At 39.7% G+C, this 72,089-nt stretch overlaps 2 protein-coding genes across 2 annotated transcripts; both read right to left on the reverse strand.

The window, feature by feature from the left end:
* Positions 1-7,582: 7,582 nt before the first annotated feature.
* POPDC3 (popeye domain cAMP effector 3) lies at positions 7,583-30,507 on the reverse strand. The gene is made up of 4 exons (XM_002746851.7): positions 30,348-30,507; positions 11,081-11,819; positions 9,323-9,431; positions 7,583-8,033 (listed from the first exon to the last, which is right to left on the reverse strand). The coding sequence occupies exons 2-4, from the start codon at positions 11,563-11,565 to the stop codon at positions 7,752-7,754; spliced, it is 876 nt and encodes a 291-aa protein (XP_002746897.1). The 5' UTR covers positions 11,566-11,819; positions 30,348-30,507; the 3' UTR covers positions 7,583-7,751.
* Positions 30,508-47,961: 17,454 nt separating this feature from the next.
* Positions 47,962-48,884, reverse strand: LOC108591261 (DNA-directed RNA polymerases I, II, and III subunit RPABC4). Its single transcript, XM_017971285.4, has one exon. The coding sequence runs from the start codon at positions 48,826-48,828 to the stop codon at positions 48,652-48,654; it is 177 nt and encodes a 58-aa protein (XP_017826774.1). The 5' UTR covers positions 48,829-48,884; the 3' UTR covers positions 47,962-48,651.
* Between the last annotated feature and the right edge of the window lie 23,205 nt (positions 48,885-72,089).

Raw genomic sequence — 72,089 nt, forward strand, 5'->3', positions numbered from 1 at the left:
TGAGAGCCATATTATTAAATTTATCATTTAAAATGGAATTATAGTTATCCTTGGGTATTGTAGGGGATTGGTTCTAGGACTCCTCTCATATACCAAAATCCGAAGATGCTCAAGTCCTTGATATAAAATGGCCTAGTGTTTGCATATAGCATACAATCATCCTCCCGTATACTTTAAACCATCTCTAGATTACTTATAATACCTAATACAATAGAAATTCTCTATAAATTATTATACTGTATTGTTTTTATTTGTATTATTTTTATCTTTGTATTGTTATTTTTAATTTTTTTCCAAATTATTATTTCCAGGAAATAATAATTCTACATCATGCAGAAAAAAGTGCTATTATTATAGGTCTTACATTTTATTTTGGATTTAAGCTTGGTTGAATCTGTGGCTGTGGAGCCCTCACATACAGTGGGCTGACTGCACTTACGAGGGACCTGATAGTCCATTACAGGTTTCTGTTAAGAAAGAAAATTTAATTGGGAGGCAGTTAGGCTGAGATGGCTGCAGTGCCTTGGGATCCTGTGTAAGCAAACCAAAGCCCAGTGTAAACAGTAAAACAAAACTTAACCTTAGCCAATCGGAAATTACCAACCAACCTCTGATTAGGGACTTTCCACACTAACCACTCAAATATATTTTCTTCATCATGCTTCTGCACCTTATGAGTTTCTTTCTTGCCTGTCCCACTACACTGAAGCTCTGAACTTCTTGTGGACTAGTGCTACCTGATTCATGAATTGCTGTCTGCCCAAATAAACTATTCAATATTTTGTTGTGCCTAAGTTTACCTTTTAACATTCCCAACACAAAGAATCACTAAGCAAAAATCACTTTGCAGATTTTCAATCCAACAAATGATCTTGGAAGCTAAAGACTAATAACTGTGCATTCTGAATAAGTGCTGTTCAGACTCACTTCAACAGTATCAGCAAGAAAAATGTAGCTTTGAAAGTCATTTAAAGAAATAATAATTCTATATCATGCAGAAAAAATGCTGTTATTATAGGTCTTACATTTTATTTCATGATAAATGACTAGCAGCACTGCATAATTGAAATCAAATTGAGAAGGGGATTCAGTGTTAAAATTCAAATACAAAAATAGATGCAATTGGCTGGGCATGGCACCTCACGCCTATAATCCCGGAACCTGGGGAGGCTGAGATGGGAAGATTGCTTGAGCCTAGGAGGTGGAGGTTGTAATGAGCCAAGATGGCGCCACTGTACTCTAGCCTGGGGAACAGAGTGAGACTCTGTCTCAAAAATAAAGATGCAATTAGGAAACTGTCTCAAAAATAAAGATGTAATTAATTTCCTTCTATGCAATGAATATTTACGAAGTAGCTGCTATGTACCAGGCATTGTTCCCAGTGAAGAAGATAGTGGAAGACTTGCAAAGGAGAATTCCTTTTCTCATAAAATGGATATTGTGCTTGTGCATTGGCTAAACTTTTATCTCAAAGGAAGCAACTTATATTCTGCAGTAATAGCCTGTTCTTCAGAAACCCCATTTGTATTACACAAAAAATATCTCCATATATTAGAACCCTTACCTGCTACTATTTGAAAAAAAAATCAGCTTACAAAGTTTCATTGTACATAAAGTTTTATTCTACCTGAGAGAAGAAAGAGAGAAGCGGCACTACAAGGGGCATTGAATTAATTTTCTTATAAGAAGGATGGATGGCACATAAAACACGATGGGCTGAGATGATGAAGGCTTCTCTTCAAATACCTACAGAGACCTCAGTTGAGCTGTGAAAATATCTGAATGAAATTGGGAAGATCCAAAACTTAAAGAACTGATTTAAATTGCATCAGAGAAACTTGGCCTTGTTCTTTCATTATGTAAACTTATAGCCATTTAAAATAAAGTTACACTTAATTACACATTTTACTTGTAAACCACATTTGAGCCCAAGCTACTGCTGATGATTCAACAGAAGAAAGGTTCATGTTTGAATAATTTTTCCTCTTGCTGTCACTAACAGTTTCGGCAGATGTGTAACTAGCATTTTGACGTTGAATTTTCCTACACTTCAGATTGGGAACATTTTAGTACTCTCCAAGTCAGGAACACAGTCAAGAACATGGTCAATGCAGCATGAAAAATGCAAGGACACTAATTTGGAAGAATTAGGCTTAAGCTGAGTGTCACCATTGTTTGCTGTCTCTCTGATTTTTATCCATAAAATAGGATTCTTCCAAGGAACAAGCAAATGAAATCACATGTAGACATGTGGTTTGTAAACCATAAAGTGTTAAATAAATGTAAAACATTGTTTTGTAATTGTATAATTTTGTGAGATAAATTTACATTAATAAGAGTAGTAATCTCAATTCTGATGGCCTGGGACACTTGATATTATATCAAGTGGAGCTAAAAATTCTATGAAATTATATAAAAACAAATGTTTTAAATCTTACTTAAATTATCAGTTCTTAGGGAGAAAAAAAAGTTTTAAAGTTCCCGCCAATCTTTAATAGCAGCTTTTAAAGCTAGTCAAATTTAGCATAATAATAAAACTTGAAGTTATGTTCAAATCACGCTGATATTACATGCAAATGTACAATTCAGCATTACAGTCATGGTAATACTTATGATGAGATGGCTAAGAGTTAAAGTAACCAATGTTTCGGTCTTGCTGCATCTTTTCACAACTGTAGGATTTCCAGTCTTGAAATAATACACAGTTCTATCAAATTAAACCTGTATTTTATTATAATAGGTCTGTATGATACTAATGCTTATTTGTATTTTTGATTGATATGTGTGTGTTAAATTTTACTAGAATGAAGAAAAACAGTGCCATTGGGCCCATTGATCTCTTTAACTTGTATAAAAACTGTCTTTTACTAAAAGTAAATATTAATTTGACACATCATTTCTGAAGTTTAAGTTCTCTAACAAGGTACAATACAGGAAGGAACATGGAACCCGATTAGAAAGTGCTATCCAATGCTGCACGTATATTTATGCCTTTTGTCCAACCAAGCATCTCACGTACATAAAACTATAAACGTATTGCTTTTACAATAACATGTACTGTCTGCCTAGTTTGTTTTTCTTATGGCACTTGTCAGCTTAGGAAATTTCACTTTGTAACTGACCTGTTAAATCAATCCTGCCCTTCAAGGTCTGAGCAGTGTAACAATGTGGCATCCAGAACTTATCCAGATTAGTAGAGAGCAAATGAATTTCCTTCTGCTCCTCTGTTAAAGAGGAGAGAAAAATTCTTCAACCCATAAGTGCTCAGAAAGCATCCTACTATTCTTTACAGTAGACTAATTGCAAGCTCATGAGTTCCTAGGGACTGCAGAGTCCAAGGCAAATCACACTGGTCCCTTGTGTTTACACAGGGGTCAAAGCAAGTTCAGAGGAATAGCCCCATGGGGATGGGAAGCCTCCAGATATGCAGGTGAAGGAAAGGCCATGCAAGAGAAGCATGCAGCCTCCAGGAACTTGCCTTGGTGACTGGGGTGTGGGCTTTTTTGTTTTGTTTTGTTTTTGAGATGGAGTCTCACTCTTGTTACCCAGGCTGGAGTGCAATGGCGCGATCTCAGCTCACCGCATCCACCGCCTCCTGGGTTCAGGCAATTCTCCTGTCTCAGCCTCCCAAGTAGCTGAGATTACAGGCATGTGCCACCATGCCCAGCTAATTTTTTGTATTTTTAGTAGAGACGGGGTTTCACCATGTTGACCAGGATGTTCTCGATCTCTTGACCTCGTGATCCACCTGCCTTGGCCTCCCAAAGTGCTGGGATTACAGGCGTGAGCCACCGCTCCCGGCCTGGTGTGGGGATTTTATGGCCTCATTTTGTGCCAAAGCCACTCCCTTTCCCCAGACTCACTACTTCTCAGAGTCCCTCCTGACCCCAAAAATTAGGACAGAAAATCAGAAGGCAGTCATCCCAATTTCTTAAAGTCATAGGAACAACTCAGCCAGAGCCAGCTTCCTGGGCATGCAACCTGTGCTGTCATAAAGGGCTCCAGGCTTACAAGAGCCCCACACTTGGCTTAATGCTCTGCTATCTCCATCTTGAAATTCTTGAGTCTTTGAACGAAGACATTTATTTTTGAATACCCAGATATTGTATACAAAGCCATAAAGCATTTTGGCATAAGAACACAAGCTGTTCCTCATCTTAGTGCCCTCTTAACAATGTTAAGAGAACCAAAGGAATTTGTCGGTAGAAATTATTAGGTCTAATTTCTAAAATGAGCCCAATTTTCAATAAAAATTAAATTTTAGGGGCACTATGATACAGGGATATTTTTCTAGGATATGTGTCATTTTTGTTTTCCATCTGGTTTATTTTGAGATAGTATGTGGTTTGCTAGATATTTCAAACCAGACATACAGTATAGCTACATAGAGGTCACTGTAGGTTTTTAATTTTTTTTCATAAAGTGAGAAAACCTGGGTGCAAACCTAGGTGTTAGATACACCAAGGAACAGTGTCAACCCTCTACAGAAGTGAAGACTGTGAGGTTTCAAAGCATCCCTTTACCTCCTCTTTCAGTATCCCTTTATCCTATTATGTTTGTACCCCTTTCTCCTCTTAGTAAAAATAGTTAGATTTGTGGAAAACTTACATTATAAAATATGGTATCCTCTGCCACATGATTTGAGCCAAAAGTCTACATCACATTTCTATATGGCTTTGTTTTCTTGTGACCTTAAGGTTAAAAAGCTATCTCATAATCCCTGTAAAATTATTACCTGGTAGTACTAACCTAAGGTGTGACGTCTACCTGTGATGTTCTGCATTTTAATACTTTATAAATACCTCAAAGTCTTAAAGATTCAAAGAAACGAATTTCTCCCAGAGCCATTGTGAAGCCCACTGACAAGCCAGTGGGTGCTTCCTGAAGCCCTTTGATTGCACCTGGCAGAGAGTTGCCTTTGCTTGAGAGAGCTGCTCATGATGGCCGTGTGTGGCCAAGAAATAGAAGAAACCATTCCAGTGATTCCTTGAGTTCAGGCTGAACTTGAATAGCTCAGTAGTTCATCCAGACTAATGATTTAGACCTTGTCACATTGTCCCACTTGTGATAGATGCTAACATACAGGAAAAAACAATGTCCATGATTTTATATGTAAGTTTTCCAGAAATCTAACTTCTCCCCTTCTCCTTGCCGACTTTGCTTCCTAGTTCACTGAGAAAATGAAAGAAATCACTAGAGAACTTTTACAACCTCTCACCACATCTCCCACTTGCCAACAACTACTCTCCCAGATACTCTTCTCTTTGTATTAATGAAGAATTGTCCACATTTCTGTTTAAGGCCACTGAATACCATCACCTGCTCAAGATCATCACTCCCACAGTTCATGCCTCACTTCTGGATCATTTTCATCTACACACAACCATGCCATCTTATCTTAATAACAACTCCCTCTCTTGGCCCCACTTTCTGCCCAGGCAACTGTCCATTTCTATTTCTGTTCACATCAAAACTCCTTGAAAAACTTACCTACCCTTACTGTTCCAGCTTCTTGCCTCTCATTCTCCTTCACTGATTGAGTCAAATTTTTGTTCCTGCTCATTCCACCAAAACTGTTCTTGTTAAGTTCTCAATGACTACCATGTTGCTTAACTGGATGGTTTCTTCTCAGGCCTCTCAGCCACATCTGAGATAGTTCATCATTCCCTTCTCCCAGAAATTCTCTTTGCTTGGCTTACAGGATCCTAGGCCTCTCCTGATTTTCTTCCTATCTCACTGGCTGCTCCTGGTCAGATGCTTTGCTGACTCTTCCCTATCTCCTCATCCTCTTAACAATGGAGTGCCCCAACGCAAGCCCTCAACCATTTTTCTTCAGAATCTACCCTCACTCTTTTGGCCATCTTAGGGACACTCATAGCTTTAAATACCACATACATGCTAAATACTCTCAAAGCTGTCCCTTCAGCCCAGACTTTTCTTCTGAACTCCAGGCTCATATATCCAACTATTCCAACTTCAGTGTCCATCGGGCATCTCACTCTTAATCCTCATTCTGCTTTCCAAGTCCACTCTTTTCTCTACTCCCTCTAGTCTATGCTCAGCAGGCTAGCCAGACTGATCCTATTAAAAGATGGGGCAGATCATATCACTCTTCTACTTCAAACCCTACAATGGCTTCTGGCCACTCTTAGAATAAAAGTCAAAGTCCTTATCATGACTTATTTAGGCCTTACCCCATCTGCCCACAGTTACTTACTGTTCATTCTGTGCCAGCCATGTTAGCCTGCTCCTGGAGCAGGCCAGTCATGCTCATGTCCAAGGGCCTGCTCAGTTGCTGTCCCCTTTGTCCAAATTGCTCTCCTCCTAGATATTTGTATGGATTCTTCCATTGCCTCTTTTTTTATTTTTTTTGAGACGGAGTTTCGCTCTCGTTACCCAGGCTGGAGTGCAATGGAGCGATCTTGGCTCACAGCAAACTCCGCCTCCTGGGTTCAGGCAATTCTCCTGCCCAGCCTCCTGAGTAGCTGGGATTACAGGCACGCGCCATCATGCCCAGCTAATTTTTTGTATCTTTAGTAGAGACGGGGTTTCACCATCTTGACCAGGATTGTCTCGATCTCTTGACCTCGTGATCCACCTGCCTCGGCCTCCCAAAGTGCTGGGATTACAGGCCTTGACCACTCTTAAAATTGCAATGTGCCTTCTTATCCACCTTCTCTAATTTATCACTCCCCTTGGCACTATTGCCTTCTAAATATAGGTTTTTATGATTTACTTTATTATGTCTCTCGCACCCCCAGAATATAAGCTTTATCAGGGGTGGGATCTCCATTCCCATGCCCAGGTCAGCACCTAGAGCCACAGAAGATACTCAGTACACACTTGTTAAGTGTTGGATGATATATCTCTGTATCAAAGAACATAGCCTGCATGTGATTTTCAGAAAACCCGTTTTCCAAAGGTAGGGATCAGATCTGCAACTAGGGTTCTTTCTTAAGCTCTTCACAAAGCTGAAGCACTGGCTATGAGGCAGACCCTTGTTTGTGTGGTGGGCTGAGCACTCCCTGTGAACCCTTACTGTCCAGTCACACCACTGAAAGCTCTTTCCGCTGAACATGTGAAATTTAAGCACCGGGCAACATTTTTACTATTGAGGAGTACTCTTTTTCAGGAGTACTTAGTTATGTTTAGGCAGCTTTGTTTTCCACAAAATACTTCTTTTTAAATGTTATTTTATTTGTAGCAATAAAATAGGCTTCAAGATTCACATATTATCTCTTGCATTTATTCTCCTTTTTAGTCACATCAAATAACTGCACATTTAAAATAAATAATTGCTGCCCACCACAGTAATACATCTTCTTTTCATTGGAGGTTGTAGCAAAAAAAAAAGTGAATTCTGGAAATGCTTGTGTGGACAATAGCAACCCACCCTCAGGCTGGGAATACCTGCTGGCTGCTTCTTGAGAAGCAATACCTGAGTCTATAGGGCAAAACAATGCATTTGAGTAAATGTGAGAAAAGAATTGAGAATGTGGAATTTCATTCTCCCAGTTCTGAGGCAGAAAAGGGCAAACTGCCCATAGTTATCCACCCCTTCCCCAATTATAACAATAAGAAATACAAGAAAAATTTGTAAAATTTATTCACAATGCAGTTGTTGAAAGGAATAAAACAGTTGGTAATGGCATCTCACTTTGAATTTGATTTATAAAAATATTAGGGAGCTAATTTTTTTGTATTTTGCTATTTCATTTGGGGAATGGTGAAGAGAGAGTCTTTTTTTATACTTAAATTTCACAGTATGGTCTGGAATTCCGAAAATGTTGTGTCAGGGGTGATCTGCGTATTTCTGGACTTGACATTTGATAGAAGTTGGGTAGACGAATATCATAGTGATATCTTTTTCCTATATAAACTCTGTCATTCAAGGCATAGAGTTTATCTGCAATGTCACTGCCAATTAACACTGAGAACAGGCGGGAGATATAACGATGCTGAGCAAAGAGCAGATACAATTTCTTTCTCCTCCAAGACACATATCGACAATCAGTTTCTGCAGTGAGGGTTACCTAAAAAACACAAGACCACACATAAACAGATGAGGAGGCAAGAAAACTTCTGTCACATTTTTTCTACCGCAAATGTTAAATTAATTTCACTTGCTGCCTTTCTTTAGGTTGAAAAAGCGCACTGACCTACAATATATTGCAAGAATGGGAACTACAAAATTTGTCACTACATATATAATTTGTAATGTGAATAATCACAATGTTCTAGCCACCTTCAATCTCTCTGTTTTTCTAAGTTCAAGTATCTATATTTTGCATTTTATTGATGGGAGAACGACTTGATATTTTAAAAAATAAATTTGGCTAATGTTACAGAAATATTTCCAAGTCAATTCTGAAGACTGTGGACATGTAACCCTAAAGCAGTTTCTGCAGTACAAAATAGAATTTATTTAACTAACTTGCATATATATTTGAGTCTGTGGCATATACACATATATGTAGTTATAAGAAAACAGTGTAACAAATAAATGAAACCTGCTAAAATGATTATCTTTCAAAACTGCCAGATGTGGCAGCAGAGTAATGACAGTAAGTTTAGCATTCCGTTGCTAGAAAACAACTGAAATCCACTAGTATTTTAAATTTTAAAAAATCATTTATTTTTTAATAAGTGCAACTTTTTTTTGTTCTTGATGTTTTCTAGACTGTAGCATTAGCAATGTTTACCCAGCTCTCAATGAGTTATATTTTAAATATAAATATGCAGTTATGCAAAGTAAAGCATAAAGTATTGATCACAGACTCCTTCCTGTCATATGTAGTACCTGTTCTTCTCACTGCTGAACCTATAAAGTGGCATTAATCCTCAGGAGTCCAACAGAATTGGGAGGTCATGTACGCTGCAAAGTACATTCCAAAGTCTTTTTTGAGACAGAGTCTCACTCTGTTGCCCAGGCTGGAGTGCAGTAGCATGATCTCAGCCCACTGCAATCTCTGCCTCCTGGGTTCAAGTGAGTCCCCTGCCTCAACTTCCTGAGTAGCTGGGATTATAGGCACGTGCCACCACACCTGGCTACTTTTAGCATTTTTTTTAGTAGATACAAGGGTTCACCATGTTGCTCAGGTTGGTCTCGAACTCCTGACCTTGTGATCTGCCCACCTCAGCCTCCCAAAGTGCTGGATTACAGGCATCTGCCACCACACCTGGCCCAAAGTCTTAAATTATTCTTGTCTTATCCACTGTTGTGTTTGTTTGCTTATTTTTAATAAGCAAACATTATCTGTTTAAACAAACATTATCTGTTTGGAAGAGGGAGTGCTAACCTTCTGATCCAGTTATCCCTTACCTGAAAAATGCCTTCCTCTGTGGGTCTCAGTGAATCCCACTCAGGAGAATCCAGGAACTGAAAGGGGAAAATGTAATGCAGAAATTCGCCATCAACTGTCACTCTGATCCTATCAAAACACAAGAACATCATTTATAAGGGAAGGAGAAAGAAAGCACATAATTGGGCAGGGGTAGGGGGTATTTCAGATCCCTGATGACTGTTTTGCCCTTTACGATTTTGAAAGGCAAAATATTAAATTCATACATTATATTAAGTGACATAATATCCTTTAAGATTCATGTTCTTATGTTCCTGACACAGGATTCTGGAATACTGAGTGAAATTCATCAGAAAATGCATCAAGTTGTACATTTATGATATATGTCTATTTCTGTATGCATATTATACTTCAATTAAACATTTTAATGGACTCTGTCAGATTTTAAATTAAGTAGGGAAACACTTAAGAACACAGAGGAGTTCTGCTGCAAATACCTCTGTAAACCAAATTTTTATTTTTTAACTTATTTTTATTTATTTATTTTTTGAGACCAAGTCTCACTCTGTTGCCCAGCCTAGAGCTCAGTGACACAATCTCGGCTCCCTGCAACCTCCTCCTCCCAGGTGCAAGTGATTCTAGTGCCTCAGCCTTCCGAGTAGCTCAGCTTAAGGTGTGCACCACCACACTCGCTAAGTTTTTTGTATTTTTAGTAGAGATGGGGTTTCACTAAACCCAACCAGATGTTGGCCCAGCTGGTCTCAAACTCCTGACCTCAAGTGATCCACTAGCCTCGGCCTCCCGAAGTGCTGGGATTACAGGCGTGAGCCACAATGCCTGGCCTATAAACCAAATTTTTAACTTTTGAAAGCCACGAGTAATCCCATTATTGTTTCCTCTCCCAAACTTTGTTTTCAAAGTTTATTTTATTTTATTTTTGAGATAGAGTCTTGCTCTGTTGCCTAGGCTAGAGTTTAGTGCCATGATCTTGGCTCACTGCAACCTCTGCCTCCCAGGCTCAAGTGATTCTCCTGCCTCAGCCTCCCGAGTAGTTGGGACTACAGGCATGTGCCACCATGCCTGGATAATTTTGTTTTTGTCTTTTTAGTAGAGACAGGAGTTTTACAGTGTTGGCCAGGCTGGTCTCGAACTCCTGACCTCAGGAGATCCTCTCACTTTGGCTTCCCAACGTGCTAGGATTACAGGTGTCAGCCACAGCACCTGGCCTATTTTCAAAGTTTAGATTTCTATATATGTTCCTGAAGTGCCCCACCTCCCGCCCCCACAGTCTACTTCTCATGGGCGATTGTTAGAATTTACTGAAGAAAAAACAAAAAAAAGACAATAAAATTTAAATGTTCTCTGTTACTTAAAAGAATGCCTTATCAAAGGGTTTTTTAAATACTTTGACCGCCAATGTAAGTATTCTATTAATTGAAGCACTGAAGCTGACATTATCCTCTTCTTGACTTTCAGTAATTATCTAGGAAACAAATATCGCATCCAGAAAAACTAACTCATACTTTAAAGATTCATGTAATTTGATTTCTAAGATGAAATATTAAAGCTCTTGATTATTTTCGGCTTCAAGTAAATAATGCCATATACTCTAAATGCCTATGTCTATGTCTATGACTCACGTATCACAGACCTACTAAAGCCTCAGGGCGCTAAATGCCACCCAGGACTATGCTACACAGACAGAAAAATATAGTGGAAAGAAACACAAATAGATAACTAATACTTGAGAAAGACATGCAAGCACCAAAAGTACAAACCTTCCTGAAACAAGCAAGGAGAGTTTATCAATGGAAGTTTTCCCCTGCATGGCATAACAGTGTTCCTTTTCCAAAGTAACCACTTCAGAGCTCAAAGCAATCGTTCTGAAGACAGGCAAAGAGATCCCCAGGGGCTGGAAAAGGGAGCTGTACAACACTTGGAATTCTCGGGCAAAGGTTATGCTGCGAACTTGATATGCAATATGAACAAATTGCATGAAGCAGATGACAAAGAGTACAAAATTCCAGGAAAATATGTCAGCTGCACAGACATCTACCCAAGCCCAGACAGCAGAACAGAGAAAACCCAACCCTAGCAAACTGAAGACATAAAGGAGCCCGAAGAATCCACTGCCACCCATGAAACCTACTACAAATAAAATACTGGCAAGATGATAAATGGCTCCTTCGGCCTCTTGCTTCCAGGTTGTGCAGACTGGGTGTTCATCTATTAGGTTCTTCCATAAACTTGAATTTCTTTCCATGGCTGTATTACTCTGCCTGGTTCACTTTTCAGTTGACTTTAGATGACACTGAAACAGGTAACTAAGTCCTTTGCTTTTCCATCATGAGAGTTTTGCTCAGTCTTCACAAAATCAGAGAAAACTTGGATACTGAGTTGGTGCTGATTAAAGGTTTTGTGTGTATGGATCTTGAAAAACTAAGAATCCCATGCTTGCTTCTTTAAGTTCATCTGGGCTCCTTATTTGGATCCAGTCCACAAATATTCTGCTATTTCCTATGCAAGAGAAAAAAAGATAAAGGCTCTGATTCAACAAAAAGGAGAATTGTGACGTATATTTAATGATCAGCAACATTACTTAGCAAGCTGACCTCCTATTTTCATGAAGTTAAAATATTTTAAGCACAAGTGCTATTGGGTGTTAAGTTTCTATGGTATAAAAAGTATTAAAATTAGCTTCATATTTTTCAAGGTAGCTAAGTGCTCTATATTAATCTTGTCTCTATGGGAGTGATTCAGTGTATCTCAGAATCACTTGGGACAGTAACTAAAAATGCGGGCCGGGCATGGTGGCGTGTGCCTGGAATCCCAGCATTTTGGGAGGCTGAGGCAGGTGGATCACTTGAGGCTAGAAGTTTGAGACCAGCTTGGCCAACATGGCGAAACTCTGTCTCTACTAAAAATACAAAAATTAGCTGGGTGTGGTGGCACACGCCTGGCATCCCAGGTACTCAGGATGCGGAGGCACAAGAATCACTTGAACTCGGGAGGCAGAGGCTGCAGTAAGCCGAGATCAGACTACTGCACTTCAGCCTAGAGAGGCCAAGGCAGGCAGATCACGAGGTCAAGAGAGCAAGACCATCCTGGCTAACATGGTGAAACCTTGTCGCTACTAAAAATATAAAAAAATTAGCTGGGCATGGTGGCATGTGCCTGTAGTCCCAGCTACTCGGGAGGCTGAGACAGGAAAATTGCTTGAACCCAGGAGGCGGAGGTTGCAGTGAGCCGAGGTCACCACTGCACTCCAGCCTGGCGCCTGATGACAGAGTGAGACTCTGTCTCAAAAAACAAAACAAAAAAAAAGATATACATCAAACATTGCAGATTCATGGACTGCTTCCAGATATATGAATCAGAGTCACTGCAGGTAGGGCCCAAGTGTTTGTATTTTGAATAAGCTCCCCATTTAATTCTGATGTGTTAATCCATGGTCATCCATGGCCCACCCTTTGAGGGATACTGTCTGATAATGTTATTCACTCTTTACACATGAATTTGAGGCATAAAGAGGTCAAATAATTTATCCCGGGCTACACAGTGATCACTGGCAGAGCAGAACTTTGGCACTCATGCCCGTGTGCTGGGTCCAATCATGTGGCCTCTCATGAAAGATTTTTTAATTTGGCATGATAAGGAACCTAACTATATCAATAAACATAAGAAACATAATTAGAAGTCACATTCTAAGAGCATTAATTGACTGTGAAAATGTTTAATAAATTAGATGGAAATTATTTGAGAAATATAAATTTAGTACTACTTTGTTGTACTAGTGGTTATTTCAGGTTAAAGGTTGCATCATATAACTAAATAAATATTAATATTCCTGCTGCTTATGTATTTATTTACCAGATGGTCAAAAATGTTACCAACTCTGTTATTCTGCACATACATTCTCTACCCTTTCAGCCATATGGTAGAAATGCTAATATGTAATCTGAGTCAGGAGAGCATCAGCCATGACACAGCTACAGGATATATGTATCATTTGCCACCCGGTTTCCTAACAATAAATGATTTCAATGTAAAGCATTCATTACATTGATTTTTAAAAACCACAGTAACCTTCAAAAGCCTTGAACTTGTGCACTATATTTAGTGTTTTATTTTTGAAATAGATTATTTGCAGCACACCTGTTAATAAAATATCAGATATCACAGACCTTGCCCCATAGGAGAAAAAAAAACACACAGAGGTGAAAATGACAGCTGGAGTAAAAAAATGGAACAGTATAATCACCGATAGAAGTAGAAATGGAAATAAAGGAGCTGTTGTTGAAGTTCCTGGTTTTTCATCATGGATAGTGACTCTTTTCTCAGTAAGTAATGACTTTAAGAACACTGCCAGGTAAATCACTAAAAAAAACCTTAGACTTACAACTTATATTGTTGTTTTTACTTGTTTTCAAATACAATTCAAACATCCTGCATATCCCTAATTATTCTTCTCCCCACCAATCTATGAGATGATAGTGATGAAATTCAAGACAGACCAGCATCCTGAACATGTTCAATTTCTACTCTTAAACAAAACACAAAATTCTGTTCTACTGGATATCACAACAAAGAAAAATTATTTTAAAAATACAATGAGTGGTGAGAACTGCAAAATACCAAACTGCAAATGTCAGTCTCCCTGCTGTTTCAAAACTAGGATATTTTAAATCAATCAATTCTTCAAGATACCAAACACACCCACGAAAGCCAGTATTTAAAAGATTCACTAGTGGAGCTCTGAACTTTGGTTTGACCTTCCTTAAAAATTTATAATCCTCAGCAAATGTTAATATGATGCTAATAGAGAAAGGCCATGAAAACGTTCGTGGCAATTCAGAAGGGAACTTATGGGAATCCTGTCTCCTTAAAAATCTTGATTTGGAGGGCATATTGGGGCTCCTATATTCCAGGGTCATGACCCATTATGATAATAAGGGGAACTGTGCTTCCACCTTTTCTAATCTACTTCATGTCATTCAGCTGCTACCAAACCATCTTTTTATCCTTGATACTGTACTGCTCAATGCAGTGTGCTGACTTGTCCTGATTAAATTACTCCACACCCGGCCCTTCTCCACTTGGTGTGTTTTTATTCAGTCACCAAAACAGATATGCTTTATTAGAAGTGGAAGGACTGACAGGGGCAGGTGATTAGCGGGAGTGTCCTTCTGACATATGCCAGCAGCACTATATGAATGTTGAACATGATTCATCAACCAGCTGTCTGCCTTAAAGGCCTGTAGGCCTGAGGTCATGTTTTTCGTAAATAAATGCTGACATTCCAAAGTGGCACAATGGATTTCTTTCCTAAGCAATAAAGTTGATCTTTACTGCAAAAGAAGTTAGCACACCAAGCTACAAATGATGAAGACAAATTTAAGTGCAAATAAACACAGTTATTCCAAGTTCATCAGGTTTTTTTTTCTCTTTAAATTGTTAAGACTACAAGTAATAAAGGAATAAGAAAATGTAAATGAAGATACAAGGATGCTCAATGAAATGCGATGTAAACCTGCTGGCAATTTGATGAAGATTCGCTAGAAATTGCATTTATTGCAACAGAACTTTTCTGTTTATTATCTCATTGCTTCACACTCATTGCCATGAGGGAGGCAGAATCTAAATCATCAGGCCCAGCTTACAAATGAGAAAAGAAGGGCACAGGTTGGTTGAGTCTCTGGCTTCAGGTAAAAGAGGTGTAAGTGACCTACAGTGGCATGGAGCTCCAGTTCCCTCCACCCCTCTTTAGAGCCTCTCCAACATTCAATGCCAGCTCTCAAGGCTGTGAATCAAATATTAATGTTTTGGGGAACCAAAGTGGGATATTCTTTCAGGGCTGCTTTGCCAAGAAAATAAAAATCCTAACCATGGATATTTCAGACTTGCCCTCTATGTTCTTGTACTGCTCCGTTCGTAACTCTTAGAATACCGCGGGGGACACAGTAAGCCACTCATGAATAATTTGCTGTATTATTCGATATTGACTTGTTTCTTCTCCTAGACTGAAATTTTAAAGGGCAGCAGGGGCAAAGACAAATGCTTTTGTATTTCTGAGCCCTCGCATTCCATGAATTTGGCTTAATACACTCCCTTCTCCTTTCTCACCCTCTATCCAATGTAACAGATGTTATAACATCTTCTGTCACTTACCGGCATAGAATTGGGGGAATCCAAATGTCCAAGATGTTTAAGTACAAAACCACAGAGGAGCTGGGGCATCATTTTTTCAAAATGTCTGGCACAACCCCAAATGCACAGGGGAATCCTTTTGTCTGTTCACAACCTTGAGCTCCTTAAGAGCAGTTTACTGCTTTGATTAAAAACAAGAACTCGGGTAGTCAGTGGTATTGAGTTAATTTTGGTTGCTAAGCAACCCACAAACTCAAAATTCCGTCAATATTCTACTCATTAATTAGAATCAGCTCTCAACTTTGGTATGTGTTTCCTATGCTAAATTCTCATTTTCTTAAGCTGGTTTTTTCTGCTTGTCCTTGAGGTGGTACATTTACTCAGCAACTACGTGCCAGGCATATTTTTAAAATTACCTCATGTAACAACCCCAGGAGGAAAGTACTGTTATCTCCATTTTACAGACAAGAAAATTTAAATTCAGAGAAAAAGTTAAGTTGTTCAAGGTCACATTGCCTACAATGGAACTAAGATTCCACCCAGGTTTGCCTGATTCCAAAGCTCATAGTGGGTCCTACATTATTTTGCTTCCACTACAAAAGGATTTAGAAAATGTAGCTTTAGTCTCCTCTCTGTGACATAGGTGAACCCCGGCATGTTTATTCATTGGTAACACATGGGAAATATCATTTTATTCTATCTACCTAAAGAATACTGGAGGTTCAAATGAAAATTAAAATTATTTGCAAATTTAAAAATAATATAGAAATAGCACCACTATATTTGTTGCTTTTGTGTTACAGAGCTGGGCCATTAGAAGAATAGAGTTTTTATTGTTGTTGTTGTTATTTCATTTTGTTTTTTGAGACAGAGCTGCACTCTGTCACCCAGGCTGGAGTATAGTGGCACAATCTTGGCTCACTGCAACCTCTACCTCCTGGGTTCAAGTGATTCTCTTGCCTCAGTCTCCGAATAGCTGGGATTACAGGTACCTGCCACCACCCTGGCTAGTTTTTGTATTTTCAGTAGAGACAGCATTTAACCATGTTGGCCAGGCTGGTCAAGAACTCCTGACCTCAAGTGATCGCCCTAGCTTCCCAAAGTGTTGGGATTATAGGCATGAGCCACTATGCCCAGCCAAGAGTATAGTTTTTAAAATGCTTTCTTTCCTCCGGATGATAACAACTAAAGACAGAAATACAGATGAGTCACTTTTGGCTGCAATCAGTCTTTAAATTATAAATCCTAAACTAACTCATTTCTGCAGGGATCGTGATCTCTGTGTTATTCTCCCCTGTCTTGTGTGTTCTGACTTCGTACTGGTGGTAGATACAGCTACGGTAACCATGCTACTCCTGAGTCTCCATTTTTCAATAGTCAAAGAGCCTGTTTCTGGGAAGCCAGCATCGATCTTCTACCTTAATGTTTAGTGCTTCCCTGCAAGTGTGCCCTCAGATCAGAGGACACGTCAGAATCAACTGGGTAACTTGCTAAACATGCCCCCATGCTCCTTCTCTAGCCCCACCCAAGATAACTGAGACCGACTCACTGTGGTAGGACCCAGGAAGATTAATTTCTAATAAGCTCCCAGTTGATTCTTATGCACACTAAAGTTTGACAGGCATTATTTTATGTTATTCCAGAATGATGTCTGAATTACCCTTGCCAAACATGTTTGCAAGACTTCAGCTTTGTCCATTTTTTCCTGACACTGGCTGTCCTTCCATGCTGATTACTCAACATCACGTGCTTCGGTCCTCTTGCCGATTGGTGGGATGTAGTGCTGGTGTTAGCTCAACATTCTCATATCTAGTCTATCCAGCTTGATTACTACACAAAAGAAGTGTTCTAGTCTTAGCTGTACCCCTGGATAGCTATGCGATTTTAATCTCCCTAGACTGGTTTCCTGATTGGTAAAATGAAAGAACTGGACATCATAGGAGCTCTAAAATGACATGACTCCATATGATATGGAGTAGAAAACGATTCCAAATATGGGTCAAAATATAGAGCCGAGTGGCAGAACTGAATTGAGACTGCAGGTCTTAACACCAGGTGTTTGACTGGGGCCCAGCTCCAGAGACTGTTACTTAACTGGCCTGTTTTGTTGCCGGGGCGTGGAATTTTTTTCACAAACTTCCCAGGGATTTTGTTATTCAACCAGGTTTAAGAACTGTTGAATGAATCTAAGAGATAGGAAGGAGGTGACGGGGGGTGGGGGGCAGGGGAGGGAAAAGAGACACCGCAACATTCCACAGAATGAAGGATCTGAATTTTAGTCCTTATTTTTGAGGAGCTGGAAAGGTACATTTCCTTTTCATGTGTTTCTACTTCCACCCTTTGCCCTGGTGAGAAGACATTTTCCTTCTATACATTCATCAGTCCAAAAAGGATCAAGGCTTCTGAACATTTTGCAGCAGCCTTTCCTGACCATGGTGGCCTGAAGTGCACCTTGTACGCTGAATTTTTTTTTGTTTTTGTTTCTGTTCTTAGAATATTGCTCTGTCACCCCAGCTGCAGATCAACGGCATGATTTCAGCTCACTGCAACCTCCGCCTCCCGCTTTAAAGCAGTTCTCTGCCTCAGCCTCCCAAGTAGCTGGGATTATAGGCACCTGCCACACAGCTGGCTAATTTTTGTATTTTTAGTAGAGATGGGGTTTCACCATCTTGGCCAGGCTGGTCTCAAACTCCTGATCTCATGATCTACCTGCCTCAGCCTCCCAAACTGCTGGGATTAATGGCCTTTATTATCTGTCTACATGGCCTCCATCATAGATTGTGTCATACTGACCATTATGTATATTTTTCCTTTATAAAGCATCACAATTTTTTAATTTTTTCAGTTGGGTTACATATTCAAGCATTTAAAAAATGGGGTATATATGTGTGTGTGTATAGAATAACAGTTTTATTGATAGACTGTATGTATGTATGTATGTATGTGTATATATATATGAAATATATATATATATATCATATATATCATATATATATATATATGAAATGTTCCTCTGTCTAGCACAGAGTGGGTCTTTAGTAAACGTTCACTGACTGACAAAGAGTGCACAAGGAGAAAAAGAGTGTCTGATATACAGCTTGGGAACAAGGCTTAGTAAGTCAGAAAGCTCAAGTAGGATATGACCAATACCTGAATTAATAGTTTAGGTGTGGATTAAAAAAAAAAAAGAGAGAAAACATGTATTAGACTATGAGGAAAGAAGTGAAAGGGTCTGCTGAGACAGAGGAATGAAGAAGGGTTGAAGACATTTTGGAGTTATACAAGATCTTGAAGTTAGGGAAAAAAAATCAGAGGAAAAGGGAATTCAGTTTTAGCCATATTTAATCTGATGCTCTGAGTCTAGCAGAATTTACAGAAGAAGATAAGGAGTAGGATGAAGGGAGAGAGATTTAGCAGTTACTATCACACAGAACAATGGTAAATAAAAACTGGGATTGTGAAGATGATTAAGAAAGATATGAAAGTGTCCTATTAGGGGCTCAGACCTGTAATCCCACCACTTTGGGAGGCTGAGGTGGGTGGACCACTTGAGGCCAGGAGTTCAAGACCACCCTGGCCAACATGGTGAGATTCCCTTCTCTACTAAAAATACAAAAATTAGGCATGATGGTGGGTACCTATAATCCCAGCTACTCGGGAGGCTGAGGCAGGAAAATCACTTGAACCTGGGAGGTGGAGGTTGCAATAAGCAGAGATTGTGCCCCTGCACTCCAGCTTGGGCAACAGAGCAAGACTCGGCCTCAGAAAAGAAAGGGTAAAGAATATATCATTAATGTTTATACTGATTACATATTGAAATGATAGTGTTTTAGAAGTAGTGGGTTATGCAAAACCAATTGTTAAAACTGTCTTTACTTATTCTTTTTTTTTTTTTGAGATAGAGTCTTGCTCTGTCACCCAGGCTGGAGTACAGTGGCGCAATCTTGTCTCACTGCAACCTCTCCCTACTGGGTTCAAGCAATTCTCCTGCCTCAGCCTCCTGAGCAGCTGGGACTATAGGCACATGCCACCATGCCGAGCTAACTTTTTGTACTTTTAGTAGAGATGGGGTTTTAGCATATTGGCCAGGCTGGTCTCGAGCTCCTGACCTCATGATCCGCCTGCCTCAGCCTCCCAAAGTGCTGGGATTACAGTCGTGAGCCACCACGCCCAGCCACTTGTTCTTACTTTAAAAAAATGTTGCTACTAGAAAATTTAAAATTATATGTGGCTTGCATTATATTTCTATTGGACGGTGCTGGTCTAGAGTCGCAAGTAAGAAGAAATCAAAAGACTTGGCATGATGCTATGCAAACATTGCATATGTATAATGCATAAGTGTATAAATATGGAAGAATTATCCAAGATTCAGAACAGAGTGTTGATGAAAATGTAAATGGTATTGGTTACAATATTCATATGCAGTCAAAGCATAGATGTCACCATCTGGTTTCCTGCCTACAGGGGTGGCCAGCCCTACTACAACACTTGGCTCCTTTATCCTGCCAAGGGAAGTATCACTTTTTCCTTTTGGCTGAGGAGAGTTCTCCTTTCCCAAGCAATTATATTACATGGCTTAATTTTCTCATTTCATCTTCTGATGTGTATTCTAGAGTATCCACACCAGCCTTTGTTTTCACACAATACATGGAGACTCTTCATGTACTATCAGTCTTCTAGGCTGGAGCATGCCTTTGATCCTCCTTACCAATGAGATCTTGGAGTCTCCTTGAGACTTGAGGAAATTAGAGAACATACCGACAGGCTATGGTGGACTTTTTTCTGTTCTCATGTCTCAGCTAACATCACAGTTACCTCTATCCATGATTGATCTCTGATTTTATCACACACTGTGGTAGGCAGAATTCTAGGGTGCTCTCAACATTCCTGCCCTTCTGGTATACATGCCATGTATAATTCCCTCTTCTTGAGTGTGGGCAGAACCTATGAAATAGATGCTCCCTTGATTAGGTAACATTATATGCAAATGGTGGTGGAACAGTCACTCTTATGATTATGTTAAGTTATATAGGACTCCATCACAGGATGGGAGAGAGATTGGATGCCAGAGTGATTGATGTGCTCCTACTGGAAGCAGGCAAACATCCATATGCCTGTGGGGTTTCCAATGAAAGGAACAGCAGGTGGCCTCTATGAGCTTGAAGAAGTCCCAGCCAACACTTAGCAAGATAACTGAGACTTTAGTCCTATAACCACAAGGAACTGTATTCTGTGAACCAATTGAAAAGCTTGGAAGAGGACCCCAAACTCCAAATAAGAAGCCCAGTGTGTCTGACACCTTGATTGTAGTCATTTTTTTATACAGCAACAGAAAACTAAACATACACAAAAATGGTACGAGTACTCACTGTACATGAGGCTTTTCATTAATCTAATAATCTATATATTTTATGATGGAATTAGAATTTAGATCTGTAAAGCTGAAGACAATTCCTACTAGATTTAAATCAGGAAAATCAGGTGAGAATAGTTCCTTGATAGAACCTGGAAAACAAGACCCTATGAGAGACCCTGGGAATTCTATTAAATTCACTGTGGTTCCCAGTATCACTTAAGAGGTTTTCCTTTCATACAGTCAGGTAGTTACCATACTTTAAGCGTTTGAACACATGGGCAACTTCCAGAATAGTTATGACATTCACATACAATCTCCAAAATTCCTGGAACACCATGTTTTCATGGTTGACTTTCAGATCAGTCAGTTCTTTGTAACACTGAGCCATAAAGACAGGGCAAATATTTAATGTTTTAGATACAGTCAGAGATTGACACTCAAAATACAGCTCAAAGAAACTCAAAAGAATTAACTCTGTATTTCTTCAAATTGTGTGATGCCACCAAGGCCAAATGACTTCAGCATTGGGAAGGCAATATCCAGGTGTATCACCTTGATCCTCATATGCTACTACTAGCATCTGGCATTCACTGAGAAGATAGTTTTATAGTCCAGATTTTAAAGATGAGAAAATTGAGGTATTAGGAAAGTTATGTTGGTTGCTTAAGGAAGCACAAATGATAGAGCCCAGACTCACTCCCAGGCAGGCAGATGCCAGTCTGCTCTCTTAGCAGTATCACCACAAGATACTGCTACATGTACACTTTCAGTAAATATCTGGACTTACTGGAACAAAACAAATCAATAACATTCTTATTTTCTTTTTTCAGTTTAGATTAAAAGTCTTCTTAAGAAACTACAGTTTTTTGAGCCACAGTGGGATAAGAGGGTAAGGTCCTACAAGTGAGTCACTCAGCCATATAGTTGCAAAAATCCTTAATTTGAAGAAGCAGCAGTTAATCTCCACTTCTCATGCTTGCCATTAGACTGTTTTAAATAATTGACAGGCTCTGCTCAAGTTCTTCTGACTTCTCCATATCCTGGAAATGGTTAAAGGCATAAGCAGGAAGCCATTCCCTTTTGATGAGTTGCTGTGACATCATGCAGTAAGTTTACTAAAGAGATTCCTGGTGAAAGATGCAAGAGAAACTAGATACATTTCACAGTCATTTCTTTATATGAATCAACAGTAGACATCTGTGCTTTCCTTTACTCCAAGTGACCTATATGCAGAAAATGAACTCGCTTTTTCTATGTTTAGATTAGGTTCTCAAGTTCCTTCCTGGCAAAGAGTCCTAACAAGATCATGTATGATAGCTGATTAGCCATAATCTCTGCTTTTTCTTTTTTTCTGGCTAAATAACCAGAAAACATCTGGGTCAGGGGAGTCACATTTGGACTCTTTTAGTAGAAAGACTGCCAGATGTAGATATCACCCTTATTTTCTCAACAGCATGATACTTAAGAGCACTTCTATGCTGCTTTAACCAACTAGAGTCAATTCTGCTGTAACACAACAACATACGTGATCCTAAACTGTGATGGCACTATGCTGAACTGTGCAATAATAGCCACAGGACTCACGAGAAAAATGGGGTTAGGGATATAACACTTAAAATCTTCATCAGTGGCACATTCTTTAAAAGATAGGAATTTAATAAAAACAATAGCACAGTTCTGTGTTTGTGTGTGTATGTTAAATGGTTAAAAATACACAAATATGGCACTTGATCTGAAAAAAAGGCCAAAAACTTGCTAGGGAAGTGGTATGGGAATGGTAGCAATTTGTGAGTTATGGTGAAGTGGTAGAGGAAGGAATAAAATGTTGCCCTCTTTCTCAGCCCTTCAATCCTAGAATGAGCATCTTTTTATATAGGAAAGTTGACAAGTGTGAAAGAATACCAAAGTGTAAATTTTCAGGATAATACATGGCGAACCAAGATAGCTGGTAGATGTTTGAGAGGTGTGTTTGTATTTTGTGTATCCCTACATGGCTTAGGTCAGCTAGTTGCAATTTGATGCATTCATCCAGTGTTTCTTCTGCGTAAAACATGCATAAGCAAACATAAAAGTTTTATTATGCCCAAATTGTTCCCTAATATGTCAATTGTTGGAATAATGTTTACTTTCAAAACATGCATTATAACATAATTAACTGTATCATTAGCTCTCAAATGGCCATGAAAATACTGTCAATTAATATATGCAACAATTCTAGGGTGGGTACAATTGCTCATGCCTGTAATTCCAGCACTTCAGGAAGCTGCAGTGGGAGGATCATTTGAGGACAGGAGTTTGAGACCAGCCTGAGCAACAAAGGGAGACCCGTATCTCTACAAAAAGTAAAAAAAAAAATTGGTGGGCATACACCTGTAATCCCAGCCATTCAGGAGGCTCAGGTAGGAGAACCACGTCAGCCCAGGAGGTCAAGGTTACAGAGAGCTGTGATCACACCACTGCACTGCAGCCTGGGCCACAGAGAATAACCCTGTCTCGCATAATAATAATAATAATAATAATAATTATTATTATTATTCATTAAAACTCTGTCCTCATGGAGCTTGCATTTTAGTGAAATTCAAATGTTAACACTATTTAAATCCAGTTTTCAAAACTGAGATCTATTTTAAATATTAGTAACTAAAAATATGTTATCTGCAAATAAACTACTTAAACTATTTTATTTTATTTATTTTATATATTAGAGAGGGAGTCTCCCTGCATTGCTCAGCCTGATCTTGAACTCCTGGACTCAAGTAATCCTCCCACTTTGGCCTCCCAAAATGCTGGGATTACACAGGTGTGAGCCACTGTGCCCAGCCATTAAAACTCATTTAAAGTCAGTTGTTGCACATTAAATTTTAAATAAATGCTACATTTTAGAACTGTCTGAAGTCTTAATGAGATTAGAATCATTATTTTAAATTTCCTTTCATATCTGATCAAGTATTGATCAAGGATAGTCCACTAGTTGGTAGGTTTCCATGCATTACCAAGATTTAATACAAACTTGAAAATGAACACAAACAACAGAAAATAAGCTGAGATTCCACAAAATAAATTCCAAACAGAATGTCTTAAAGTACTTCTGTTTATCTCTTTTCCTCATGGAGGTTAAATTTCCTTTTATTACAGAGGGAAAAAGGCACTATCTATCCTCATGCATTGTGACTTCCAGAACAATTATAATGTAACGCGTGTTTGGAACTTGAATTCTAACACCACCCCTCCTCCATCTTGAATCAAGGAATAAGTAATAACAACCAGCATCTCTTGAGTAGCAACCCTGTATCAGAACTGGCATGAAGTACTCCACTTATGTTATTTCATAGCTCCAAAAATACTGGGAGTAGGAGGGAGGGATAATTATTTTTCTATTTTTCAAGCAAAAAAATCTTCTCTAAGAAAGATGGCCAAGTTAGAATTCAAATATCCTGATTCCTAACCTGCTTTGGTTTATACCATGCTACGCTTTCATTTATAAATCAGTTATAGTTTAATCATTTAGACAAGTACAGTGAATGAAGAAAACAGAGGAGAAATTAAAACAAGAGAATATAATCATTGTGGAGAACAGAGATGAGCCAGTGTAAGAATAATTGGTGTCTTTGAAGTAGAGAATTACAAAATGGGAAAGAAAAAGCATTCATAATGAAAAAAAATCCTGAAATTAAAAACAATAGGTTATTCAAATAGGAAATATAGAAATAGAAATAATGTACCAGTTTCCATGAAAAATTGATACAGAACTTAACAATGATATAGCCTGAATTACTACACTTCAGGAATAGAAAGGATACTTTAGGACTCCAGGCAGAAAAAGGAAGTCAATTTCATGGGAGAATTTTTTTTTTTTTTTTAGATGGAGTTTCGTTTTTCTTGCCCAGGCTGGAGTGCAGTGGCACAATCTCGGCTCATCACAATTTCCACCTCTTAGGTTTAAGCAATTCTCCTGACTCAGCCTCCCAAGTAGCTGGGATTACAGTCACATGCTACCAGGCCCAGCTAATTTTTTGTATTTTTAGAAGAGACAGGGTTTTGCTATGATGGCCAGGTTGGTCTCAAACTCCTGACCTCAAGTGATCCACCAGCCTCGGCCTGCCAAAGTGCTGGAATTACAGGAGTGAGCCACTGTGCCTGGCCAGAAAGTCTGAAACCAACCTTAGACTTCTCTGCAGACACATTAGATGCCAGCAGAGAATGGAGCAAGGGCTACATAATCCGGAGGTAAGGAAACTGGCTCAAAAATGCTACAGCCAGCCAATGGTCATTCAAGTACAGATGCTCCCCAATGTACAATCAACTCATGGTAAGTTGAAAATATCGTAAATTGAAAACAAATTTGACTTACAGTATATTCAATTTATGATAATGATGTGTTTAATTGGGTGTAACCATACCAAAAGTTGAGCATACTGAATGTTGTATTGTCTCTGCACCACTGTAAAGTTCAAAAATGGTTTGGTCAAACCACTGTGAGTCAGGGATGACTAGAAAGAAACAAGGATATTTCAATCATAAAAATACACAGGTTCTAAACAAGTCTTCCTAAGAGAAAAGGAAGACTTTTGATACTTGAGATGCCATGGTAAAAGGACCAGTGATTCATCATGATTCCATTTAGTTATAAAACTAAGACTAAATTATATCTGAAATGAAGTTTACAAAACACAATGCAAATGTTACAGATTCTCACAATATGAACATTTTTTTTTAATTGGGGCTGGGTGTACTGGCTCATGTCTGTAATCCCAGCACTTTGAGAGACTGAGGTGGGAGGATGCCTTGAGCCTAGGAGTTTCAGATCAGCCTGGGTAACATATGAGACCCTAACTCTACCAAAAAAAAAGTTAGCTGGATGTGGTGGTGCATGTCCATAGTCCCAACTACATGGGAGGCTGAGGTAGAAGGGCTCCTTGAGCCTGGGAGGTTGAGGTTACAGTGAGTTGTGATCATGCCACTACACTCCAGCCTGGGTGACAGAGTGCAACCCTGTCTCCAAAATTAAAGAAATATAAAATAGACCAGGTGCAGTGCCTCATGCCTGTAATCCCAGCACTTTGGGAGGCCAAGGCTGGAGGATCACCTTAGGTCATGAGTTTGAGACCAGCTGGGACAACATAGTGAAACCCCATCTCTATTAAAAATACAAAAATTAGCCAGGCGTGGTGGTACATGCCTGTAATCCCAGCTACTCAGGAGGCTAAGGTAGGAGAATTGCTTGAACCCAGGAGGTGGAGGTTACAGTAAGCTGAGATTGCACCACTGCACTCCAGCCTGGGGTGACAGTGCGAGACGCAGTCTCAAAAAATAAATAAATAATAAAAATTGGGATATAAGTAGAAGTGAAACTATAGGTGGTATAAAAGTGCCCAGTACTCAATCCTTTTTTCTTTTTTTCTGAGACGGAGTCTTGCTCTATGGCCAGGCTGGAGTGCAGTGGTGCAACCTCGGCTCACTGCAACCTCCACGTCCTAGGTTCAAGTGATTCTCCTACCTCAGGCTTCCGGGTAGCTGGGACTACAGGCATGTGCCACCACACCCAGCTAATTTTTGTATTTTTAGCAGAGACAGGGTTTCACATTTGGCCAGGATGGTCTTGATCTCTTGACCTTGTGATCCATCTGCCTCGGCCTCTGAAAGTGCTGGGATTACAGGCGTGAGCCAGTGTGCCCGGCACTTTCTATCCTTTATAATAGGGAGCCTCTGTCTAAATTAATGTATGTTTAAAAAAATCTTGATCTCAAGATGTATTCAGAATCTTTTCTCTTAGGAAGACTTGTTTAGAACCTGTTAACTCTCAGGATGAAGAAACATTGATGTCAAGTTCAGCAATTCCGTCACTTTCACTACATCTGTTAAAATATCATAATTTTTATATTTTAAAAGCATCTATAGTATCATTCTGTTAAAATAAAAACTTTAGATAAATTAAATTTAACAGTTTATCTGAGCAATGAACAATTCACGAGTCAGGCAGCACTCAGAACGAGAAGAGGTCCACAGAGCTCTCTATCCAGCAGCATGAGCTGCTGCTGGAGAGTTTTTATGAACTAAGCACAGAAGTAAAAAAGCAAAATCACTCGATTGGCTACAGCTCTGCATCTGCTTTATTTGGGCATGGTGTGATGAGTTGGCCATCTGTGATTGGCTGAAATCTAGCTATTACAAAAAATATACTCTTGAGTTAGATTTGTTTGTTTATGTACAAAGTTAGTTTTTCACATAGGACCTCAAACTAAGGGGAAAGCTTCAGGCTAAGGGCCTCCTTCTTATTTAACAATTCTATTTTTATAAAAGCATTTCTTTTTAATCTATTGACATATCTTTGTTTGTTTGTTTGAGACAGAGTCTTGCTCCATTGCCCAGGCTGGAGTGCAGTGGTGCAATCTCGGCTCACTGCAACCTCTGCCTCCCAGGTTTGAGCAATTCTCCTGCCTTAGCCTCCAGAGTAGATGGGATTACAGGCTCGTGCAACCACGTCTGGCTAATTTTTGAGATGGGATTTCACCACATTGGCCAGGCTGGTCTCAAACTCCTGATTTCGGGTAATCCGCCCACCTCAGCCTCCCAAAATTCTGGGATTACAGGCATGAGCCACCCAGCCTGGCCAACATATCCTATTTGTATAAATGCATAGAAAGACATATGCAGTGATTTTCACTTCATGTTAAAGATGAATATTTCCTGATGGTGAGGTAGAAACTATTTTTACCTTTTTAAAATTATCTGCATGATTTGTATTCTTTATAATGATTCTGGGAAACAATACAGTGATTTAAAATTAATGTAAAAATTTTAAATATAAAAATTTTTTTAAAAATCCATGGACCCAACAACCAGAATTAACAAACATCAACATTGTCATATTTTCATTACATTGTTTCATAATAAAGAAAAATTCCACACACAAAAATTGAAGGCTGCCATGGATTGTTCTCTAGGACCAATCTCTGCCCATCCACCCCCTACATAGTACATAATTTATATTTCTCCATATGTAAATATTCACTAATTTTAAAAAATACAATGTAAAATGAAATTTTGGTCTAGAAAAAAAGTGTGGGTTTATTTTTCAGATTCACACTTAAATTTTTTTTCTGATGAATAATTTTGAACAGAGACAAAAACAGAGGAAATAGTATACAATAAATTCCCAAATACCTGTTGCTCAGATTCAACAATTATTGATTTTGCCACACAGAATTTTTGAAATTAAAAGCAAAAGCTTTTATCTACAATTCAGCTGCAATTTGTTCAGCTACAAAACAAACACCTTCCAAGGAAGGCAGGAAGAACCAAGATTACCTGTGCTCTTTCTCTGCACCAAGTACTAGTTCCTACAAACACAGACACAGTTAAGAGTCAAAGCAACTCTGAAACCTACATATTATTATGAGCATTGCTCAGAGTGGAAAATGAAGCTCAGAGGGATGGAGATTTTTCTTCAAGCTTAGCCACTTGCTTGTCCTTCCAATACTACCCCACATCCCTTCCTTTATGATCCCATCCTAGCCAATTTCAGTGTGCAAGAGTCACAGGGGGTTGTTATTCTGTTGAGAAACAGAAAATAAGAAGGTCTCACTACAAGTCTATGTGAATTAATTCCTGGATTCTCTGGGTTGGAGGAGGACCCAGCATTTTTATACGTAATTTAAGTCAGGAACTTTTGGTTATTTATTTATTTCATTTAGAAAACACCTAATTAATTTTCCCTGTAAGACTTTTTCTTATAACTACTTAGAAAAACGAGAGAAGCATGTTCTCTCTTCCTTTAAAACAATCTAATCAGTGATTCAAGATACTCTTCTATTAATTGGAGGGAAATTCATTCTCTTGAGAGAGCTCATAATCCCAGCTGACCAATGACCATAATTAGAAAAAGTGATCTCAACTGCAGTTTACAGACTTTGAGATCTATCATGGATATTTCCCAAGCAGTTTTGAAATCTCTTGCCTGCTATGCTGCTTATGTGTTATGCTCACATACTGTAGCAAATGCTTCATAACATTCTTAATTTTTCCTGGAGACTTTCAAAATAAGCAGGCATCAGTACTCTAGAGTGTCAACCCTATTAGTCAGTCTTGCGGTGAAAAGTATGGGATTTTGGTTTCCCATGATACATTTTTATTTAATAACTTAGAATGTAATCATTTAGAAGCAGAGGATGCACAATGATTCAGCTGTTTTGAGAGACTGATACGATTAAAGAAACTCAACTATCAAATGTTTCCCATTTAAATGTATAAAATTTTAAGGACAGAGAGTTATCTTAGATTTCAATTAATATTTGTATCCCAAACTCCTGAAGACACACACACAGACACACGCACACACAGAGACACACGCACACACACGCACGCACACACACACAGATTTTCAGGACAGAAAAGAAAAAGAACCTCAGAGACATCTGGAATCTGGGATCAGCCAGAACTCTTCATTTTGCACATTCTGTCTCATGTAGTTCTTGTTGGTTTTCTATTGTCACAAAGAACAATGCCAAGTTATTGTACCCTGACAAGGGGATATGTTCATGCAACAGTCCGATGAATTAAAAACAAGGGGAAAAAACCAGCCACTAAACTTAGTATGAATAGGCAACAATAATTTTTTAAGGCTGCTATAAAACTCAACTGCAGTTTGTAGGCTTGCAAATTCAAAATATCTAAGTACTGCAATTAAAGTGAAAAGTCAGGAAGCACGGAAGTTTAGTAAATCAAATTGCGTTCAAAAGTGGGCTTCGAATTCTACTTTTCCATTTATTAGTTACAAACAGAGTTTTTCACTTTCTGCAAATGTCTTCTGGCTAAATTTCTGGCACTGCCCTTCTTACTGTATTTTGATTTTTGTCTTTCATCTTTGCCTAAAATACCCTAAAAAAGATACCACTGTAACCGACCTTCGTGATAAGACAATTTCGTGGTAGGCAAATTTCTTTTTTGGCAGGGGGATCCCCAAATAGAGAAAACAGGGCAGCGCGACCTTCCTATCTCCAACTCTGTGAGAATAGCGTGAGAACACTGACCCCAGTCAGGCCCGTTGCTTACAGGCGGGGAAAGGAAACTCCTGGCGGTGACAGGGCTTCCCCAAGGTGAAACCCAAGACTGTCAGGGCCCCTAGGAACGGCTTTTCTCCCTCGCAAACCTGGACTGTTTATGTGGGATCCATGGTGCCTGGGGCCAGTGTAGGACCTGCGGGAGAAGATCTGGGAGGAAGATTCGCCCGGAAGCCTCTAGGGCAGATGACTAGCGTTCTCCAGGGGTCGGCGCGGGCGGGAACCGCAGCAAAGGACCCCCAGCCCTCCGAGCAGCGGCGCCGCCGGGACCCCGGACCCCGGGGGGCGCGGAGTTGGCGGGAGCCGGGCAGGGAACGGCGCGGGCAGCGCAGGAACGCCGGGTAGCCAGACGCAAGCGCTCGTGGGGGACGGCTGCCCCGGTGAAGCCGCGCCCGCTAAGTTGCCCGAAGCGGCCGCGAGGTGCGAGGGTGCGGACAACTCCGGAAGGCGGCGGCCGCAGCGCCCCCGGGCTCACCTTCTTACCTGTCCTTCCCGGCCCTGCGCTGAGCTCCCGCCGGGCGTCCGCAGAAGTTTCCCGGCGGAGCGCGCTGGACCCAGGTGGCCCGCGCCGAAGCCCTCAGCGCCCGCCTCGCGAGTCCCTTATTGTCCACCCCGCCGCGCCGGGCGCAGCGTGACCGCAGTCAGCTCCGGAGCGGCGCGGCGGCGCGGGCGGGGGCTGGGCACGGACGCGCGCCCCGGGGGCGCAGCCGGGTAGGCGGACGCGGGGGCCGCGTCTGGGCCGGGGCAGGCGGTGCGGCCACCGGGGTGCGGGGCCGCAGAGAATCCTAGCCGTTGCTACGGACCAAAGTTTCCAAAGATGCGCTTCCCGGAGTGTACCGCTCGAGGTTGTAACATACACCTAATGTTCGCTGTCACACTGGGCAGGAGCGATGCGCTGGCTGCTGAACCGCGTAACCGCACGCCGGCCCTCTCACCCCCGCTTCACACACACAGTAAACAAAATGAAGAGGTAAATCACCAGAGTGGGGACGGGAATATTTGGGTGTATTGGACAGAGAAAGGGCAATACGATATCTTTTTTAAATGTTTTATTTTTAGAGATGGGGTCTCACACAGTCACCCAGGCTGGAGGGCAGTGGAGTGCGATCACCGCTCACTTGACCTCCTGGGCTCAAGCATCCTCCTGACTCGACCTCCTAAAGCTTGGTATTGCAGGTATGAGGCACCAACAATGAAATATCTGTATTCAAATCAGTGAACATCTCAAAAACCAAATGAGTAAAGGGTATAGACAATCATAAAAGGAAAAAATTTAAAAACACAAATGACAAGAAAAAAGCTCGAATCAGTAATAACCAAATACATACAATTTTAAAGCAATAATTGGGTGCATTTTTTCTTCCTTTGCAATTAGCAAAGTTTTGTTATTTTTGTGTGAAACAAATGTGGGGGTTGGTGATGACCTGTAAAACAGGCCACTAATTTAAGAATTTTATCTCCTTTCTTCTAGCTCACTTTCCTTTTATATAACCATATTGGTAACAGTGACTCCAGGAACAAGCATTTACTGAGCAATTAGTGTCTCTTTGGAGCCTCAGGGTAACCACAAAAACAAGGAATATAGATGGTAAAGTTAACTCCCTTTATTTGATGCTGGAACTGAGGATCAAGAAATACACATCTTGTTACACCCCAGAAATGGCTAGAAACCACCTGATCCTAGGCCTTCACTCTTACTCTTCACTTGAGGGATTTGCTCAAATGTTGGAAATCCAGTTTAAACTGGATGTAGTCCATGGTGTGTGTGTGTGTGTGTGTGTGTGTGTGTGTGTACCTTTAAACCGTGACCAGGGAAGTAAGAAGGCCATGAGCTTTGAGGTCAGATGTTCTCTGGTTTAGATTTTACTTGTTTAGTGTCCTACATTTTAAAAATTCAAGGATTATATTACAGTTATTTCTAATTTAAAAACTCAGAAGCTGTTACTGTTGCCCTGGGTTCTTATGATCTCCCATGATAGAGATTAAAAGAAATCACCAAACATAGCAAAGGAAAGTTTATTCAGCTTGTGCACAAGGGAGTCAGCACTAAGAAAGGAAAAGGAGAGGACTGCTTTCTGATGGTAGTGTGTGGGTGAGTTTCATAGTGTCTTTCTGTAGGGAAAGGTTACATCAGGGCACGTTTAGGAGAAGTTTCCTTGTCCTTGCACAGTGGCCCAGTATGCTTTTTCATACATCATATGTAGTATTAGCATTTTAAATCTCTACCCCAGGAGTTATTTATAGCATTAAAGTGAGAAAGGGGTAACTGTAAGTTGGAGTTTAAGTCTAACTGTGCAGGTGAGGATCTGGGGAAGTCCCTAGCCCTCTTAAACAGGAGCTTGCAGTTAACAGTTTCTTAGGTCTGTTACCGATTGACTGAGAGTTAGATAAGCTAGAGCTTGAGTAAGGAGCTTTTATCCTTTTTCACCACCCCATCTTAAAATAGCTTCCCTGTCTCAGTGCAACTGAGATATGCCTGTGTGACAGGTTCTTCAGTGGCCCCAATGGTTTCTGATTCCCAGTTCCTCTTCATGTTCATACCTGTATTAGATCCCCTCCTTCTAAGAGGGGTTGGGACCTGTGACTTGCTTCTGAAAATAAATATAACAAAGGTGACCGATGTCACTCCCATGACTACATTACATTATAAAAGACTCTTTTATGAACAGACTCTCTAGAGACTGTCCTGTCTGTCCTGATGGAAGTCAGTGGCCATACTTGGGAAGTCCACATGATGAGGAACCATGGGCAGTCTCTAGGAGCTGAAAGGCAGCTTCCAGCAAATAGCCAGCAAGAAGTTCTACAAACTCCAGGAAATGAATTCTGTCAACAGACTAAGTGAACTTGGAAGTAAATTCTTCCCCAGTGAGTCATCCACATGAGAACACAGACCAATGACACCTTAATTGCAGCTTTGTGAAACCCTAAGCAGAGGATTCAGTTAATACATGCCTGGACTTGTAAATGCACCCCACCCCCTCCAAATTGTGAGAGAATATATAGAGTGCAACCCCTCATTGAAAATTTTATGTTAAATACTTCTGTCCTGCTGCATTCGGATTTTTCTTTCTTACCCCTTCATGTACATTTTCCTGCCTTGATCATGGCTATGTTCTCTTTCTCTGTATCCCTCATTTTTGTTATTATACATTTTATTATTCAAGTAATACATGAATATAAAGTGATATACTAAGGTATATTGCTTCACATTATACTGTATCTGTCAACTATCTTTTCCAGACAACAAAGTACCTTGGAGTTCATTTATCTTTTCACATTTATAGTATATATAAAATTCTTCTTTTAATTGACTATATACTGTTATATTATCAGTGTGTCTACCTGAAATAATGGAAATGATCAGAATCCAGTATTTTTTTTAACTATTGTATGCACTGATTTTTTTTCCCCAGGGAAAATGTTGTAAAGGTAATTTATAGGAAAAGTAACCCGTACCTATTTAAGAGCAGTAAAGCCATTCATTGGAGTTTCAAAGTTGTACATTTATAATAAACTCATAGTAAATTCATTCCTGACCACTGATTTTTTAAAATAGTTTCACTTTTTTTAAGAGAAAAAAGAAAGGAAGAGAAAGAAAGAAAAGAAAAAAAGAGAGAAGAAAAAGAATGAAAGAGAGAAAGAAAGAGGAAGAGAAAGAGGGAGAGAGAATGGGAATCTTGCTCTATTGCCCAGGCTAGAATGCAGTCTAAAAATGGGTATTAAAAACCTCTTTTATGCCAACAAATGTGCTTAACAATGGAGACATGAAGGAATAAGGGATGAAAATAACAAACAAGCAGCCAACCATATTTCATTTAAACCTGTGAAATGCTATGCAATTGCTGAGGAGTGATTTACTTCCAATTATGTGGTCACTTTTAGAGTAGGTGTGATGTGGTACTGATAAGAATGTATGTTTTGTGGATTTGGGGTGGAGAGTTATGTAAATGTTTGTTAAGTTTACTTATTTCAGGTCTGAGTTCAAGTCCTGGATATCCTTGTTAATTTTCTGTCTCGTTGATCTGTCTACTATTGACAGTGGAGTGTTAAAGTCTCCCACTATTATTATGTGGGAGTCTAAGTCTCTTCGTAAGTCATTAAGAACTTGCCTTATGTATGTGGGTGCTCCTGTATTGGGTATGTATATATTTAGGATTGTTAGCTCTTCTTGTTGCATTGATCCTTTTACCATTATGTAATGTCCTTCTTTGTCTCTTTTGGTCTTTGTTGCTTTAAAGTGTATTTTATCAGAGACAAGAATTGCAACTCCTGCTTTTTTTTTTTTTTTTTTGCTCTCCATTTGGTTGGTAAATCTTCCTTCATTCCTTTGTTTTGAGTCTTTGTGTATCCTTGCATCTGAGATGGGTCTGGATGAAGCATACTAATGGGTTTTGGCTTTTTATCCAATTTGCCTGTTTGTGTCTTTGATTGGGGCATTTAGTCCATTTAAATTTGGGATTGATATTAACATATATGAGTTTAATACTGCCATTTAATGCTAGCTGGCTGTTTTGCCCATTAGTTGATGTAAATTCTTCATTATGGTGATGCTCTTTACTTTTTGGTATGTTTTTGGAATGGCTGATACTTGTTGTTCCTTTCTATGTGTAATCCTTCTTTCAGAAGCTCTTGTAAAGCAGGCCTGGTGATGATAAAATCTCTGAGTACTTGCTTGTTCACAAAAAATTTTATTTCTCCTTCACGTATGAAGCTTAGTTTGGCTGGATATGAAATTCTGGGTAGAAAGTTCTTTTCTTTAAGGACATTGAATATTGGCCCCCACTCTCTTCTGGCTTGTAGGGTTTCTGCTGAGAGATCTGCTGTGAGTCTGATAGGCTTCCTTTTGTGGGTGACCTGACCTATTTCTCTGGCTGCCCTTAGTATTTTCTCCTTCATTTCAACCCTGGTGAATCTAATGATTATGTGTTTTGGGGTTGCTCTTCTTGAGGAATATCTTTGTGGTGTTCTCTGTATTACCTGGAGTTGAGTATTGTCCTGCCTTGCTAGGTTGAGAAAGTTTTCCTGGATGATATCCTGAAGAATATTTTCCAGCTTGTATTCATTCTCTTCATCACATTCAGGTACACCTATCAAACGTAGGTTAGGTCTTTTCACATAGTCCCATATTTCTTGGAGACTTTGCTCATTCCTTTTTAGCCTTTTTCTCTAACCTTGTCTTTTTGTTTTATTTCATTAAGTTGGTCTTTGACCTCTGATATCCTTTCTTCTGCTTGATCAATTTGGCTATTAAAACTTGTGCATACTTCGCGAAGTTCTTGTATTGTGTTTTTCAACTCAACTCTATTACTTCACTTATATTCCTCTCTAAATTGTCTATTCTTGTTAGCATTTCGTCAAACCTTTTCTCAAGGTTCTTAGTCTCTTTGCATTGGGTTAGAACATGTTCTTTTAGCTCACGGAAGTTTCTTATTATCCACCTACTGAAGCCTGATTGACAATTCATCACACTCATTCTCCATTAGGCCTTGTTCCGTTGCGATTCCGTTCAGATGAGGAGCTGTGATCCCCTGTAGGAGGAGAGACATTCTGATTTCAGCCTTTTTGCACTGGTTTCTTCCTGTCTTTATGGATTTACCCACCTGTTGGCTTTGTAATTGCTGACTTTCAGATCAGGTCTCTGAGTGGACGTCCAGCTTGTTGATGATGAAGTTTTTTCTGTTTCTTAGTTTTCCTTCAGCAGACGCCCCTCCCCCACAGAGCTGGACCTTCCCAGGTTCAGCTGTGCTTGCTGTGAAACTCTCAATCTTCAGCGCTTCCAATTGCTGTTTTTTTGTGGGGGTGGGACCAGCCGAGCCCAGTCACCTGGCTCCCTGTCTCAGAGCCTCTTCTTCTTCTTTTTTTTTTTTTTGGTTGAACGATGGACTCTCTCCCAGGTGTTCCAGTCACCCACTGAGAAGGCGCTGGAATCTGTGTAATTTCCCCTGCAGCGACCCACTGCACTGGCTGAAACAGTGGCATTGAGATTCGTGGCACTTTTCTGCCTGGGAATCTTCAGGTCTGGCTCCCCACCTCAGTCCCCCTTTCAATAAGCTGAATGGGTGACTCTGCCTTCCCGGAGCTCCAAATGCCAACCAAAAGGGCACCCAGTCCTGTATACTCTGTACTGAGAACCACTGGGCCAGGGTGCCAGCAAAACAGCCGCACCTGCCAAAAGAGTTGAGCTGGTGACCCATAGGGCTCCTCCTCTGGGACTCTCCTGGTCTGTGGGCAACAAAAATTCATCTGGAAGTGTGATGTCCACTCACTCTCTGTGCTTTCACTGGGAGCCAGAGTCCTGAGTTGCTGCTAATTGGCCATCTTGGATCTCTCTCCCCCAGAATCCAGTATTAAAGCATTTATTCAATTTAAAATTTAGCTGAGAATGGCTATTCAGACAACACAGACTCCAAAGGAATGGCATCAATGTTACAAACCTAAGATCTTGCATATATAGGCAGAAAAGAAAGAAACAGTGTGATTATAGCATTTTCTATACGAGGCTGGTTTATGAGTTACAACAGTTTCATTATGATTTGTTTTCTTTTTCATACAGCTTTTCTTTCCCTATTTAAAAGAGTATATTTAACATTCCATCTTAGACAATGTGGTAGTCATGAAGTCTGTCTGAGAGAAGAAAGAGGAAAGTTAATCTATAATGAAGAGCAACAGTTAGGAGAGAAGGGGTCTTCCGTGGTGCCCTTTAGTCATTTATAACACTTTAAAAAACAACATAGGTAAGGCAAAAGGCTAATCTATAATCAGAGAAACAAAGGTCACAGCTGCCTGCTTTATTGTTGCCTGTTTATATGTGACTTAGATCTCATAATCAGATTCCCTTAAGGCTCAAAGTGTTTTAACGTCCCAACAGCTTAGATTTTGACTTATTTTTACAAATATATCACAGTGCATCCATCTCCTTAACTATTTAAGTTGTTTGTAGTTTTTTTGTTTGTTTGTTTGTGATAGAGTCTTGCTCTGTTGCTCAGGCTGGAATAGTGCAGTGGTGCAATCTTGGTTCACTGCAACCTCTGCCTCCTGGGTTTTAGTGATTCTCCTGCCTCAGCCTCCCAAGTAGCTGGGATTATAGGCACCCGCCACTGCATCTGGCTAATTTTTGTGTTTTTAGTAGAGGTGGAGTTTTACCATGTTGGTCAGGCTGGTCTTGAACTCCTGACCTCAAGCGATCCACCTACCTTGGCCTCCCAAAGTGCTGGGATTAGTCATAAGCCACCACACTTGGCCTGTTTCTAGTATTTTTATATAGCAAATGCTGTGTGCATGCTTCTTGGACACATATGTGATGATTTCTCCAGAATATATGCCCAGAAGAAGGGCTCTGAGTATGTTTATTTTCATTTTATTTGCTACTGACTAATCGTTCTCCATAGCGTCCATGGCCATTTTTATCCCTACCAGGTATGTAGGAGAGTGCTACTCCCTGCACTCTCCTTTCTTCACAACCCCCACTGACACCTGATATTACCCAAGTATAAAATTTTTGTTCTAGCTCTCTTTCATGTTCCTGTTCTCGCTTTCTCTCTTTTTTTTTTTTTGCTCTTTTTATTCCTCCTCCTTCTCCCTCTTTTCTCTCATGTTCCCTGCCTCTGTTCCCTCTCTTTCTCAGTTTCTTCTGTTCTTTGGTTTGCTCTTTTGCTTTGTAAAAATTTATAATTTGTTTTAATTTAAAATTTATAATCTTTAAAATTTAACTTACAATTTAATTTGTAACCTGATTCATAATAAAGATTATGGAAATACCTGTCAGCAAATGTACATTTACAAAATAACTGCCAATGACTGCAGTGGGTTCTATGTTAGTGGCCCACCATTTAAAAAAAAAATTGATGTAACTTAACCATAACATAAAAGTAACCATCTCAAAGTGTACAAATCAGTGACATTTAGTACATTCAGTGTTGTGCAACCATCACCTCTATCTAGCCTTGAAACCTTTAACCCCCGCAAAGGGAAACTCCATACACATAAAGCCTTCACTTCCCAATTCCCCCTTCACCCCTTGCAACCACTGACCTGCTTTTTGTCTCTATGGATTTTCCTATTCTAGATATTTCATATAAATGGAACCATACGTTATATGACATTGTGTGTCTGGTTTCTTTCACTCAGCATAATGTTTTTGAGGCTAATCCACATTGTAGCATCTAGGGACTTCTTCCCTTTATGGCTGAATAATATTCCATTATTTACTATGCCATAGTTTATTAGTCCATTTATCTGTTGATGAACATTTCCACCATTCGACTCTTGTGAATAGTGCTGGTATTAACATTTGTGTGTAAGTTTTTGTTTGAATACTTTTGGCTATACACCCAGGGGAAGAATTGCTGGGTCATATGGTAATTCTACATTTATTTTTTTAAGGAACTACCAAACTGCTTTCTGTAACAACTGTATCATTTTACAGTCCACTAATAATGCACAAGTGTTCTTATTTCTCCACATTCTTGGCAACATTTATTATTTTCTTTTTTTTTTTTAAGTACAGCTATTTTAGTGGGTGTTAAGTGGTATCTCATTGTTTTGATTTGCATCTCTCTAATGACTCATGATGTTGAGCGTCATTTCCTGTGCTTGTTGGGCATTTGCATATCTTTAGAGGAATGCCCGTTTAAGTCCCTTGTCAATTTTTCAGTTGGGTTTTTTGTCTTTTTGTTGTTGAGTTGTAAGAGTTCTTTATATATTTTGGTAAGGGGGGGTTCCAAGATGGTCAAATAGAAATAGCTCTGGAATGCAGTTCCCAGGGAGAGAAATGCAGAAATCAAGTGATCTCTGTAGTTCCAAACAAGAACAGGAGATCTTCGCCAGGCTGAAAAGCGCCTGCAACGTACATAAACAGAGCTGAGCAGCAACTCTGGCCAGTGCTGGGGGTTTCATCATAGATCTAAGCAGTAGTATTGGCTAAAGCTGAGAAAGCCTGTGGGACAGAGTTACCTGCCCTCCAGAAAGAAGGGGAACTGAAAGCAGGGAATCAGGCCATCCGGCTAGGCAGATCCCTCTCCCACAAAGCCCAGCAAACCGAAGCCCCCTTGCTTGAGAGTTTTGAAGCCAGCATAGTAGTTCAAGCCAGCATAGTAGTTAAAGCTCGACCTGGACCCATCAAGCTCGGCAGGAGGAAGGGGAGGTGCCATTGTAGAGGCAGGCCTAATCTTCCTAAGTAAACAAAAGATACAGTAAATACAAGCAGCAGCTCCACTGAATCTGCAGCAGCCCAGCAGCGCCTCTGCAGGCAGACAAAGGAAAGGGTGCCTCCCAAGCAGCGCCCTGAGAGCAAAGCTAGATAAATCCAAGAAGGGAAGAAACCAGTGCAAAAAGGATGAAACCGTCAAAGACCAGAATGCCTCTCCTCCACCAATGGATCACAACTCCTTACCAGCAAGGGGACAAAACAGGATGGAGAATGTGTTTGACAAACTGACAGACGCAGGCTTCAGAAGGTGGGTAATAACAAACTTCTCTGAGTTAAAGGATGTGTTCTAACCCAATTCAAAGAAAATAAAACCTTGAAAATAGGTTAGATGAAATGATAACTAGAATAACCAGCTTAGAGAAGAACATAAATGACTTGATGGAGCTGAAAAACACAGCAAAAGAACTTCAAGAAGCATACACAAGTTTCAACAGCCAAATCAATGAAGCAGCGGAAAGGATATCAGAGACTGAAGATCAACTCAATGAAATAAAATGAGAAGACAAGAAAAGAGAAAAAAGCATGAAAAGACATGAACAAAGCCTCCAAGAAATATGGGGTTATGTGAAAAGACCTAATCTACACTTGATCAGTACCAGAGGGTGTCAGGGAGAATGAATTCAAGCTGGAAAACACTCTTCAGGATATTATCTAGGAAAACTACCCCAACCTAGCAAGGCAGGCCACCATTCAAATACAGGAAATAAAGAGAACACCACAAAGATACTCCTTAAGAAGAGCAACCCCAAGGCACATAATCATCAGATTCACCAGGGTTGAAATGAAGGAAAAAATGCTAAGTGCAGCCAGAGAGAAAGGTTGGGTCACCCACAAAAGGAAGCCCAGCAGACTCACAGTAGATCTCTTGGCAGAAAACCTACAAGCCAGAAGAGAGTGGGGGCCAATATTCAACATATTTATAGAAAAGAACTTTCAACCTAGAATTTCATATCCAGCCAAACTAAGCTTCATAAGTGAAGGAGAAATAAAATCCTTTATGGACAAGCAATTGTTGAGAGACTTCATCGCCACTGGACCTGCCTTACAAGAGCTCCTGATGGAAGCATTAAACATGGAAAGGAACAGCCAGTACCAGCCACTGCAAAAAAGAACCAGATGGTAAAGACCAACAACACAATGAAAACACTGTGCCAACCAATGGGCAAAACCACTAACCAGTAACAAAATGGCAGGATCAAATTCACACATAACAATATTAACATTAAATATAAATGGACTAAGTGCCCCAATCAAAAGACACAGACTGGCAAACTGGATAAAAAGTCAAGAGCCATGAGTATGCTTTATTCAGGAGACACATTTCATGTGCAAAGACACACATAGACTCAAAATAAAGGGATGGAAGAAGATTTACCAAGCAAATGGAGATCCAAAAAAAAAAAAAAAGAGCAGGGGTTGCAATCCTAGTCTCTGATAAAACAGACTTTAAACCAGCAAAGATCAAAAGAGACAAAGAAGACATAATGGTAAAAGGATCAATACAACGAGCAGAGCTAACTATCCTAAATATATATGCACCCAATACAGGAGCACCCAGATACATAAAGCAAGTTCTTATGGCCTACAAAGAGACTTACACTTCCACACAATAACGGTGGGAGACTTTAAGACTGCATTGTCAATATTAGACAGATTGACGAGACAGAAAACCAACAAGGATATCCAGGACTTGAATGCAGATCTGGACCAAGCAAACCTACTAGACATCTACAGAACTCTCCACCCCAAATCCACAGAATATACATTTTTCTCAGCACCACATCACACTTACTCTAAATTAAACCACATAATTGGAAGTAAATCACTCCTCAAGAAATGAAAAAGAAAAGAAATCATAAAAAACAGTCTCTCAGACCACAGTGCAATCAAATTACTAACTAAAAACTGCACAACTTCATGGAAACTGAACAACTGGCTCCTGAATGTCAACTGGATAAACAATGGAATGAAGGCAGAAATAAAGATGTTTTTTGAAAGCAACGAGAATGAAGACACAATGTACCAGAACTCTGGGACACATTTAAAGGAGTGTATAAAGGGAAATTTACAGCAATAAATGCCCACATGAGAATCAAGGAAAGATCTAAAATTGACACCCTATCATCAAAATTGAAAGAGCTAGAGGAGCAAGACCAAAAAACTCAAAAGCTAGCAGAAGACAAGAAATAACTAAGAGCAGAGCAGAACTGAAGGAGATAGAGACAAAAAAAAAAAAAAAAAAAAACCCTTAAAAAATCAATAAATCCAGAAGCTGGTTTTTTGAAAAGATCAACAAAATAGACAGACTGCTAGCCAGATTCATAAAAAGGAAAAGGGAGACAAATCAAATAAATGCAATAAAAAACAATAAAGGGGAGATCACCACTGATTCCACAGAAATACAAACTACCATCAGAGATTACTACAAACAACTCTATGCACATAAAACAGTAAACCTGGAAGAAATGGATAAATTCCTGGACACTTGCACCCTCCCAAACCTAAACCAGGAAGAAGTTGAAACCTTGAATAGACCAATAAGAAGGGCTGAAGTTGAGGCAGCAATTAGTAGCCTACCGACCAAAAAAAGTTCACAGCCGAATTCTACCAGACATACAAAGAGGAGTTGGTACCATTCCTTCTGAAACTATTCCAAACAATACAAAAAGAGGGAATCCTCCCTAACTCATTTTATGAGATCAACATCATCCTGATACCAAAACCTGGCAGAGACTCAATTAAAAAAGAAAACTGCAGGCCAATATCCAGGATGAACATAGACGCAAAAATTTTCAATAAAATACTGGCAAACTGAATACCACAGCACATCAAAAAGCTTATCCACTATGATCAAGTAGGCTTCATCCCAGGGATGCAAGGCTTGTTCAACATACACAAGTCTATAAACATAATTCATCACATAAATAGAACCAAAGACAAAAACCACATGATTATCTCAATAGATGCAGAGAAGGCCTTTGATAAAATTCAACAGCCTTTATGCTAAAAACCCTCAATAAACTAGGTATCGATGGAACATATCACAAAATAATAAAAGCTATTTACAACAAACCCACAGCCAATATCATACTGAACGGGCAAAAATTGAAAGCATTCCCTTTGAAATCTAGCACTAGGCAAGGATGCCCTCTCTCACCACTCCTATTCAATATAGTATTGGAAGTTCTAGCCAGAGCAATCAGGCAAGAACAAGAAATAAAGGCTATTCAATTAGGAAAAGACGAAGTCAAATTGTCTCTATTTGAGACAGCATGATTGCATATTTAGAATAACCCATCATCTCAGCACAAAATCCCCTGAAACTGATAAGCAACTTCAGCAAAGTCTCAGGATACAAAATCAATGTGCAGAAATCACAAGCATTCCTATACACCAATAACAGACAAACAGAGAGCCAAATCTAGAGTGAACTCCCATTTACAATTGCTGCAAAGAGAATAAAATACCTAGGAATACAACTGACAAAGGATTTAAAGGATCTCTTCAAGGAGAACTACAAACTATTGCTCAAGGAAATAAGAGAGGACACAAACAGATGGAGAAACATTCCATGCTCATGGTTAGGAAGAATCAGTATTGTGAAAATGTCCATACTGCTCAAAGTAATTTGTAGATTCAATGCTATCCCCATCAAGCTACCAATGACCTTCTTCATAGAACTAGAAAAAAAACATTTTAAACTTCATATGGAACCAAAAGAGAGCCCGTATAGCCAAGACAGTCTAAGCAAAAAGAATAAAGCTGGAGGCGTCATGCTGCCTGACTTCAAACTATACTATAAGGCTACAGTAATCAAAACAGCATGGTAGTGGTGCCAAAACAGAGACATGACCAGTGGAACAGAACAGAGGCCTCGGAAGCAACATCACACATCTACAACCATCTGATCTTTGACAAACCTGACAAAAACAAGCAATGGGGAAAGGATTCCCTGTTTAATAAATGGTGTTAAGAAAACTGGCTAGCCATGTGCAGAAAGCTGAAACTGGACCCCTTCCTGAAACCTTACAATAAAATTAACTCCAGATGGATTAAAGATTTAAACATAAGACCTAACACCATAGAAACCCTTGAAGAAAACATAGGCAAAACCATTCAGGACATAGGCATAGGCAAGGACTTCATGACTAAAACACAAAAGGCAATGGCAACAAAAGCCAAAATAGACAAATGAGACCTAATTAAATTTCAGAGCTTCTGTACAGCAAAAGAAACCATCATTAGAGTGAACTGGAAGCCAACAGAATGGGAAAACTTTTTTGCAATCTACCCATCTGACAACAGGCTAATATCCAGAATCTACAAAGAACCAAGACAGATTTATAAGAAAACAAACAGACAAACCCATTCAAAAGTGGGCAAAGGATATGAACAGACACTTTTCAAAAGAGGATGTATATGAAACCAACAAACATATGAAAAAAGCTCATCATCACTGGTCATTAGAGAAATGCAAATCAAAACCATATTGAGATACCATCTCATACCAGTTAGAAGGGCAGTCATTGAAAAATCTGGAGACAACAGATGCTGGAGAGGATGTGGAGAAATAGGAACACTTTCGCAGTGCTGGTGGGAGTATAAATTAGTTCAACCATCGTGGAAGACAGTGTGGCACTTCCTCAAGGACCTAGAAATAGAAATTCCATTTGACCCAGCAATCCCATTACTGGGTAGATACCCAAAGGATTATAAATCATTCTATTATAAAGACACGTGCATGTGTATGTTCATAGCGGCATTGTTTACAATAGAAAAGACCTGGAACCAACCCAAATACCCATCAATGATAGACTGGAAAAAGAAAATGTGGCACATATGCACCATAGAATACTACACAGCCATAGACAACGAGTTCATGTTCTCTGTAGGGACATAGATGAATCTGGAAACCATCATTCTCAGCAAACTGACAAAAGAACAGAAAATGAAACATCGCATGTTCTCACTCATAGATGGGTATTGAACAATGAGAACACATGGACACAGGGAGGGGAGCATCACACACTGGGATCTGTTGGGGGTGGCAAGAGGAGGGACAGTAGGGGTGGGAAGGTTGGGGAGGGATATTATAGGGAGAAATGCCAGATATAGGTGATGGGGGGATGGAGGCAGCAAACAACCTTGCCATGTATGTACCTATGCAACAATCCTGCATGATCTGCACATGTACCCCAGAACCTAAAGTACAATTAAAAAAAAGAGTTCTTTATATATTTTGGATACCAGACAGCGTCTATCAGATATATGACTTTTGGCCAGGTGAGGTGGCTCATGCCTATAATCCCAGCACTTTGGGAGGTCAGGCGGGTGGATCACCGAAGGTCAGGAGTTCGAGACCAGCCTGGCTAACATAGTGAAACCCCATCTATACTAAAAATACAAAAATTAGCCAGATGTGGTGACAGGCATCTGTAATCCCAGCCACTCAGGAGGCTGAGGCAAGAGAATCACTTGAACCCAGGAGGTGGAGGTTGCAGTGAGCCAAGATCATGACGCTGCACTCCAGCCTGGGCAATAGAGTAAGACTATCTCAAAAACAAACAAACAAACAAACAAACAAACATATATAACTTTCAAGTATTTTCTCTCTTTCTGAGGGTTGTCTTTTCATTATCGTGAATGCCCAAATGTTTTTTTGTTTTGTTTGGGGTTTTTTGGAGACAGTTTCACTTTTTCACCCAGGCTGGAGTGCAGTGGCACTATCTCGGCTCACTGCAACCTCTGCATCCTGGGTTCAAGCAATTCTTGTGCCTCAGCCCCTGAGTAGCTGGGGCTACAGGCATACGCCACCACACCCAGCTGATTTTTGGTATTTTAGTATAGACAGGGAGTCACCATTTTGCCCAGGCTGGTCTCGAACTCCTGAGCTCAGGCAATTCACCTGTGTTGGCCTCTCAAGTGCTATGATTACAGGAGTGAGCCACCACGCCTCGACATGATGCCCAAAAGACTTTTAATCTCGCTGATTTCTAATTTATCTATTTTTTCTTTTGTTGCTTGACTTTCTTTTCGGGTCATATCTAATAATTCATCACCCAATCCAAGGTCATGAAGATTTATCCCTATGTTTTCTTGTAAGAGTTTTAGAAGTTTATGGTTTAAAATCTCACATTTAGTTCATTGATCCATTTTGAGTTAATTTATGTATATGTTGTGGATATGTTTTTGTATATTTTTATATAGCCAACTTTATTGTTTTGCATGTAGATATCCAGTTGTCTCAGCGCTATTTGTTGAAAAGTCTGTTCTTTTCCCACGGAGTGATACTGGCACCCTTATTGAAATCAACTGACTATAGATATATGGGTTATTTCTGCACTCTCAATTTTATTCTGTATATTGATCTATATGTCTATTCTTTTTTCTGTTTTTTTTTATAGACACCGTCTCACTTGCCCAGGCTGGAGTGCAATAGTGTGATCTCAGCTCTCTGCAACCTCAGCCTCCAGGGTTCAAGTAATTCTTCGGCCTCAGCCTCCCGAATAGCTGGGCAGGTGTGTACCACCATGCCAAGCTAATTTTTGTATTTTTAGAAGAAGTGGGGGTTTCACCATGTTGGCCAGGCTGGTTTTGAACTCCTGACCTCACATCATCCACCTGCCTCAGCCTCCCAAAGTGCTGGGATTACAGGCATAAGCCGTCACACAGCCCAGCCTATATGTCTGTCCTTAATGCCAGAACCGCACTGTTTTGATTACTTAGTAATTTTGTTTTCTCTCGTAAGTTTTGGAATCAGGAATTGAGTCTTCCAACTTTTTTTTTTTCCTTTTTCAAGATTATTCATGGTCCCCTGCAATCCATATGAATGTCATGATTTGTTCCATGTCTTAAAAAGGGTCATTAGGATTTTAATAGGAATTATAAAGAATCTATAAAACCCTTTGGGTAGTATTGCTGTGTTAAATCTTCCAATACATGAACTTTTATTTAGGTCTTCTCTAATTCCTTTCTGCAATGTTTTGCATATTCAGTGTGCCATTCTTGTATCTTCCTGACTAAATTTATTTCTAACCCTTTTGCTTTTGTTTTCACTGTCCATTTATCTGCCCCACTCCTTTTTTGGTCTCAGAAGCTGACTCTTTCTCTCATTAAAATACTAAGTCCATTTCACTTCTTATTGTAAAGACTCTATCCAGCTTCTTACTCTTCCTGCAATCTTGCTCATAGAAAGTCCTTGTGCTTCTGTCCTCTTTACACAGGTCAGTGGCAATCCTGTCAGAGCTGCTTCCAGAACTGAGAGTGACAATTTATTTTCATTTTTATGTTTTAGGTAGATAGGAGCCCAGCAGGCCTTAAGGCATCAGGACCTTAGCTGGAGATTTGGTCAGGGGACTAGGAAACCTTTTGGGATGCAGTTCAGCAACGCTCGCTACTATATGAAGTCACTCTGATATAGCAGTTGCTTTAGTATGTGGGAATACTGAATGGAATATGTCTAATTTTCTACCTTATAAGTAATAGTTGGAATTGAAACACAGCACAAAGAGAAAAAAATAATATGCAAAAAGTGTCTCATAATAGTAAGCCCTGTATTAGGGCTTGTTGCCAAAGTTTTAATTAAGAAAACACATTTTGAAATTCAGTAGCCTGGCTGGGCACCAGTGGCTCATGTCTGGAATCCCAGCACTATGGGAGGTTGAGATGGGTGGAGTGCTTGAACTCAGAGGTTTGGGACCAGCCTAGGCAACATGACAAAACCGTCTCTACAAAACACAAAAATTAGTTGGGTGCAGTGGTGTGCGCCTGTAGTCCCAGTTACTTGAGTGGCTGAGGTGGGAGGCTTGAGCATGGGAGGCTGAGGCTGCAGTGAGCTGTGATCGCATCATTGTAGTTCAGCCTGGGTGACAAAGCGAGACCGTCTCAAAATATATTAAATAATAAAATAAATAAAAAGTAATTCCTAGCCTAAAGGGATTTTTAAATCATAAATTATATATGAGCTCTAGAGGGGAGATTAATGTTCAGAATTAGTAGAGAAAGGAGAAGTCACTGAAAAATAGAAATACAAACTAACAAAAGTGAGAGGAAACAAGAAGATGAAAAGGTGGATTACTCTGTAAGGACTTTAAGATTTTTATTATTTTTTCATATTATAGCATGCTTCAAACACAATTCTATTAAGAAATTACAGTTGAAAATATTTTTGTTTAGACATGTTGGCCTTTTAAAAATTACACCTTTCATAAATGTTAGTAGAATGTTTGTAGCAGTATCATATTTAACAGGTACAAGACAAAAAACCCCCAACAGTTGCAAGACTAAAAATTGCAGAACTAAAAAGAACAGTAGATCTTACGGAAGATCATCAAAACAAAGTGCAGCTGAAGTACAAGCTCTAAAAACAGTTCTGAGATCAGGCTGCTAATTTTACCACTGGCCTGGTGGTGAAGCGGGGCGGGCACCCGTTGAATTTTCAGATTATTAGAACCCAGAGGGGCCTTACTGATCAGAGGCTTATCATTCATGTTAATTTTTACTGGTTTTTCTTAGGTTTTAATATTAACCACAACCTCAGAGGCTATAATTAAGATAAAACGATTTAAATGTTAAGCATCATTAGATATTTAGCTTCTTTTTTCCTTTAAAAAATTTTTTTTCTTATTTCTATTATTTCCATCCAAGTCTACTTGCTAGGGAAATCTTTTTTTTTTTTTTTTTTTTTTTTTTTTAAGGAAAGGAAAAAGAAAGTATCTGACCCCTTAAAAGTGCCATACTGGATCAGACTGGAGGAAGTGTCAAATTTTCCTCTCAAGGTTGGCTTTTATAAGCAAGATGATGCAAATTAGGCACTGGCACAGCATCTGGCACAGAGTTTATTTCATTGTTGTTACCATTATCTGTATGAAGGACTACTATATATATGAGTTTCTTTTTTTTTTTTTTGTTTCCAATAAATTTATTTAATCAGAACTTCAAAGGGTTCTAGAAACTTGCATTTTTAACAACCACTGCAGATGATTCTAGGTTTTCATTAAAAGTGTGATTCAGGTAAGCAACTTTACCCTTAATTGTGTGTCAGATTACATATAGAGTAAAACAAAAAGTCGTGTAATGGAACAAAAACTTGCTTTAACAAAATAGTAGTAAATACAATTGGTCTTAAAAATAAAATCATATATATATAGTTGTATTCCTAAGTACAGTAGTGCCTCACTCATTCCAAGTTTCCTTTCTGTGGTTTCAGTTACCTGTAGTCAACTACATTCGAAAATAGGTGAGTACTGTACACTGTATAAGAAGGTATTTTGAGAGCAACAAAGACCAACCACATTCATGTAACTTTATTACAGTATGTTATCATTGTTCTATTTTATTAATCTCTTGTTATGCCTAATTTATACATTACACTTTATCATCGGTGTGTATATATAGAAAAAAGGTGTATAAAGGTTTGGTACTATCTGAGGTTTCAGGAGTCCACTGGGGGCCTTGGGATGCATCCCCTGAAGATAAGGGGAAACTACTGTATGCAAAATCGAAAGCTATACAACAATTAAAAACATTGAGAGAGCAAATCTAAGTATAAGTGAAGACATTCCGCTGAATTCCCAGGTTTCATCGAGCATCAAAAACGACCAATCTTTTAGTCCTTTTCTTGTACATTATTCTGTATCCACATTCTCTGCATCTGATTGGATCCCTAGATTTTATTTCATTTTCTGTGTGACATTCTCCACAGATATATATCATTGGTTGCTGCTTTGGAGGTTGAACGTCCTTCTGAGTGTCCATTGTTAGCCCCTCAACAAACCCGCCAACTCGCTACCTACGCAACACGGGAAAGTTTCTCCGCGTTTCCAAACACAATCCTATATGAGTTTCTTAAGGAAAAATTATGTATATTAAATATATGATCTTTGATATTAGAAATGATACGTATCTTTTTTTTTTTTTTTGAGATGGAGTTTCGCTCTTGTTACCCAGGCTGGAGTGCAATGGCGCGATCTTGGCTCACCGCAACCTCCGCCTCCTGGGTTCAGGCAATTCTCCTGCCTCAGCCTCCCGAGTAGCTGGGATAACAGGCATGCGCCACCATGCCCAGCTAATTTTTTGTATTTTTAGTAGAGACGGGGTTCATTATGTTGACCGGGATGGTCTCGATCTCTCGACCTCGTGATCCACCCGTCTCGGCCTCCCAAAGTGCTGGGATTACAGGAGAAATGATATTTATCTCTTACACCTTCTGTTTTTTTCCTTTTTTATCTTGAACTATATTGTATATATAATTCGATAAAAGCAATTGAAAGACAAAGAACTCTTCAGAAAGAGCAAGGCCACAAGAAAGGATCCTGACTTTATTAGAGACCAGGCAATTTTAGTAATTGATCACATTCACAGGCCTATTTCTATAGAGGAGATGGGCTTCTCCAGTAGCCACAGATAGTTGGCGCCAGCCATCACATCAACCCACTCATTCGGGTGACTAAGCAGCCTCTATACACTTCTTCCAGGCCAGGAGGGTAGGCCTGGACAGTTGGCATGTAGGTAGTGGTGTCCTCTGTCACTCAGTAGTGTCCTTGGCACCCTGCACATGTACAGCAGCTCCTTTGGGCCTCCCTGGCCAGTAAAAATTCCTGTTGAACAGTCACTTTTCCTGTGAATTGTGTCTCTGGGTCTCATTTCCTCATCATTAAACAAGAGGAAGGCAGTAACGTCTGTTCCCCCTTTATAGAGGCTTTCCAGGAATCAACTGAGTGTATCTGATCTCTCTCACTTTGCCACATTTATTAGTGATGTCCGGGGGTGGATTCCTAGAATCACCAGCTAGAAAGATGTCTTTGTGGGGCACCCATCCAGCCCATCTTTAAGGAGAGCTGCAACCAGTGAAGACTGCTAGCGCTGATTCTTCCTCGGCTTCCTTGCATCACTTATTTATGGACTTAAAACTCAGTAATGCCCCTTCTATTCCACTTGAAATCTTTCCACTCTTAAACAGAATCCTTCCTGAGACCCTTTCAGAAAAACCAGTTCCTTAGTCTTCTCTGGACTGTCTCCAGTTTCTTTGTATTGTATTGAATTGAAGTTGAGGAGCTCAAAGCTCAGTGTGTTCTCCAATAGATACTAAACAGTCTTGAGCAGAGGAAGTGGCAACTTGTATCTCTTAATGCCATGTAGCAATAATACTAGGCAGCCAGAATGTGCTGTAGAGGGAAAGTAGGGGCTTTGATGGTAAGAAAACTGGAATCAAGATTCTGTTCCACAGTTTGCCTGCCGGTTATCACTGGCAGGTGGTTTATTTTGCCTCAGTTCTTCAAAGGTAAAAGAGGAATAATAATAATACTTCATAAGGTCATTATGAGGAGTAAGTGAGGTGGTATATAGAACATGCTTGGTTTATGTTGTACATATTTTTCCTACAAAAGATGCTTACATACAAGAGCATTGCATCATCAGGTATTCAATGGAAGAAATATGATCTTTTCCAACACTGGAGAAAAGAAGTGACTATAGTGAACTTACTGAAAAACAGAACTGTCCTGTATTCTAAGGGATTTTTGGGGTAATTTGAACTGTCTTTAATTTTTGCCCGAAATGCTGAGACTAGCTCCATGATAAACTCCAGTTCCCTGGGTAAGAGTTTGCCTTACTATTTTACAGTTCTCTGCAGCTTACAAAGCAGTTCCTATTACCGTTTTTTCTTTTTTTAAGTTTAGTGATTTGGGAACCATTGCCCCAAAGATAAATAATGTTTATAGACCTCAAGGAAAGAACTTGGTTTAGAAATATCTCCTTCAATCCCTGGAAATGCCTATGAAATAGAAAAAAAAAGCCCACAAAAACATATATGAGCAGTGTTTGAAGTAGTCAGTGTATGAGATAAAAGGTACATCCCCAGATTTTTAAAACAAAAACAAAAAAATGTGTTGCAAATGAGGCAAGTTTCTTTAGATCTATTAACAAAGAGATGAAGAAAAAAAAATCTAAAACCTTAGGATATTTTCCATATGCCCAATAAGGTAGATAACAACTGCTTATAATCAGGCACCATTCTAAACAGGTTACATGGATTAAGGCAGGTAATCTTCCTGTGAATTTATAAGCAGGTACTGTTTCCATTCTCCTTTTATAGATAAGGAAGCTCAGGCACAGAAAGATTAATTTCCCCAAGGTTTCACAGCAGCACATGTAGCTAGATTCATACTCAGGCAGCAGGCTCTGAGCGACCACACGTTTCACCACTGTACCGTGTTGCTTTTCTGGAGTGTAGCTGATTGAGACTGTCTAGCACAGACCTGTCTTTATCCCTAACGTGGGAATCAGTATAGTAAGGTAGTTAAATATACATTTTGGGGGTATCTATTAGGTTGGGGCAAAAGTAATTTTTTTTACATTAAAAGTAACGCCAAAAACTGGGAATACTTTTGCACCAACCTAAATAAATAATTTGTCTTTTTTATCCCTGGCTCCACCACTTGATGAGAATCAGAGAAGGGCAATTTGATGAGTTTCCTTGCTCCTTCCATTTCAAATCCTGGCTGGTAAAGAAACTGAAGTCTGAATGATGAAGATATTTAAAATAGAAATCATGTTCTGTACCCAAACACTGAGTTGTTTTGCTACCTTCTGAGTCAGCTTGATTCAGAAAGCTTCCTGTACATCAGCTGTTTCAAATCACTAAATGGTGTTGTTGTTTTTTTTTTAAATGCAATCTACTAAGTATACAGTGGGAATTATGAAGAAAATTAATTGGTGTATTAACATTTTGAATTAACATTAACTTAAATAAGATACATTCTTGCTATTTCCTCTGATTTAGTACAAAATCTTTATTATCACCTAAGGTGTAATTATTATATCCATTTAACAGTTAAGCAGATAGTGGACTAGCTACCATTTGTTGAGCACTTACTTTGAATTAGGAGCTTTACTTAAAACCCTTTCCCCTTTTCCCCGAGAATACTTGCCGGCGGTGCTAGCAGCTGCAGCATTTACCCTGGGATAACTTAACCACTAATGGTCTTGCTTTTATTATTATTTTTGCATCACTCTAGTATATCGACTTTGGAAACAAAAAATACCATTCTAATTATAGCGTTCTGGTTTTTTTTTTTTTTTTTTTTTTTTTTGAGACAGAGTCTCACTCTGTTGCCTCGTGGTGCGATCTCTGCTCACTGCAATATCCGTCTCCCGGGTGCAAGTGATTCTCGTGCCTCAGCCTCCTGGGTAGCCGGGATTACAGGTGCCCATCACCATGCCCGGCTTATTTTTTGTATTTTTAGTAGAGACAGGGTTTCATTATGTTGGCCAGGCTGTTCTTGAACTCCTGACCTCAAGTGATCTGCCCACCTTGGTCTCTCAAAGTGCTGGGATTACAGCTATAGCATTCTGTTTTTAGTAGTGGTATTTCCGTTTACAAAATACAGTAATTCTTGATTGCTAAAAGTGTCAAATCCTAGAAAATATAGCATTCCTACACATGATGTTATCATTCTGGAACAGTTGTTGGCCAAAGATTCATTTAATGAACCCAATTTTTCCAAAATAGGCAATTCTGATGTTAGTTCTTTTTAGAAATAACTCCAAGAACAGCTTTTATATTTTATTTTCACATTGAAAACCAGTCAGATGTGCTTCAGCTTCAAAGAGCGTGTTTATGTAAAATTAAACGAGTGCTAGCAGTGAGCCGCACTCTTTTTTCTAAAGGGGAAGAGGGTTAAACTAGGTTGTTCAATTTATTCGTGAGGTTGGTCGATGAGAAATTGAAGCAAAAAGCAGTCTCCAGCATCTAGCTTCAGTTCCCAGTAGAATCTAAAGTGATGGAGGCAGTGTTAAAACTTTGAAGCATTCTGACGCCTGTGTGTGAGTATTTAACCACAATCCTGTACTGATTCCCAAAGTATAAAGACAAGGCTGTGTTTACAGCTTCTGACCTGCCGCAGTGCAACTTTAAAAGTCAGTATCTATCTCACAGCTATTTTGTTACAAAATGTGCATAGTTGTTGATCCCCTGAGTACCCTGCATCCCCAGGTTACTCGCCACTGTGGCAGATTCTATACTCTGATCCTCACTAAAAAACCTTCAAACTGAAGAAACAAGAGACTTCTTTATGGCTCTCTCAAAAACTAGTATCCAAAGGCTTAGATATTTATGCCTCCCAGTTCTCATGTTGAACTAAAATAGAATGCAATCCCCAGTGCTGGAGGTAGGGCCTGGTGTTTGGGTTATGGGAGTGGATCCTTCATGAAAGACTTGATGCCCTGCCCTTGATGATGAGCAAGTTCTCACTCTGCTAGTTCACGTGAGAGCTGGTTGTTTAAAAAGGCTGGGACCTCCCTCCCTCCCTCTCTATTGCTCCATCTCTCATCATGTGAAACACCTGCTCCCTCTTTGCCTTCTGCCATGATTGTAAGATTCCTGAGGCTGTCACTAGAAGGAGATACCAGCATTATGCTTCTTGTACAGTCTACTGAACTGTGGGCCAAAATAAATCTCTTTTCTTCATAAATTACTCAATCTTCAGGTATTTCTTTATAGCAATGCAAAATGGACTAATACACAAAGGAAGGAAAATCAATGGGTACACTTCTTAAAATGTGGACAGAAGATTAGCCCTTATGAACTCAATCTCTGGCTCTGAGTTATTTCACAGTAGCAAGGGCAAAAAATCTTGGTTGTATTAATCACATTTGAATGAAACACTAAGTTTTATAGAAATCATCCCCAAATTGTTGTTTTGTTTCTGGCACGTTAATACAACTAATTCATCAGTAGAATGAGCAAGCCATTCTTGCAACAGAGCCAAGCTTCCTTTAATGAAACAGAGCTACCACAAGCTGTTCTCTGGAATCTGGGAAAGGACTGTATTAGCCTGTGCTATGCATGTTTTGCATGTTTTGCTTTTGAATTCAACTGGCCACTGGCAAGTATGTGATTGTAGCCAATTTTTAATGCAACAGGAAAACAAGTTATAGGACATCGCTTCCAGGTGCTTACTGGTTTATCTTTCAAGTCTGCTTTTTCTAAGTTACCTAAACAACATACATAACATACACACGTGCATACACACATACCATTTCAGGACATATGAATTTCTTCACTGTGTGACCTTCCATTCACTAACCAAAATGGGTGATTGAGAGAAGAAAACAAGATGAACTAGTTTGTAGTGGAAATGGGAACCAAACCAACTAATCTTAAGTTTGAACAGCTCCTACTTCCTCTCCATCTCAGAGGCACACAAACAAATGGGTCAGATCTGGTTGCCATGTGTGCAGACAGCCAGTAGCAATTCTCTGCCAGCACTGAGCTGACAAAGTAGACCTAGAGAACAGAGATGAGTGGAAAGGGATGGGAAGAGAGGTTGCTTCTCTCTCTAGTTTTTCAAAAAACACTAATGACCTACTGAGCAAAGAAAACAGAGCTTGTCAACATGTATGTGGCCCTATGACACATTTCTGGTAAGATATATCTGATAGCCAGGTAAATTTTATAAAGTGTATCTGGTGCATGATCCTCCTGATAAACTGAGACTTTTGGCTTAAAGAGAATATTGATCTTGGGGCTAAAGCAGGGGAGGTCCTCTGTGAAAGCTATAATAACATTTCTGAGCTGTAAGATATATGATCAGCTCCTAAGAGCTACAGTTGGCAAAATTGTGCACTTGTATTCAGGGAGGGATGAGAGAATGTGGCCAGAATCACAACAGAAGCCTATGAAAAGTAGAGCTGAAAAAGTAGAAGGAAACAAGTGGACTTAAGGCTGTCAGTATATTTAAATGTAAAATTATCCTGTAGCTGCTCCTGGGTGTAAAACTCTTGAATTAATCCACTTTATGCCATGCAAAAAACACAAAAATCTACCAGACAAAAGAGAAGTCATAAAAATTCATCTGAACAGCTCAAAAACAGTATGTATAGACTACTTCTTACTTGGGGCTTTAAAAAACTGCCCAGTATGGCTGGTTATTGAACTCCATTGGAATTCATTCCAAAAACCTCTTTTGTTTCTTGATCTGCACAGAGGAATCAATTTAAATTACAAACTGGAATGTTAAATACCAACCTCAAATTTAACTGCAATAATTCCATATCCCTGTGAAATATAATATTCTTTTATTTTGTCTTGAAGATGGAAGGGCAAAAGAAGGAGAAATACAAAGTAATCTCTCAAGTTTCTCTTACCTTGTCAAGAGCAAAAGGCCGAGTGCGGTGGTTCACACCTGTAATCCTAGCTCTTTGGGATGCCAAGATGGGAGGACTGCTTGAAGCTAGGAGTTCAAGACTAGCCTGGGCAACATAGCAAGAAACTGTCTCTACAAAAAATAAAAAATGAGCCAAGTATAATGGTATATGCTTGTGGGCCCAGTTACTTGGGAGGCTGAGGTGGGAGGATTGCCTGAGCCTGGGAGCTCGAGGCTGCAGTGAGTCATGATCATGCCACTGTACTCCAGCCTGATAGACAGAGAGAGACCCTGTCAAAAAAAAAAAAAAAAAAGGCAAAGAGATCAGAGAGGTTGAGATTTGGAGATTTGCGGTGGCTCAAGCCTGTAATCCCAGCACTTTGCGAGGCCGAGGCAGGTGGATCACGAGGTCAAGAGATCGAGATGATCCTGGTCAACATGGTGAAACCCCGTCTCTACTACAAATACAAAAAATTAGCTGGGCATGGTGGCGCGTGCCTGTAATCCCAGCTACTCAGGAGGCTGAGGCAGGAGAATTGCCTGAACCCAGGAGGTGGAGGTTGCGGTGAGCCAAGGTCGCGCCATTGCACTCCAGCCTGGGTAACAAGAGTGAAACTCCGTCTCAAAAAAAAAAAGATTGAACATGTAAGAAGATACAGGAATACCTTGCTTAACTGTATTTCACTTTATTGCATTTCACAGATGCTGCAATTTTTGTTGTTTTTGATTTGTTTGGGATGGAGTCTCACTCTGTCATCCAGGCTGAAGTGCAGTGATGCAAACTCAGCTTACTTCAACCTCTGCCTCCTGGGTTCAAGTGATTCTCCTGCCTCAGCCTCCTGAGTAACTGGGACTACAGACTTGTGCCACCACGCCCAGCTAATTTTTGTATTTTTAGAAAAGTTGGGATTTCACCATGTTGGCCAGGTTGGTCTTGAACTCCTAACCTCAAGAGATTTGGCCACATTGGCCTTCTGAAGTGCTGAGATTACAGGTGTGAGCTGCTGCATGTGGCTTTTTCTTTGTTTTTCTTAAAGTGAATGTCTATGGCAACCCTACATCAAGAAAGTCTATTGACACCATTTTTCCAACAGCATGTATCACTTCTTGTCTCTGTTTTACATTTTGGTAATTCTCATAATATATCAAACTTTTTCATTACTATTATTATGTCTGTGATAGTTATCTGTGATCAATGATTTTTGATGTTATTATTACAATTGTTTTGGGGTGCCACAAACCACACCCACAAAAGATGGCAAACTTAACGTGTTGTGTGTGTTCTCACTGCTCCATCAACCGGCCTTTCCCTTGACTCTCCCTCTCCTTCAGTTTCCTCATTCCCTGAGATACAACAATATTGGAATTAGGCCAATTAATAATCCTACACTAGCCTTTAAGTGTTCAGGTTATAGGAAGAGTCACATATCCCACTTTAAATCAAAACTACATATGATTAAGCTTAGCGAGAAAGGCATGTCAAAATTTGTGATAGGCTGAAAGCCAGGTCTCTTGCACCAAAGAGTTAGCCAAGTTGTGAATGCAAAGAAAAAGTTCTTGAAAGAAATTAAAAGTGCTACTCCAGTGAATACACAAATGATAAGAAAGCAAAACAGCCTTACTGTTGATATGTAGAAAGTTTGAGTGGTCTGGATGGAAGATCAATCCAGCCACAACATTCTCTTAAGCCAAAGCCTAACCCAGAGCAGGCCCTAACTCTCTTCAATTCTGTGAAGGCTGAGAGAGGTGAGGAAGCTGCAGAAGAAAAGTGTGAAGCTAGTAGAAGATGGTTCATGAGGTTTAAGGAAAGAGGCCATCTCTACCATGTAAAAGTATAAGGTGCAGCAGGAAGTGCTGATGTAGAAGCTGCAGCAAGTTCTCTAGAAGATCTAGTTAAGGTCACTGATGAAGGTGGATACACTAAACAACAGGTTTTCAATACAGACAGAACAGCCTTCTATTGGAAGAACATGCCCTCTAGAGAAAAGAAGTCAATGTCTGGCTTCAAAGCTTGACTCTCTTCTTAGGGGCTAATGCTTACTTATCATTTGAAAAATCCCAGGGACCTTAAGAATTATGCTAAATCTACTCTGCCTATCCTTTATGAACAGAACAACAAAGCCTGGATGACAGCACATCTGTTTGCAGCATGCTTTACTGAATATTTTAAGCCCATTGTTGAGAACCACTGCTTCACAAAAAAGATCTTTATCAAAAGATGACTGCTTATTGACAATGCACCCACTCATCTGAGAGTTCTGACAGAAATATATAAGGATATAAAAGTTTTCATGCCTGCTGACATAGCACCCATGGATCAAGGAGTAATTTTGACTTTCAAGTCTTATTATTTAAGAAATACATTTAAGAAAGGATATAGCTGCTGCCATAGGTAGTGATTCTTCTGATGGATCTGACAAAGTAAATTGAAAGCCTTCTAGAAAAGATTCACCATTCTATATGTCATTAAAAACATTCATGATTCCGCCAGGTGCAGTGGCTCATGACTGTAATCCCAGCATTTTGGGAGGACAGGGTGGGCGGATTACTTGAGGTGAGGAGATCAAGACCAGCCTGGCCAACATGGTGAAACCCTGTCTCTACTAAAAATACAAAAAAATAAAATTAGCTGGGGGTGGTGGCTGATGCCTGTAATCCCAGCTACTTGGGAGGCTGAGGCAAGAGAATCTCTTGAACTTGGGAGGTGGAGGTTACAGTGAGCCACGATCATACCATTCCACTCCAGCCTGGGCGATGAAGTGAGACTCCCTTAAAAAAAAAAAAATTCATGATTCATGGGAGGAGGTCAAAACATCCACATTAACAGGAGTTGGGAAGAAGTTGATTCCAACCCTCATGGATGACTCTGAAGGGTTCAAGACTTCAGAATCTTGGAGGCAGTTCCTGCAGATAGGGTGGAAATAGCAATAGAACTAGAATTAGAAGTAGAAACTGTAGGTAAGATTGAATTGAATGGATGGTGAGTTGCTTTTTAGGGATGAACAAATAAAGTGGTTTCTTGAGATGGAATCTACTCCTGGTGAAGATGCTTTGAACATTGTTATAATTATAACAAAGGTTTTAGAATATTCCATAAACTTAATTGATAAAGCAGTGGCCAGTTTGAGGGGATTGACTCCATTTTTTTTTTTTTTTTTTTGAGACGGAGTCTCACTCTGTAGCCCATGCTAGAGTGCAGTGGTGTGATCTTGGTTCACTGCAATCTTTACCTCCCAGGTTCAAGCAGTTCTCCTGCCTCAGCCTCCTGAGTAGCTGGGATTACAAGTGCCCACCACTGAGCCTGGCTAATTTTTGTATTTTTAGTAGAGTTGGGGATTCACCATTTGGCCAGGCTGGTCTTGAACTCCTGACCTTAAGTCATCTGCCCATCTTGGCTTCCCAAAGCACTGGGATTATAGGTGTGAGCCATTGCACTCAGCCAATTTTGAAAGAAGTTCTGCTGTGGGTAAAATGCCATCGAACAGCATCAGATGCTAAGAGAACTCTCCTTTGAAAGGAAGAGTCAATAGATGCAGCAAACTTCATTGTTGTCTTATTCTAAGAGATTGTACAGCCCTGCAAGCTTCAGCAGTCACCATCTCCATCAGTTAGCACCGTCAACATCAAGGCAAGACCCTCCATCAGCAAAAAGAACGCAACTTGGTGAAGGCTCAGATGATCTTTAACATTTCTTGGCAATAAAGTATTTCATAATTAAGGTATGTACCTTGTTTTTTAAATATAATGTTATTGTACACTTAAACCACAGTATAAACATAACTTCTGTCTGCTTGAGAAACCTAATAATTTGTGTGACTCACTTTATTGCAGTATTTGCTTCATTGTGGTGGTCTGGAACCAAACCCACAGTGTCTTTGAGGTATGGCTATGCCTTAAATTGAATAAGGCCACAGAGAATAATCTCCATTATTTTGTGCCTTTTAGTAATGATATAGCACCTGCCCATGTGTTCCCACCATGCTCCTGAAGTGCCAGTTTATGCCAAAATAATCCCAGTAACATGTCCCTGTGGGACAGCCATGGCATGAGTGGCAGCAAGCCAGGCTTTTCATGTGCCCTTTTGACTTCAGTCTCTTTATTCTATTCTGGGTAGACTCGACTGGTTGACAGTGAAGAGTCAGAAAGAAAGCAGGGAGCCTCTTCATCGGCTTATGGTGGTGGACCGGGTAAGGGAAGGAGCATTCTTCTCCACTCAAAGAAGCTTCTTTCAAAAGATAAGAACTTCAGCACCATAGAAAAGGTGAAAAAAGAAAAAAAAGAAAAAGAAAAATCAAAAGACGAGAACTGCCTGCTTTCTACCTAGGGTGGAGAATTAAGCACAATTATATCCAATTTACAAGGCTTTTACTTTCATCATCTCTGAGCCTCCTCATAAGGCAGTGAAGAAGGAAGGAGCTTGCATTATGTAATACTCAACCTTTCCATGTATGCAGAGTCAACTGTGGGCCAGGTCCTCTAGCAGGATCATGAATATAAAGGTACATACAGTGAGGTTCATATTCTGAAGGGAGTGACATGCATTGTAGTGGGTATGTAGCAGGGGACTCAAGACAGGAAATTGTACATGAAGTTGCTGCGAATGCTAGTATCTATTTTCAGAAGAGGCCGAGCTTGCATAAATGGACTTAAGGATTTGGTCTTGGCAAGAAGATGGGAAATTCTGACATTTTTCATGCTGTTAAAATTATTTGCTATATAATGTTTTAGCAATTGGTACAAATAATTTTTTCTTCATATTCACTTCCTTTTAAAAAGTAGTTGAAGTATCTTCAAAAGTAAAATTGCCAAGTATTTCTCTGGAAACATAGATATGGGAAGTGTCCAAATTATCTCAAAAGTTGTACCAAGTTTATACTGGCAATGCTGAGTTTAATTATTTACTGAGACAGGATCTTCCTGTATTGCCCAGGTTGGGGTACAGTCATTGAGCATGATTATAGCTCAGTGCAGCCTTGAACTCTGGGGGTGATCCTCCTGCCTAATCCTCCCAAGTAGCTAGGACTACAGGCATGTGACTTCTGTATTTTTTGTAGAGATGGGATCTTGCTATATTGCCCAGGCTGGTCTTGAACTCTTGGCCTCAAGCAATCCTCCTGTCTTGGCTTCCCAAAGCACTAGGATTCCAGGTATGAGCCACCTCACCTGACTCCTGAATTCACTTTTTGATCTTTTTATTTTTGAGACAGAATCTCCCTCTGTTGCCTAGGCTGGAGTGCAGTGGCGTGATCTCAGCTCACTGCACCCTCCACCTTCAGGGTTCGAGTGATTCTCTTGCCTAAGCCTCCTGAGTAGCTGGGACCACAAACATGCACCACCACGCCTGGCTAATTTTTGTATTTTTAGTAGGGATGGGGTTTCACCATGTTGGCCAGCCTGGTCTCAAACACCTGACCTCAAGTGATCCACCCACCTTGGCCTCCCAAAGTGTTGAGATTACAGGCATGACCCACTGCGCCCAGCCCACTTTTTAATTTTTAAAATTAACATTAAGTAGATCAGAAGTATATTTATAAAATATATGTAAGTCATGGTTCTCATGGCTGGGAACTTTAAAAAATTCTGTTAAGAAAAATTTTGAACTCATACAAAAATGAAGAGAGTGAAATAATGAACCCTTATCCCTATCACTCAGCTATCACTCAGCTCCATCAATTATGGCCAGTTTTGTCATAATTATGGTTATAATTTCCTGAGAGTGTGTCTATAACTTGACAAAACTGACTCAAATACAAATGAAATACATAAACACCCCTAAAGAAACTGAAATCATGATAAAGAAAACCTTTCTACATTGTTGATCAGAGTATATATTAATAATTCCACTCCTAATACTATGCAGATATAAAAAGGAATGAGATCATGTCCTTGGCAGGGACATAGATGAAGCTGGAAGCCATTATCCTCAGCAAACTAACACAGGAACAGAAAACCAAACACCACATGTTCTCACTTTTAAGTAGGAGCTGAAAAATGAGATCACATGGACACAGGGAGGGGAATAACACACACTGGGGCCTGCTTGGGAGTCAAATGGGGGAAAGGAGTATGTTAGGAAAAATAGCTAATGCATGCTGGGCTTAATACCTAGGTGATGCATTGATAGGTACAGCAAATCACCATGGCACACGTTTACCTGTGTAACAAACCTGCATGTCCTGCACATGATTCTCAGAACTAAAAATTAAAATTAAAAAAAATAATAATTCCACGCCCAAATATATCATTAGACCACATACAAGATTTATTGTCTAGGTGCATAACATAGGAGGAATGCACATTGAAAAGAGAGATTGTATGCTTTTAAAGTCCTCAGAAGTATAGCCAGTAAGTCTGAATGATTGCAAAATGACTCTCATATATCTGCCAAAAAGACACATAGAAGTATTCATAGCGGCATTTTTCCTAACTGTCAAAAATTGAGAACAACACGTATCTATTAACGTAGGATAGATAAATTGTGGAATACCGTACGACAATGAAAATGAATGAACTATAACCATATCCAACTATATGAATGATCCTCATAAATATAGAGATCATTGAATGAGAGAAGCTCAGTACAATAATACGTAAATCTGTGCAACTGCATTTATGTGAACTTCAATAACAGACACAACTAATTTATTGTCACTTTGGTTTAAATGTGTTCCAAAAGTTGATATGTTGGAAAGTTAACCCCTTTGCTCTCATGAATGGATTAACAGATTATTGAGGGCTCTGCCTTCACGCATAGATTAATGTCACTGTCACAGGAGTGAGTTTGTTAGTGTGGGAGTGGCTTTGTTATAAAGGCAAGCTCTCTGGCTTTTTTGTTCTTGTCCTCCTGCTTGGGCTGACCCTCGCCAGATGCTGATGCCATAATCTTGGACTTCCCAGCCTCCAAAACTATAAGAAATACTCTTCTTTTCTTTATAAATTATCCTGTCTGTTGCATTGTTATAGAAACAGAAAACAGACTAAGACAATTGCGTTAGGAGTTAAGATGACTGTTAACCCTCAAGAGGTTAGTGACAGCGAATGGGCACAAGGGAACTTCTGGGCATCTGGTCATGTTGTATGCTTTTTTTTTAATCTGAAAGCTTATACATAGGGTGTATTCATTTTGGGAAAATTCATTGAACTGTATCATTTTATGTGTATACATACTTTCTGTATATATGCTTCAATAAAATTTTATATTATAAAAAATTGAAATATAATAGCAATAAAATTTATTTAAGTAAATAAAATATCTACCTGATGCTGTTTTTGTTTTTGATTTTTTTAAAAGGTTTGTGCTAACAAAAAGTGTTAACATAATGAAACTGTAGCTTTTTAATAACTTTTTCCGGAAAGCTCATGATCATATTAATCTTGAGAAATGGGAATAGGAAAATGAAGACACTTATTCTCCTAAGGGTAGGAAAACACTCCTTCCCTTTAAGATATGCTGTAGGATTATGAAGCACACTGTGCCCTTGTTAGGCTATCAGAAGTCTGACCCATATATTAATTAATCCCATTCTCTGACAGTTGTCTTCATCGACTGTCTACTTTAAGCCTGTTTCTCCATCCATAGAAAGGAAAGTCATACCTACCACCCTGCCTGGCACCTGGTAGGTGATTTTGAGACAAGGTCTCAATCTGTCGACCAAGCTGGAGTGCAATGACACAATCTCAGCTCACTGCAACCTCCGTCTCCAGGGTTCAAGTGATTCTCGTGCCTCAGCCTGGAATTACAGGCATGCGAGACCATGCCTGGCCAATTTTTGTATTTTTTGGTAGAGATGGGGTTTCACCATGTTGGCCAGGCTGGTCTCCAACTCCTGACCTCAAGTGATCCACTTCCCTCAGCCTCCGAAAGTGCTGGGATTACAGGCATGAGTCACCTGCCTGGCAGGTGATCTTTTGATGATTAAGAGTGTTAGTAGAATATTATCAAACTGCAAGTTTGGTTCTAGTTTGCTTTTATTTAATTTCTGCAAATAATATCATCTAAATGCAACTAGTTTCCTGGGAACCCTAAGTATTCCTCTGCTTCTACCACAAAGAAAAATCTCGGTGGCTTCCATTCCTTGCCCTTGCTCTCTTGGGAAGTTTTTTTGTTGTTCCTAGTAAAGCATCGTCAGCTTACTAAGAAAGGCAGTGGGCCATTTCATTCTAGAGCTATGGTTTGTCTTGTGGTAGAGAAAAATTCCAAGTTCTCTAAGGAAGCATTCCACATCTGCTGACTCACCAAGACTTGTCTGTAGATTCTTGAATTCCTTACAGGAAGCGTTCGGTTCTACCTTTTAATTTATGTCCTTACTTTAAACACAGATTATCCATTATTCTGTTGTTTGTCAGATTCCTTCATTTTTCATTTTAACCTCATTTTCTGCATCATAGGTTTCCATTCTGAGATGGAGATCAATCATGCTGTCCCAACCTGTTTGCAGAGTATTAATCATCCCGTTCTCTCCAATGGGCTTTTCATATAGTTGCCTGCTTTACATCTGTTCATTCCTTTCTCATAAAACATGCACAGCCTACTCCTATTTTCTTTAAAAATCTGTTGTAAAATAGGGTATTTTTCCCCATGAAAATACCCTATTTTCATTGGCTGGAGACTTATCAGAAACTATTTGGATTAAGGAGGCGCTATCATTTTATTTAGGTTATATCTTTGTGTTTCATCGTATCTCATCTCCTCCCCCTGCTTAAGGAAAGCAGAGCCTGCCATGACCTCTTGAACTGATTCCCTAAAGCCTTCCTTCTCAGAGAGTAGGCAGGTCTCACATTTCCGCAGGGCAGAGATCACCTGATTTCATTTACCAGCTAATCCATAGATAAAGCTAGTGATTCTTTTGTTATGTAGGATTTAGAGAGGACTTTAGCTGTGAGGCAAATAAAAAATACTGAACAAAAGTTTTATACTTTTAAGACAGGATGGTGGAAGAAACTTATTCATCAAAAATAGGGTTTTCTGAATACTCAGTCTTTCCTGAAGTGAACATAAACATAAAATGTTTTACTTTAAGATCAGAGTTAAGATAGAAACTATTAATAATTTATATAGATATTCTGCCTCTGCCAGTCACTTTAGTCGTATCATAATAACCATGGTATCATTGATATAATCTAACATTCCTTTGTATTTGAGGTTATGTTAATGACAGTGGCCTTTCCTGTGTTTTTGAAGATAGGAGATTGCTGAATTTTTTTCCCCCAGACAAGCATTTGAAGGCTATTATAGGTAGATTTCAAGTCTATGGTTTCTGCTTTCATTCCATAGACAATGGAATTATAAAATATACTTGCAAGTATTCCCAAACAGTATATCCGCAATTTTTTTTTTTTTTGAGACAGTCTCACTCTTGTTGCCCAGGCTGAACTGCAGTGGCACAATCTTAGCTCACTGCAACCTCTGCCTCCTGGGTTCAAGGGATTCTCCTGCTTCTGCCTCCCAAGCAGCTGGGATTATAGACACCTTCCCCCACACCCGGCTAATTTTTGTATTTCTAGTAGAGACGAGGTTTCACCATGTTGGCCAGGCTGGTCTTGGAACTCCTGACCTCAGGTGATCCACCCGCCTCAGCTTCCCAAAGTGCTGAGATTACAGGCCTGAGCCACATTGTGCCTGGCCTGTATGTGCTGTGATACCTTGGACAGCTTAATTTTCCCTGTTCTTTCTCTTTTTCTGGTTCTCCAGCTTTCCTTTTCAATGCCAATGTTGCCTAGGGTTCCATCTCTGGTCCCTTTCTTACTGTTCCGCACTCTCCCTGTGCCTGCGGTCATCACTAGCACCCACACTCTTTGGTTCCCACATCTTCACCTCTAATGAAAGCCGGTCTTCTAAGCCTCCTTTTCTCTAAATGCAACTGCTGGTTTGCCTTGAAGGTGTTTCCCCTTAGCTCTCACTACCCCAAAACAGGTGATTCTCTGAAGCATTGACTTGCTTTTAACCTAGAGTCGCACTGAACGATGTGCTTGACTGTGTTTCTGTTATAACTTTAATATAGTTGCTGCCTCAGCATCCATTTTTAGCCCTAAGTTGTTTCAAACCCAGTGGTACTGCACTACCTTTGGCCCAGTTAAAACGTCCCCTCCCTGCGTGGTTGTAAACTGTTGAGCCCACTTGTTCTTCAGTCTGAACACCCAAAACCTTCGCAGCTGCTAACCGCGATAAAACCTAGTGGTCAACACCGGAGTCACTCAGATAAGTTTTCCCTCTTCGCACGTGCTTTTTCTTAAATTAGCCAATCCACAACTCCCTTGGGAAAACGCAAGGGCTCATGCTCTCGGGTCTTAATAAAGGCGTCATCCCACAGCTCCTCTCTCTCACTCACCACCCGATGGTCGAGCTCCACGCTGTCTCTGGACTTTTCGTTGCCACCCCCGCCCCCAGACCTCTCTGGATCTGTAAGTGATAAGTTTTTTCTTCTGTTTTATGCATTTTAGTTTGATCTCTTCATTGTGTCTCACCTGACCTCCACACTGGAAGCTAACTCCCCCCCCCCCCCCCCCCCCCCCCCCCGCTCCATACTGTCCTAGAGTGTGGCTAACTCGATTTATGGCCGCTGTTGCTAGAGAACCTTTAAGACCAAAATAGAAACCATAACAAAAATGATAACAGGGCCAGGCGCAGTGGCTCATTCCTGTAATCCCAGCACTTTGGGAGGCCAAGGCAGGTGGATCACCTGAGGTCAGGAGTTCAAGACTGGCCGGACCAACATGGTGAAACCCTGTCTGTACTAAAAATAAAAAAAAAATGTAGCGAGGCGTGGTGGCAGGCACTGTTATTCCAGCTACTTGGGAGGCTGTGGCAGGTTGCAGTGATCTGAAACTGCGCCATTGCACTCCAGCCTGGGCAACAAGAATGAAACTGTCTCAAAATAATAAGAGTTTCCCTGTTTTGCCATTAGGCAATTCAGGAGATATTTTGTGGCCTATTTGTAGCTGTTTAGGTCTCCCTTTTGTGTATAAAATTCACCTAAACTTTGTATCTGGTTTTTATCCTGTTGTAATGTATGAATTTATATAACCTTGCTTTTGATCTAGGAGGGTATTAATATTAGTAATATATTTTATATATACAGACTATTTACATATATAGTCATTTGTATATATAGTTCTCCCTCAGTATCCATGGGGGATTGGTTTCAGGACCCTTTGCAGGCACCAAAATCCATGGATGTTTAAGTTTTTGATAGAAAATGATATAATACTTGCATATAACCTATATATATGCTTCCATATATTTAATCATCTCTAGATTATTTATAATAACATAATGTGAATGCAATGTAAATAGTTGTTATATTGTGTTGTTTGGGAATGACAAAGTCTTTACATATTCAGTACTAACACAATTCAATTTTTTTCTGAATATTTTTGATTCATGGTCAGTTGAATCCATAGATGAAGAACCCACAGATACAGAGGGCTGCCTGTATCTCTAAATACAGCTATACTTTGCTTAAGGATGGGAATACATTCTGAGAAATGCATCGTTAGGTGATTTTGTCATTGTGAATGCATCGTTAGGTGATTTTGTCATTGTGTGCACATCAGTGTACTTCCACAAACCTAGATGAGCTAGTTTACTACACTACTACTCTGCTATATGGTATAGCCTATTGCTCCTAGGCAACTGTAACACAATGGTAAGTATTTGTATCAAAACATATATAAACATAGACAAGATACAGTGAAAATATGGTATAAAAGATTTTAAAAGGTACACCTATATAGGCCACTTACCATCAATGGAACTTTCATGACAAGAAGTTGCTCTGGGTGAGTCAGTGGGTGAGTGATGAGTGAAAGCGAGGAGCTAGGCCATTACTGTACACTACTGGAGACTTTATAAAGCCTGCATACTTAGGCGACACTGTTTATAAAACTTTTCCATCTTCAATAATAAATTAACCTTAGCTTACTATAACTTTCTTACTTTATAAACTTTTTGAAAACTTTTTGACTGTTTTGAAATAAAATGTAGCAGCTTCAAACAGATTGTATAGCTTTACACACATATTTTCTTTACATTCCTCTATAAGATTTTTTCTATTTTTGACTTTTTTTTAACTTTTTTAAACTTCTTCGTTAAGAACATAAGATACATATTAGCCCAGGCCTATGGAGGGTCAGGATCATCAATATCATTGTCTTCCACGTCCACATCTTGTCCCACTGGAAGGTCTTCAGGGCAATAGCACACGTGAAGGACTGGACATGTCCTATGACAACGATGCCTCTGGAAGACCTTCTGAAGGAACTGCCTGAGGCTGTTTTACAGTTAGCTTTTTATTTTATTTATTTATTTATTTACCATGGAGGAAGAGTCTCGCTTGTTGCCCAGGCTGGTCTCAAACTCCTGCACTCAAGCAATCCTCCAGTCTTAGCCTCCAAAAGTGCTGGGATTACCGGCACGAGCCACCATGTCTGACCCCAGTTAGCTTTTTTCTTTTTTTTTAAATAGGAGTATACTCTAACTACAAAAAGTATGGTGAATACTGAGTGATCGAACTATATCAGCTCCATTATAATCTTAAAGGACCACTGTTGTGTGTGTGATCCGTTGCGGACGGAAAGGTGGTTGTGTTCCGTCATCGTACATATATCCCTACTGAATATCTCCACATTCACAGTCTGTGTGGTTATACCTTAAATTCAACATGTTGAAAATTCATCCTCCTCCTCCTAAATTCTGTGCTGTGAACTTAGCTGACCACTCTCCCAAACTAGGGGTAATCTTAATCTTTGACTCTTTTTTCTCCCCCAACCTCATGTCTACTTAGTCATCAAATCCTTTCAATTTATTCTGGACTTTCATCTCTAGCCCAACTCCAGGTGTCCCAGCTGGAACAATTACAACAGTAATTGCCACTTTATTTTATTTTCTGTTCTGCTTCAGGATAACCTTTCTAAACTATTTAGTCTTGTTAGTGTCCCACTTAAAACCCTTTACTATCTCCTCATTGACTCTGAGATAAATTTCAAACTACTGTGTATGGTGAACTAGGCTCTTCATGATTTGAATGGTGAAGCCCTTTCTCTCAATAGTGGGAGTTTATCCTCCCTTCTTGGGGCTTGCAAGTCACATTGGTTGCAGGTTGGATTCCCTTGGAAGCAGACTCTAAGAGATTGGAGAGTACGAGTTTTGTCAGGGTGTGCTTACTACCAATGGAAGAGAAGGGAAGAAAGCAGAAAGGGAATAAGGGGGAAATTGGCCGTGACATGTGGCATGCAGGAACTAGCTTGTATGGAAATTGGCAGATGCTATAAACCAGGGTCCATAGCTGCCATATGGCCTCCCATTTGCAGCTCTTTGAATACCTGGCCCACTGGGTTGGGAGCATGGTTCAAGCTCGAGATTGACCTTTAGAGCTGTATGAGATAAAAGAGTCTTTTGGCAAAGTCAGACAGAGTCTCTGGCCTTCTCTCCATCCTCTTGGATTGTCATTCCCTTTTATTAAGTTACCCACCCCAAAGTCATTTCGATTCATCAGCTTCTTCTTCTTCTTTATGGCAGTGCTTCTCAACCAGGGGCAATTGTGTCCCCCCCAGGGACATTTGGCAATATCCGAAGACATTAGTTGTTATTACTGAGTGTGGAGGCACTATTGGCATTTAGTAGGCAGAGGCCAGGAATGTTAAATATCCTACAATACGTAGGATAGCCCTGCAACAAAAAATGATGGATCCTCACATGTTAATAGTGCTGAGGTTGAGAAACTGCTCTAAGGCCATAATGACTCAGTGGGCACTTCATTCTAGATGACCATGGGGGAAATAATGAAATCAGTTGTTTCACTTCTGCTGGTCTTGAGTCAGCCAGAGTGCCTTCCCCTCCCAATTTTTCAATGCTAGCTGAATTTTCATTGCCTTTTACCTCCACCAGCCTGGGTAATCAATCTCAGATTCCTTTCTACTTCTTTGAGAGTTTATTGCCTGCAGCTATTTCTGTATCAGTTAAGATGCTGCTGGAAGAAAAACAAGCTATCTTGATTTAAAAGAAAAGTTTATTGCAAGAATATTGGATAGCTCACAGAAATACCACGAGGGCTGGATTGTGGCATCCTCACTGAAATCAGGTAGCCCAATTCGTCTGGATGCTAGACATCTAAAACTATACCACAAAGTAGATGTGGTGAGGTCACTGCCATTCCATCCCAAACATTAAAATTTACAACTTGCGCAGTGGACAGAACACTCCATCGTAGCACCATGCTGCTATGGTCCCCAAACACTGGGGTGGGGGGTTGCTGCTGCTGCTGCTGCTAGAGATGATTCCCTGCTATCCCAGCTCCTCTGGTTCTCATGCTTCACAGCTGGAGTGGGTATGTCTGTATGATGAGGCCTAGGTTGTTAAAACTGCAAATAATGCTTTGTGGGTATCTTGTAATTTCAACTTGGATGGTGGAAGGTAGGCTTTACCTCTGATCAAACAACTTGTAAGTTGGGGAATTCATCAGACACAGGGAAGTATTTCTGGAGAACATAGTGACAACTTTTAGGCAGAAATGATGTTCATTCCTTTTGACCTTCACACAGATTTCAGGCCACTTTATCGTAAATATCTCTAACAGCAAAAGTTTGGAAGTGTGTATCTCTCTGTATTTTTCTCGTGTGTTATCTCAAGTTAATTCATAGATTTCTGACTATCATAACTGCTGTTTACTTTTCCTTATGCTTCCCCACCAAAAACTTGTACTTTGGAACCACTGTAGTTACTATATTTACTTCCTCAGGATACAAATAGGTATATATTCCCTAAAGATCTTAGCTTTATTATTCTAATTTATTTCAACATGTGCGAGCATTGCCAAAATAAACAATGCTGGAAATGGTCTTCTAGGATATACAGCTAGACAGCAGGATTTTTCTTTTGTGTCTTTGTGTACTTGCCTCTTTTATGGAGGAAAAATCCACATGTAAAGCTACACCAAGACAGAAAAACAATAGACCTTTTAAAAAGGTTCTTAGTGCAAGTGTGACGTTTTCTTTTTTCCTTATTGTCACTTGATGGATCTTTCCATTCACTTTTTCTGACATCAAAGATAAAAGACTATGGGCTTCAGAGATGAACTGAGAATGCTCTGACAGGGCTTTGCAAGAGTTTCTGGAGGCCTGTCTTATAAAAAACCAACATTGTCTGGAAGACTCAGAAATTGCTAGCATGGCAGGGTGGTTATTTAATTTATTTATGTATTTTTTTTTTTATAGAAATAGGGTCTGCCTATGTTACCCAGGCTGGTCTTGAACTCCTGGGCTCAAGGGATCCTCCTGCCTCGGTCTCCTCCAAAGTGCTAGAATTATAGGCATGAGACACTATGCCTGGCCATGGTGATTATTTTTTTTAAAAAGTGAAGTTAATGAGGTAATTTGACAGAGGGACCCAGAGACAGTTCAGTTTTGTCTTTCACATGGAGACTGTGGGCAACCAATTTGCCTTTTGCTGTTGGAGGTGTTTGGTGCATGTTGGTGAGAACCGAATCTCACAAGTTCTTATTGCCAAACATAGGATTGTTTTTCATTGTTGCCTAAGGTATCTTTCCATACTGTCGTCTATATCTTCACTTTCATAGATGGAGAAAGCGGAGTTGCAGGAAATGTAAACCACAGACTCAGAATTAAAAATATTCAATGATCAAGTAAAAACCTCAATACTTCTTCCTTTATAAAGCCCAATGCAGGAAGGAAGGAGGGGAATCCTTATGAGTTAGAGGCTGGAGGTCACGGCACCCAGTTTTAGAAATCATCAGAATGGCAGGCTTCTTTTTAAATAAACTTTTAATTTCAGAATGGTTTTAGGTTTGAAGAAAAGTTACAAAGATAGTATAGCAAATACTGGATTCAGACAAGCAAACTGTCCTTTACTGAAAGTTGAAACTACACTCAAAGAAGGTTGAAGTCTGCTCATCCCCAATGAAAACTGAGAGCTAAGTTCTTGGCTGACTACCAATTGTCCTGCCATATTCACTTCTGGATTTTAGCGGGATCTCCAGGCAATTTTTGTGCACATGACAGTATGAGAACAATTTAGCTAAGTTAAATTCTTGGTCAGCTTGTTGGGGTGGAGGGTGGGGAGTGTGTGTGTGTTTACGTGTTTGATTGCAGTTTGATTATGTGATTTTCATTTATTTTGAGAATCCACAATCCAGACTGTATTGGAGCATAATCCCTAGAATCATGTAGGCCACATTGAGGGAATAAACTGCCCTTACTCTTCCCTCTGCTTGGTATCTTCTCTCCCAGATCTTCACAAAGTTCACTTCCTCAGATCTCTCCTCGGAGAGCCTCACCCTATTTAAGATGGCCCCTGTCATGGTGACCCTGCTTTACATTTCTTCTTCTCTAACATTATAATATGGATCTATTTGGTTTTTATTTTGTTTGCTGCCTCTCATCTTCACCACACACTAGAACATGAGGCCAATGGGAGCAAGGAATTTGCTTTGCACACCACATGCTCACCGAGTCCCTGCTTACTCAATTAAACCATTTTGACTCATTTTCTGCAAAATATAACACTAGTGATTTAATAGCACAAACTACTTTTCAATTTTCTTTTCATGAGAAGAAATTCAAAAATACTTTATTCTAGCTCATATTTTTGTTCTAATTTTTTGACTGAGAATTCTTTTTGTCTCTAAGTATATTTTTAAACATTATGCTTATATACAAACTTAATGGTGATATAAAAAAGTAAATGAAAAAAATCTTCCACAATTGCTGTTCTAACTACTTACTTTTTTTTCCTCTCCTGCTAGGATCCAATTCATATCTATATGGATGAACTTTGGTTTTTAAGTTAATTGCAGAGGTTTGCTGACAAATATAGATGGCATATATCAGAGTTTCTCAGACTAGGGATTTGGGGGTTTT

The sequence above is a fragment of the Callithrix jacchus genome, chromosome 4 (assembly GCF_049354715.1).
Source record: "Callithrix jacchus isolate 240 chromosome 4, calJac240_pri, whole genome shotgun sequence".
Taxonomy (NCBI): Eukaryota; Metazoa; Chordata; class Mammalia; order Primates; family Cebidae; genus Callithrix; species Callithrix jacchus.

Bases quoted from the DNA above. Each gene is read 5' to 3' on its own strand.
- POPDC3 (XM_002746851.7), bottom strand. From the start codon at position 11,565: ATGGAAAGAAATTCAAGTTTATGGAAGAACCTAATAGATGAACACCCA. The intron at 9,432-11,080 runs GTTTGTACTTTT...GTGTTTTGATAG, and splicing joins TCCTTGCTTGTTTCAGGAAG to GATCAGAGTGACAGTTGATG. The intron at 8,034-9,322 runs GTAAGGGATAAC...TGTGTTTTTTAG, and splicing joins CAGAGGAAGGCATTTTTCAG to GTAACCCTCACTGCAGAAAC.
- LOC108591261 (XM_017971285.4), bottom strand. From the start codon at position 48,828: ATGGACACTCAGAAGGACGTTCAACCTCCAAAGCAGCAACCAATGATA.